The 71,867-nt window shown below is 45.8% G+C and overlaps 2 protein-coding genes and 1 long non-coding RNA gene across 6 annotated transcripts; 2 read left to right on the top strand and 1 right to left on the bottom strand.

The window, feature by feature from the left end:
- The first annotated feature begins 18,007 nt into the window (after positions 1–18,007).
- Positions 18,008–18,626, top strand: LOC139830474 (uncharacterized). The gene is made up of 3 exons (XR_011742479.1): positions 18,008–18,207; positions 18,335–18,415; positions 18,513–18,626. It is a non-coding gene; the product is annotated as an uncharacterized lncRNA (long non-coding RNA).
- A 20,552-nt stretch (positions 18,627–39,178) lies between these two features.
- LOC127294116 (pentatricopeptide repeat-containing protein At5g16860) lies at positions 39,179–42,943 on the top strand. 4 transcript variants are annotated; one of them, XM_051323893.2, is made up of 3 exons: positions 39,179–39,477; positions 39,972–40,051; positions 40,130–42,943. In XM_051323893.2, exons 2-3 carry the CDS (start codon positions 40,013–40,015, stop codon positions 42,671–42,673), a joined length of 2,583 nt encoding a protein of 860 aa, XP_051179853.1. In that variant the 5' UTR covers positions 39,179–39,477; positions 39,972–40,012; the 3' UTR covers positions 42,674–42,943. The 4 variants fall into 4 exon arrangements, with proteins under 4 accessions (XP_051179853.1, XP_051179846.1, XP_051179841.1 ...); XM_051323886.2 differs by having other exon boundaries at positions 39,179–39,481; XM_051323881.2 differs by having other exon boundaries at positions 39,972–42,943.
- Positions 42,944–44,718: 1,775 nt separating this feature from the next.
- On the bottom strand, positions 44,719–46,907 carry LOC127294106 (uncharacterized). Its single transcript, XM_051323861.2, has 4 exons — positions 46,694–46,907; positions 46,292–46,354; positions 45,267–46,192; positions 44,719–45,105 (listed from the first exon to the last, which is right to left on the bottom strand). Exons 2-4 carry the CDS (start codon positions 46,332–46,334, stop codon positions 45,010–45,012), a joined length of 1,065 nt encoding a protein of 354 aa, XP_051179821.1. The 5' UTR covers positions 46,335–46,354; positions 46,694–46,907; the 3' UTR covers positions 44,719–45,009.
- Positions 46,908–71,867: the final 24,960 nt, after the last annotated feature.

The following is a 71,867-nucleotide window of genomic DNA, read 5'->3' as shown; positions in this document are numbered from 1 at the left end:
TTTATTTTATCTAGTTTGCTTTATTTACTACTACTAAAATGGGTACTCCTGAAAATACTAAGTTGTGTGACTTCATAACCACAAATAATAATGATTTCTTATGCACACCTATTGCTCCACCTGCTACTACAGCGGAATTCTTTGAAATTAAACCTGCTTTACTGAATCTTGTTATGAGAGAGCAATTTTCTGGTGTTAGTTCTGATGATGCTGCTGCCCATCTTAATAATTTTGTTGAATTATGTGAAATGCAAAAGTATAAGGATGTAGATGGTGATATTATAAAATTAAAATTGTTTCCTTTCTCCTTAAGAGGAAGAGCTAAAGATTGGTTGCTATCCCTGCCTAGAAATAGTAATGATTCATGGACTAAATGCAAGGATGCTTTTATTGGTAGATATTATCCCCCTGCTAAAATTATATCTTTGAGGAGTAGCATAATGAATTTTAAATAATTGGATAATGAGCAAGTTGCACAAGCTTGGGAAAGAATGAAATCTTTGGTTAAAAATTGCCCAACCCATGGACTGACTACTTGGATGATCATCCAAACCTTTTATGCAGGACTAAACTTTTCTTCGCGGAACCTATTGGATTCAGCTGCTGGAGGTACCTTTATGTCCATCACTCTTGGTGAAGCAACAAAGCTTCTTGATAATATGATGATTAATTACTCTGAATGGCACACGGAAAGAGCTCCACAAGGTAAGAAGGTAAATTCTGTCGAAGAAACCTCTTCCTTGAGTGATAAGATTGATGCTATTATGTCTATGCTTGTGAATGATAGGACTAATGTTGATCCTAATAATGTTCCATTAGCTTCATTGGTTGCCCAAGAAGAACATGTTGATGTGAACTTCATTAAAAATAACAATTTCAACAACAATGCTTATCGGAACAATTCTAGTAATAACTATAGGCCATATCCTTATAATAATGGTAACGGTTATGGTAATTCTTATGGGAATTCTTACAACAATAATAGGAACACACCCCCTGGACTTGAAGCTATGCTTAAATAATTTATTAGTACACAAACTGCTTTTAACAAATCTGTTGAGGAAAAGCTCAATAAAATTGATATTCTTCCTTCTAAGGTTGATAGTCTTGCCTCTGATGTTGATCTTTTGAAATTGAAAGTTATGCCTAATAAGGATATTGAAAATAAAATTGTTACTACAGCAAATGCCATCCAAGTTAGAATTAATGAGAATATAAGATTAATGGCCGAATTGCATGCTAGGTGGGAAAGAGAAGAAAAAGAAAAACTAGCTAAAGAGAATAATGTAGCTAATGTTTGGACTATTACCACCACTAGTAATGTTAATGATTCACATGTTGCTGCACCTCCTACTATCAATGGTAAAATAATTGGTGTTGGCAATGTTTCTACTCCTAATGCAAAGCCTACAAAACTGCAAAAAACTGCTAAAATCATTAAATCGCTCGTGATAAAACTGCTGAAATTTTTTCCAACATTGGGGATGATGATCCCATTGCTTTAGATTATAATGGTTTGGATTTTGATGATTGCCACATCTCTGAAGTTATAAAGTTCTTGCAAAAACTTCCTAAGAGTCCTAATGCTAGTGCTATAAACTTGGCTTTCACAAAACACATTACAAATGCTCTCATAAAAGCTAGAGAAGAGAAATTAGAACGTGAAGCTTCTATTCCTAGAAAGTTAGAAGATGGTTGGGAGCCCATCATTAAGATGAAGGTCAATGACTTTGTTTGTAATGCTTTATGTGATCTTGGTGCAAGTATTTCCGTTATGCCTAAGAAAATTTATGATATGCTTGACTTGCCACCATTGAAAAATTGTTATTTGGATGTTAATCTTGTTGATAATGCTATAAAGAAACCTTTGGGGAGAGTTGATAATGTTCGCATTACCGTTAACAATAACCTTGTCCCCGTTGATTTTGTTGTCTTGGATATTGAATGCAATGCATCTTGCCCCATTATATTGGGAAGACCTTTTCTTCGAACTGTTGGAGCTATCATTGATATGAAGGAAGGTAATATTAAATATCAATTTCCTCTCAAGAAAGGTATGGAACACTTCCCTAGAAAGAGAATGAAGTTACCTTTTTATTCTATTATTAGAACAAGTTATGATGTTGATACTTCGTCTCTTGATAATACTTGATACACACTTTCTGCGCCTAGCTGAAAGGCGTTAAAGAAAAGCGCTTATGGAAGACAACCCATATTTTTACTACAGTACTTTTATTTTATATTTGAGTCTTGGAAGTTGTTTACTACTGTAGCAACCTCTCCTTATCTTAGTTTTGTGCATTGTTGTGCCAAGTAAAGTATTTGATAGTAAGGTTCATACTAGATTTGGATTACTGCGCAGTAACAGATTTCTTTGCTGTCACGAATTTCGACCTGCCTCTCTGTAGGTAGCTCAGAAAAATATGCCAATTTACGTGCGTGATCCTCAGATATGTACGCAACTTTCATTCAATTTGGGAATTTTCATTTGAGCAAGTCTGGTGCCATTTTAAAATTTGTCTTTACGAACTGTTCTGTTTTGATAGATTCTGCCTTTTATTTCACATTGCCTCTTTTGCTATGTTGGATGAATTTCTTTGATCCATTAATGTCCAGTAGCTTTATGCAATGTCCAGAAGTGTTAAGAATGATTATGTCACCTCTGAACATATAAATTTTTATTATGCACTAACCCTCTAATGAGTTGTTTCGAGTTTGGTGTGGAGGAAGTTTTCAAGGATCAAGAGAGGGAAATGATGCAATATGATCAAGGAGAGTGAAAGCTCTAAGCTTGGGGATGCCCCGGTGGTTCACCCCTACATATTCTAAGAAGACTCAAGCGTCTAAGCTTGGGGATGCTCAAGGCATCCCCTTCTTCATCGACAACATTATCAGGTTCCTCCCCTGAAACTATATTTTTATTCCATCACATCTTATGTACTTTGCTTGGAGCGTCGGTTTGTTTTTGTTTTTGTTTTGTTTTTGTTTGAATAAAATGGATCCTAGCATTCATTGTGTGGGAGAGAGACACGCTCCGCTGTTGCATATGGACAAATATGTCCTTAGGCTTTACTCATAGTATTCATGGCGAAGGTTGAATCTTCTTCGTTAAATTGTTATATGGTTGGAATTGGGAAATGCTACATGTAGTAATTCTAAAATGTCTTGAATAATTTGATACTTGGCAATTGTTGTGCTCATGTTTAAGCTCTTGCATCATATACTTTGCACCTATTAATGAAGAAACACATAGAGCTTGCTAAAATTTGGTTTGCATATTTGGTCTCTCTAAAGTCTAGATAATTTCTAGTATTGAGTTTTGAACAACAAGGAAGACGGTGTAGAGTCTTATAATGTTTACAATATGTCTTTTATGTGAGTTTTGCTGCACCGGTTCATCCTTGTGTTTGTTTCAAATAACCTTGCTAGCCTAAACCTTGTATCGAGAGGGAATACTTCTCATGCATCCAAAATCCTTGAGCCAACCACTATGCCATTTGTGTCCACCATACCTACCTACTACATGGTATTTCTCCGCCATTCCAAATTAAATTGCTTGAGTGCTATCTTTAAAATTTCCATCATTCTCCTTTGCAATATATAGCTCATGGGACAAAATAGCCTTAAAAACTATTGTGGTATTGAATATGTACTTATGCACTTTATCTCTTATTAAGTTGCTTGTTGTGCGATAACCATGTTTCTGGGGATGCCATCAACTCTTTGTTGAATATCATGTGAGTTTCTATGCATGTCCGTCTTGTCTGAAGTAAGGGAGATTTACCACTCATTTTAATGGTTAGAGCATGCATATTGTTAGAGAAGAACATTGGGCCGCTAACTAAAGCCATGAATCATGGTGGAAGTTTCAGTTTTGGACATATATCCTCAATCTCATATGAGAACATTAATTGTTGCTACATGCTTATGCATAAAAGAGGAGTCCATTATCTGTTGTCTATGTTGTCCCGGTATGGATGTCTAAGTTGAGAATAATCAAAAGCGAGAAATCCAAATGCGAGCTTTCTCCTTAGACCTTTGTACAAAGTGCATAGAGGTACCCCTTTGTGACACTTGGTTAAAACATGTGTATTGCGATGATAATCCTGGTGATCCGAGCTAATTAGGACAAGGTGCGGGCACTATTAGTATACTATGCATGAGGCTGGCAACTTGTAAGATATAATTTACATGATACATATGCTTTATTACTACCGTTGACAAAATTGTTTCATGTTTTCAAAACCAAAGCTCTAGCACAAATATAGCAATCGATGCTTTCCTCTTTGAAGGACCATTCTTTTACTTTTATGTTGCGTCAGTTCACCCATTCCTCTCCACCTCAAGAAGCAAACACTTGTGTGAACTGTGCATTGATTCCTACATACTTGCATATTGCACTTGTTATATTACTCTATGTTGACAATTATCCATGAGATATACATGTTACAAGTTGAAAGCAACCGCTGAAACTTAATCTTCCTTTGTGTTGCTTCAATACCTTTACTTTGATTTATTGCTTTATGAGTTAACTCTTATGCAAGACTTATTGATGCTTGTCTTGAAGTACTATTCATGAAAAGTCTTTGCTTTATGATTCATTTGTTTACTCATGTCATTACCATTGTTTTGATCGCTGCATTCATTACATATGCTTACAATAGTATGATCAAGGTTATGATGGCATGTCACTCCAGAAATTATCTTTGTTATCGTTTACCTGCTCGGGACGAGCAGGAACTAAGCTTGGGGATGCTGATACGTCTCCGACGTATCGATAATTTCTTATGTTCCATGCCACATTATTGATGATATCTACATGTTTTATACACATTATATGTCGTATTTATGCATTTTCCGGCACTAACCTATTAATGAGATGCCGAAGAGCCAGTTGCTGTTTTCTGCTGTTTTTGGTTTCAGAAATCCTAGTAAGGAAATATTCTCGGAATTGGACGAAATCAACGCCCAGGGTCCTATTTTTGCATGAAGCTTCCAGAAGACCGAGGGGGAAAGGAAGTGAGGCCACGAGGCGCCGCCACAACAGGGCGGCGCGGCCTGGCCCTTGGCCGCGCGGCCCTGGCGTGTGGGGCCCTCGTGTGGCCCCCCGCGTTGCCCTTCCGCCTACTTAAAGTCTTCGTCGCGAAACCCCCAGTACCGAGAGCCACGATACGGAAAACCTTACTGAGGCGCCGCCGCCGCCAATCCCATCTCGGGGGATTCAGGAGATCGCCTCCGGCACCCTGCCGGAGAGGGGAATCATCTCCCGGAGGACTCTTCACCGCCATGGTCACCTCCGGAGTGATGAGTGAGTAGTTCACCCCTGGACTATGGGTCCATAGCAGTAGCTAGATGGTTGTCTTCTCCTCATGTGCTTCATTGTTGGATCTTGTGAGCTGCCTAACATGATCAAGATCATCTATCTGTAATGCTATATGTTGTGTTTGTCGGGATCCGATGGATAGAGAATACTATGTTATGTTGATTATCAATCTATTACTTATGTGTTGTTTATGATCTTGCATGCTCTCCGTTATTAGTAGAGGCTCTGGCCAAGTTTTTGCTCTTAACTCCAAGAGGGAGTATTTATGCTCGATAGTGGGTTCATGCCTCCATTAAATGCAGGACAGTGATGAAAGTTCTAAGGTTGTGGATGTGCTGTTGCCACTAGGGATAAAACATTGATGCTATGTCCAAGGATGTAGTTATTGATTACATTACGCACCATACTTAATGCAATTGTCTGTTGTTTACAACTTAATACTGGAAGGGGTTCGGATGATAACCTGAAGGTGGACTTTTTAGGCATAGATGCATGCTGGATAGCGGTCTATGTACTTTGTCGTAATGCCCAATTAAATCTCACAATACTCATCATATCATGTATGTGCATGGTCATGCCCTCTCTATTTGTCAATTGCCCGACTGTAATTTGTTCACCCAACATGCTATTTATCTCATGGGAGAGACACCTCTAATGAACTGTGGACCCCGGTCCATTCTTTTACATTGAATACAATCTACTGCAATACTTGTTCTACTGTTTTCTGCAAACAATCATCATCCACACTATACATCTAATCCTTTGTTACAGCAAGCCGGTGAGATTGACAACCTCGCTGTTTCTTTGGGGCAAAGTACTTTGGTTGTGTTGTGCAGGTTCCACGTTGGCGCCAGAATCCCTGGTGTTGCGCCGCACTACATCCCGCCGCCATCAACCTTCAACGTGCTTCTTGGCTCCTACTGGTTCGATAAACCTTGGTTTCTTACTGAGGGAAACTTGCTGCTGTACGCATCACACCTTCCACTTGGGGTTCCCAACGGACGCGTGCTGTACGCGTATCAAGCAGCATCAAGAAAATATAAATCGTTAGGCCGTCTTGCCCGATGCATGATTGAGCTAGAGATAGCAGCCCTACCGTGGATCAACTTGACCGCCGGTGCGTCTCGAGAAGAACGACGGGGAGGGGAAGCTTCTTCTTCGCACGGACGGGACGGGGAGGGGAAGCTCTTCGCACGGACGGGGATAAGTTGTGTAGGGGTGGGTGTGGGGTCATGCGGCCGGGCCGCCCGGTAGGTGGTGTTTAATGGAGTTGCGTGTGTAATTTGCCGTGCACAAGGTTGAGGAATAGGCGGTTCCCTTTGCCGCGCGCACAATTCAAACTATCCCGCCCATGTAGTTTAAATTCGCCCTATTTTCGTTAAATCGACATAAAGTCATGTGAGTGGGTGGAAATTAGCAAAGTTGCTTGAAAAATAGTAAAACTCTGGAATTATCCTTTAAATATGCTCTACTTCGTGTGAAAATTGGGGTGTGGAGGCATGTTGAGCTGTTTTATTTGTACTTTCTTCATTGAAACTCTCATTTTATGCACTTTGGATGGAAAGAAATCAATTGTACATAAATTTTGACAACGCCATTTGCAAACATTAATTGTTTTACATGCCAAGATGCACCCATCCACCAAATATGGGGCAAAAGTTTATCACAATCTAGATATATATGTATAATTAGTGAGGGACCCCTTTTGATTTTGTGCAATTTCCACTAATTAGCTAGAGAGAAGTGGTCAATTAATTAGGCAATGCATGTTAGGGGCTATGTGTTTTAGATTAGGGTTGTGTGGATTCAAATACAACTTCTTTATTTGTGTGCTATGATTAATCAAAACTAGATTGATCGAATGCGCACACATTATTAGAGGCACATGCCTTTGCGCGCACAAAGTGCAGGTTAGGGTTTAGGGTTTAGTGTTTAGGGTTTAGGGTGTAGTGTTTAGGGTTTAGGGTCTAGGGTTTAGGATTTAGTGTTTAGGGTGTTTAGGGTGTACGTTTAGGGTATAATTCGGGATTAGGGATATTAAGGTTTTAGGGTTTAAGGTTTAGGGATCATCGATCGAGTGCACACACACATTATTAGACGCACCCGCGCCTTTGCGCATAAAGTGCATGCGTATATAAAAGTGTGTGTTTTGGCCACCAACGATATATAGATCGAGAGAGAGATTAAAAAAATATATATCCCCAAGAATATGTTCAGATATATATTGAAATATATGCACGAATGATATGTGCAAGGTATGACATGCGCACATGCACACACTAATTGTGTGTGTATATATATATTATGAGGCAACTTAATCAAATGTGTTTTCATATATTCGAGAGAACTTGTCAAAATTCAAGTTAATTAATTTATCAGCACTAATTAGTTGGTCGCCTGCTTGATGCGCAATGAAGTGTCGTTGGCCTATATATATATGTAGGGTTTATTAGGGTTTAGGGTTTAGGGTTATCTAGCTAGGGTTTTAGGGTTAGGGTTAGAGTTAATTAGGGTTTAGGGTTTAGGGTTGAGGGTTTGGGGTATAATTAGGGTATAATTAGGGTATAATTAGGGATTGGGGATTAGGGTTTTAGGGTTTAAGGTTTAGGGATCATCGATCGAGTGCACACACACATTATTAGAGGCACCCGCGCCTTTGCGCATAAATTAAGTGCATGCGTATATAAGTGTGTTTTTTGGCCACCAACGATATATAGATCGAGAGAGAGATTGAAATATATATATATCCCCAAGAATATGTTCAGATATATATTGAAATATATGCACGAATGATATGTGCAAGGTATGACATGCGCGCATGCACACTAATTGTATATATATTATGAGGCAACTTAATCAAATGTGTTTTCATTCGAGAGAACTTGTCAAAAATCAAGTTAATTAATTTATCAGCGATAATTAGTTGGTCGCCTATTTGATGCGCAATGAAGTGTCGGTTGGCCTATATATATGTAGGGTTTAATTAGGGTTTAGGGTTATCTAGCTAGAGTTTTAGGGTTAGGGTTAGGGTTAATTAGGGTTTAGGGTCTAGGGTTTAGGGTTTGGGGTTTAGGGTTTAGGGTTTAGGGTCTAGGGTTAGGGTGTAGGGTTTAGGGTGTAGTGTTTAGGGTTTAGGGTGTAGTGTTTAGGGTTTAGGGTCTAGGGTTTAGGGTTTAGTGTTTGGGGTGTTTAGGGTGTATGTTTAGGGTATAATTAGGGATTAGGGATTAGGGTGTTAGGGTTTAAGGTTTAGGGATCATCGATCGAGTGCACACACACATTATTAGAGGCACCCGCGCCTTTGCGCATAAAGTGTATGCGTATATAAGTGTGTGTTTAATTTTGGCCACCAACGATATATAGATCGAGAGAGAGATTGAAATGTATATATATCCCCAAGAATATGTTCAGATATATATTGAAATATTTGCACGAATGATATGTGCAAGGTATGACATGCGCGCATGCATGCACACTAATTGTATATATATATATTATGAGGCAACTAATTAATCAAATGTGTTTTCATTCGAGAGAACTTGTCAAAATTCAAGTTAATTAATTTATCAGCGCTAATTAATTAGTTGGTCGCCTGCTTGATGCGCAATGAAGTGTCGTTGGCCTATATATATGTAGGGTTTAATTAGGGTTTAATTAGGGTTTAGGGTTTAGGGTTATCTAGCTAGGGTTTTAGGATGTACATTAGGGTTAGGGTTAATTAGGGTTTAGGGTCTAGGGTTTAGGGTTTAGGGTTTGGGGTTTAGGGTTTAGGGTTTAGGGTTTAGGGTTAGGGTTTTGGGTTTAGTGTTTAGTGTTTAGGGTTTAGGGTTTACGGTGTAGTGTTTAGGGTTTAGGGTCTAGGGTTTAGGGTTTAGTGTGTTTAGGGTGTTTAGGGTGTACGTTTAGGGTATAATTAGGGCTTAAGGATTAGGGTTTTAGGGTTTAAGGTTTAGTGATCATCGATCGAGTGCACACACACATTATTAGAGGCACCCGCGCCAATTCGCGCATAAATTAGTGCACGCGTATATAAGTGTGTTTTTTGGCCACCAACGATATATAGATCGAGAGAGATTGAAATGTATATATATCCCCAAGAATATGTTTAGATATATATTGAAATATATGCACGAATGATATGTGCAAGGTATGACATGCGCGCATGCACACTAATTGTATGTATATATATATATATATTATATGAGGCAACTAATTAATCAAATGTGTTTTAATTCGAGAGAACTTGTCAAAATTCAAGTTAATTAATTTATTAGCACTAATTAGTTGGTCGCCTACTTGATGCGCAATGAAGTGTCGTTGGCCTATATATATGTAGGGTATAATTAGGGTTTAGGGTTTAGGGTTATCTCTAGCTAAGGTTTTAGGGTTAGGGTTTAGGGTTTAGGGTTTAGGGTTTAGTTTTGGGTTTAGGGTCTAGGGTTTAGGGTTTAGGGTGTATAGTGTTTAGGGTTTAGGGTTTAGGGTGTAGTGTTTAGGGTGTAGGGTCTAGGGTTTAGTGTTTAGGGTGTTTAGGGTGTACGTTTAGGGTATAATTAGGGCTTAGGGATTAGGGTTTTAGGGTTGAAGGTTTAGGGATCAACGATTGACCGAGTGCACACACACATTATTAGAGGCACCCGCACCTTTGCGCATAAAGTGCATGCGTATATAAGTGTGTTTTTTGGCCACCAACGATATATAGATCGAGAGAGAGATTGAAATGTGTATATATATATATCCCCAAGAATATGTTCAGATATATATTGAAATATATGCACGAATGATATGTGCAAGGTATGACATGCGCGCATGCACACTAATTGTATATATATTATGAGGCAACTTAATCAAATGTGTTTTCATTCGAGAGAACTTGTCAAAATTCAAGTTAATTAATTTATCAGCGCTAATTAGTTGGTCGCCTGCTTGATGCGCAATGAAGTGTCGTTGGCCTATATTTATATGTAGGGTTTAATTAGGGTTTAGGGTTTAGGGTGTAGTGGTTTAGGGTTTAGGGTGTAGTGTTTAGGGTTTAGGGTTTAGGGTGTACGTTTAGGGTCTAATTAGGGATTAGGGATTAGGGTTTTAGGGTTGAAGGTTTAGGGATCAACGATCGATCGAGTGCACACACACATTATTAGAGGCACCCGCGCCTTTGCGCATAAAGTGCATGCGTATATATATAAGTGTGTTTTTTGGCCACCAACGATATATAGATCGAGAGAGAGATTGCAATGTATATATATCCCCAAGAATATGTTCAGATATATATTGAAATATATGCACGAACGATATGTGCAAGGTATGACATGCGTGCATGCACACTAATTGTATATATATTATGAGGCAACTTAATCAAATGTGTTTTCATTCGAGAGAACTTGTCAAAATTCAAGTTAATTAATTTATCAGCGCTAATTAGTTGGTCGCCTGCTTGATGCGCAATGAAGTGTCGTTGGCCTATATATATGTTGGGTTTAATTAGGGTTTAGGGTTTAGGGTTATCTAGCTAGGGTGTTTAAGGGTTAGGGTTAGGGTTAATTAGGGTTTAGGGTTTAGGGTTTGGGGTTTAGTTTTAGGGTTTAGGGTCTAGGGTTTAGGGTTTAGGGTGTATAGTGTTTAGGGTTTAGGGTTTAGGGTGTAGGGTCTAGGGTTTAGGGTTTAGTGTTTAGGGTGTTTCGGGTGTACGTTTAGTGTATAATTAGGGATTAGGGACTAGGGTTTTAGGGTTTAAAGGTTTAGGGATCATCGATCGAGTGCACACACACATTATTAGAGGCACCCGCGCCTTTGCGCATAAAGTGCATGCGTATATAAGTGTGTTTTTTTGGCCACCAACGATATATAGATCGAGAGAGAGATTTAAATGTGTATATATATATATCCCCAAGAATATGTTCAGATATATATTGAAATATATGCACGAATGATATGTGCAAGGTATGACATGCGCGCATGCACACTAATTGTATATATATTATGAGGCAACTTAATCAAATGTGTTTTCATTCAAGAGAACTTGTCAAAATTCAAGTTAATTAATTTATCAGCGCTAATTAGTTGGTCGCCTGCTTGATGCGCAATGAAGTGTCATTGGCCTATATATATGTTGGGTTTAATTAGGGTTTAGGGTTTAGGGTTATCTAGCTAGGGTGTTTTAGGGTTAGGGTTAGGGTTAATTAGGGTTTAGGGTTTAGGGTTTAGGGTTTGGGGTTTAGTTTTAGGGTTCAGGGTCTAGGGTTTAGGGTGTATAGTGTTTAGGGTTTAGGGTTTAGGGTGTAGTGTTTAGGGTGTAGGGTCTAGGGTTTAGGGTTTAGTGTTTACGGTGTTTCGGGTGTACGTTTAGGTTATAATTAGGGATTAGGGACTAGGGTTTTAGGGTTTAAAGGTTTAGGGATCATCGATCGAGTGCACACACACATTATTAGAGGCACCCGCGCCTTTGCGCATAAAGTGCATGCGTATATAAGTGTGTTTTTTGGCCACCAACGATATATAGATCGAGAGAGGGATTGAAATGTGTATATATATATATCCCCAAGAATATGTTCAGATATATATTGAAATATATGCACGAATGATATGTGCAAGGTATGACATGCGCGCATGCACACTAATTGTATATATATTATGAGGCAACTTAATCAAATGTGTTTTCATTCGAGAGAACTTGTCAAAATTCAAGTTAATTAATTTATCAGCGCTAATTAGTTGGTCGCCTGCTTGATGCGCAATGAAGTGTCGTTGGCCTATATTTATATGTAGGGTTTAATTAGGGTTTAGGGTTTAGTGTTTAGGGTGTTTAGGGTGTACGTTTAGGGTATAATATATTAGGGATTAGGGATTAGGGTTTTAGGGTTGAAGGTTTAGGGATCAACGATCGATCGAGTGCACACACACACACATTATTAGAGGCACCCGCGCCTTTGCGCATAAAGTGCATGCGTATATAAGTGTGTTTTTTGGCCACCAACGATATATAGATCGAGAGAGAGATTGAAATGTATATATATCCCCAAGAATATGTTCAGATATATATTGAAATATATGCACGAATGATATGTTCAAGGTATGACAAGCGCGCATGCACACTAATTGTATATATATTATGAGGCAACTTAATCAAATGTGTTTTCATTCGAGAGAACTTTTCAAAATTCAAGTTAATTAATTTATCAGCGCTAATTAGTTGGTCGCCTGCTTGATGCGCAATGAAGTGTCGTTGGCCTATATATATGTTGGGTTTAATTAGGGTTTAGGGTTATCTTGCTAGGGTTTTAGGGTTAGGGTTAATTAGGGTTTAGGGTTTAGGGTTTGGGGTTTAGTTTTAGGGTTTAGGGTTTAGAGTTTAGGGTTTAGGGTTTAGGGTTTAGGGTTTAGGGTGTTTAGTGTTTAGGGTTTAGGGTGTAGTGTTTAGGGTGTAGGGTCTAGGGTTTAGGGTTTAGTGTTTAGGGTGTTTCGGGTGTACGTTTAGGGTATAATTAGGGATTAGGGACTAGGGTTTTAGGGTTTAAAGGTTTAGGGATCATCGATCGAGTGCACACACACATTATTAGTGGTACCCGCGCCTTTGCGCATAAAGTGCATGCGTATATAAGTGTGCTTTTTGGCCACCAACGATATATAGATCGAGAGAGAGATTGAAATGTGTATATATATATATCCCCAAGAATATGTTCAGATATATATTGAAATATATGCACGAATGATATGTGCAAGGTATGACATGCGCGCATGCACACTAATTGTATATATATTATGAGGCAACTTAATCAAATGTATTTTCATTCGAGAGAACTTGTCAAAATTCAAGTTAATTAATTTATCAGCGCTAATTAGTTGGTCGCCTGGTTGATGCGCAATGAAGTGTCGTTGGCCTATATTTATATGTAGGGTTTAATTAGGGTTTAGGGTTTAGGGTGTAGTGGTTTAGGGTTTAGGGTGTATTGTTTAGGGTTTAGGGTCTAGGGTTTAGGGTTTAGTGTTTAGGGTGTTTAGGGTGTACGTTTAGGGTATAATTAGGGATTAGGGATTAGGGATTTAGGGTTGAAGGTTTAGGGATCAACGATCGATCGAGTGCACACACACATTATTAGAGGCACCCGCGCCTTTGCGTATATAAGTGTGTTTTTTGGCCACCAACGATATATAGATCGAGAGAGAGATTGAAATGTATATATATCCCCAAGAATATGTTCAGATATATATTGAAATATATGCACGAATGATATGTGCAAGGTATGACATGCGCGCATGCACACTAATTGTATATATATTATGAGGCAATTTAATCAAATGTGTTTTCATTCGAGAGAACTTGTCAAAATTCAAGTTAATTAATTTATCAGCGCTAATTAGTTGGTCGCCTGCTTGATGCGCAATGAAGTGTCGTTGTCCTATATATATATGTTGGGTTTAATTAGGGTTTTGGGTTTAGGGTTATCTAGCTAGGGTTTTAGGGTTAGGGTTAATTAGGGTTTAGGGTTTAGGGTCTAGGGTTTAGGGTTTAGGGTTTGGGGTTTGGGGTTTAGGGTTTAGGGTTTAGGGTCTAGGGTTAGGGTTTAGGGTTTAGTGTTTAGTGTTTAGGGTTTAGGGTTTAGGGTGTAGTGTTTAGGGTTTAGGGTCTAGTGTTTAGGGTGTACGTTTAGGGTATAATTAGGGATTAGGGATTAGGGATTAGGGTTTTAGGGTTTAAGGTTTAGGGATCATCGATCGAGTGCACACATATTAGTGGCACCCGCGCCTTTGCGCATAAAGTGCATGCATATATAAGTGTGTTTTTTGGCCACCAACGATATATAGATCGAGAGAGAGATTGAAATATATATATCCCCAAGAATATATTCAGATATATATTGAAATATATGCACGAATGATATGTGCAAGGTATGACATGCGCGCATGCAGACTAATTGTATATATATTACGAGGCAACTTAATCAAATGTGTTTTCATTCGAGAGAACTTGTCAAAATTAAAGTTAATTAATTTATCAGCGCTAATTAGTTGGTCGCCTGCTTGATGCGCAATGAAGTGTCGTTGGCCTATATATATGTAGGGTTTAATTAGGGTTTAGGGTTATCTAGCTAGGGTTTTAGGGTTAGGGTTAGGGTTAATTAGGGTTTAGTGTCTAGGGTTTAGGGTTTGGGGTTTGGGGTTTAGTGTTTAGGGTCTAGGGTTAGGGTTTAGGGTTTAGGGTGTAGTGTTTAGGGTTTAGGGTCTAGGGTTTAGGGTTTAGTGATTAGGGTGTTTAGGGTGTTTGTTTAGGGTATAATTAGGGATTAGGATTTTAGGGTTTAAGGTTTAGGGATCATCGATCGAGTGCACACACACATTATTAGAGGCACCCGCGCCTTTGCGCATAAAGTGCATGCGTATATATATAAGTGTGTTTCTTGGCCACCAACGATATATAGATCGAGAGATAGAGATTGAAATCCCCAAGAATATGTTCAACTATACGCACACACATGAATTACTAGAGGCACCCGCGCCTTTGCGCATAAAGTGCATGCATATGTGTGTTGTTCTGGCCACCAACGATAGATCGAGAGAGAGAGAGAGAGATTGAAATCCCCAAGAATTAGAGGACCCCCTTGCACAAGTGTTGGCCATCTATATATATTATGAATCCCAATAATGTTCATACATGATAGGGCATATGTGTGAAGCAATTTTTTTCTGAGAACTTGTAAAGATTCAAATTTATCAGTGCAAATGGAAACTAGTGCACATTAGAGGACCCCCTTGCACACGTGTTGGCCATCTATGTATAGTTTGAATCCCAATAATGTTCATACATGATAGGCTATATGTGAATCAATTTTTTCTTCCAAGAACTTGTCAAGATTCAAATTTATCGGTGCTAATGGAAACTAGTGCGCACTAGACGATCCCCTTGCGCAAGTGCTGGCCATTACATATAGTAGTTTAAATCTTAAGAATGTTCATACATGATAGGCCATATGTGCAAAGAATTTTTTTTTCCCATGAACTTGTCAAAATTCAAGTTTATCGTTGCAAATGGAAACTAGTCCAAAAAATTACATAGAGGTCCAAAAGAACTAGACAATAACTAATAGGACCTGCAACTTTACAAAAAGGACCCCAAAACATATAGAAGAAAATCAATCGAGTCCTTCTGGACCGCACATCAGATCTCTGCTCCGCATCCTTTCCAGCAACTACGTCGCCGGGGACGCACCACTTGGGACGGTGTCGCCGGTAGTCGCCAGGACGAAGGAGAAGAATGGCCTCAGCAACGGCATATTGGCTCTGAGAAGGGCCGCTGAAAGGCCAAGATGTTCACGGGCAAGACGGATGACGCCGTCGTATGCCCCGAGCTTGTGAACGTTAGCAGCTTGACTTCCCCGTTGGCCAGATCTGAAGCACTGACCAAAGCAAGCCTCACCGTTAGCGCCATCACCTTGATGGCACCAGATCGGGGTTTGGCCGGCAAGATCCGCCAGATTCACCATAGGCCAGATCTGAAGCCGATGACGAGATCCCCGACTCCATTGCGCCATTCTGCTCATGGGAAACACTGGATCTAAGCTTACAACAACACTAACTCCCTCGGATCCAAATTAGCTGACTCAACTTTGCTTATCTAAATATGGATGTATCCACACATGTTTTTACTCTAGATACATACACGTCTAAGGAAAGTTGAATCAATTAATTTAGTTCGGAGGGTGTACGATATACAGAGAGAAGTCGGCCTCGTCTCCGGCCGGCGAGGCCGCCGGAGAGAAGGGGAGAGGAGCCGGGGGAGTGAGAGAGACTCGAGAGAGAAAGAGAAGAGGAGAGCTCCCTGGGGAAGAACATTATTTTTGTCGTTCTGCTCGTAGCTTGAAACTGAAAATTTCGGCCCCGCGCCAAATCATCCCGCCGAATCCATTCGAAAATCCCGTGACCAGTTTTACCCTTTTAACCCTGGTCCGGAAGTTACAACCCACCGACCATGGAGGGCTCATTCGGTAACAATGAAATATCTTGCCTAGATCCCAAACCCTCCCCACAGGCCCACACCCACCCACCAACCATTCGCCCCCATTAGCTCAAAAATACTCTCACACGCCAAAGCTCTGACTCTCTACAGTACTAGATCTGCTTCGCCGCCGGCATACTCCTCCACAGCGTAGCCTTATCGTGTTGGTTGTCCACCCACCTGATTCGCTCCCCCGCCGCCCTCGCCACCGACGGATCTGCTTCACCGCTGACCTCGCCACGGACGGATCTGCTTCAACGCCGACCTCGCCACCGACGGATCTGCTTCACCGCCGACCTCATCCACAACATAGCAATAATCAACGCCTTTTCCTGTCGATGCACCGGATCCTCTCCAACGGAACCGGGTCTACTTCACCGCGGCCCCCCCTCCACAGAAGCCGATCTATTCCACCGACTAGCTCGGCGCACCGGCTGTATCAACTTCACCGAATCCCTTGCCAGCCAACCAGATCTGCTTCACTAACGCCTGCTTCTACTGAAACAGGGTCGACTCATCGTCTCCCGCGTTCGACGCCGCTGGAATGCAAGTTGCCGCCCCCGTCCACCCCGCTGCAGCTTGGTTAGTACGCTGGCCCGTTAGATCGCGGTGTTTCTTTAGCCATGTTTTGTGTAGTTATTTGCAGATCTCATATGCCATTAACTTTCTTTATTTGTTACTTCGCATGAAGTTCGTTTAAATATTGTACACTACAAAAGCATTATCCGGTCGCTACCATCCTGTTCATTCTACTGACACCTGTGTGCATCCACATACTTATAGCCTTATACCCATTCATTTGCTGCCAACTGTTTTTGTACTGCATGCTATTCCTTTTATAGTTATGCTATGGGCATTTCCAATCTGGTTGTTCTTATACCACGTCATTAGCTCACCGCTAGCCGCTAGCTGTTTTCTCGTGCTTGCTATTCTCACACTGCTTTTATAATCATGCTATGTGCATTTCCAATCTGCTTGCTCTTATACCTCGTCTTTAGCTTATAGCTATTTTTTTTCCATGAATGCTCCTGTCGCACAGCTTGTATAGTTATTGCTGCGTGCATGTCTGGTCTTTGTATTATCGTAGACTAACCTGTCAATGTTATTTTTCCTAGGGATTGATCATGCGAACCACTTATTAGAATATCCAACATTAACAGCGGGGACGCTAGGGAAGGTTGGAATCTGAGTTCTTGGTTGGTAATTTTGGCAGTTTACTTCCGTCATTATCTATAACCTATATGCATTGTTCCTTATGCAAGAGATTAACACTTGGAACCCTGCCATAGCAATGCCATTCATGCTTTACTATGTTTCTGCCTATTTGATATGCTTGTCTTGGAGCAACTGCGAAGGTGATTTGAACCTGACATTTGGTCATTCTTAATGCCGCTTACTTTATGTGGAAAACCTTGGCATTACCCTACTCTAAATCTGAATGTCTGAAATTCGTATCTCATGAAAAGCAACATATAGTTGGTTTTAATCGATATCGTGTAAATATTGGCTTATTCATTTGGCAGCTCAAGTTTTTTGTTATTTGAAACCAGCTGACTTGGTCTTAAATGTGATATCTAAACACAGATTAAGGACAATGGAGCAGGAGGATTAGCATTTCACTTGATGGCTGAACCTAAAATGATAGGCATGTCGACCACGACTAGTGCACGCAAGAGAATGACCTGCAGCGAGCCAGTATGTGCTTAGTACATGCATCTTATCTTATCTTGTGCTTATTTCTGCTACATGCTGTTATCTGATCTCTACATTGCGTAATACATGTTTGAATAGTTAATTGTTGTAACTATGTTTGCAATATTACCAGAATGCAGTTTTAATGAAGCAGTCATCATTAGAAGATAGTCGCCAAAGCGACCCTGTGCAACATTATGATGTAAGTCTGTGCTTAGTACAAGTTCCATACATTGTCTTATTTATGCAACTTGTTATTATCTTATATCTACATTGCATAATAAATGTTTGAATAGTTCACTGTTGTAACTATGTTGCAATATTACTAGAATGCAGGTGTAATGAAGAAGTCCTTAGTAGAAGATAGAGCGCAAAAAAGGTTCCGGGGTGAGCCTATGCAACGATATAATGTAAGTCTGTGCTTAGTACTTGTGACTATCTCATATCGACAATGCTTAATACATGTTTGCATAGTTCATCGTTTAACTCTTTTTGCATTATTATCAGAATGCAGTTGTGATGAAGCAATCTTCATCAGAAGAGAGGCCCACAAAAAGTTCTGATCTTTCTTCTGATGCATCCTCTCATAGCCGTCAACCTAGACCATTCCTTTCATCAAACAAGAATATCTCAAGGTCATACTTTATAAAAGACATGGTATTGCTGCTTTAAGATCTGTAGCTGATATGTTGACCAAGAGTACACAAGATTCAATCAAGGCGATTGCCAAATGTCAACGTGTTATTGATGATGCTAATAGAAGTCCTCAATGATTCTATGTGATTTTTTTATTTGGGCACATTAATTGCCTTGTAATTTTCCTAGTTATTTTATTTGTGTATGTAATTGTGTGTATCATTGATACCAGATTTTAGGCTCATGAAATTTAATGCAAGTTGACTAGTCAAACAACCAGGGCCCTACAACTGATTGGGCCGGCCCACTTACAGTAGTGTGGGACCCACTTTCATTTTGGGTCGGCCCACCTACTTATTGGGCCGGCCCGTTAACAGGGAAGTGGGCCCCACCAGCTTATTGGGCCGGCCCACTATCTTGTTGGACCAGCCCACTTGCTATATTGTGGACCCCACATACTAAATGGGCCGGCCCTTCAACAGGAAAGTGGGACCCACCTGTGTTTTTGGCCGGGCCCACTATCTTGCTGGGCCGGCCCACTTGCTATATGGTGGACCCCACATACTAAATGGACCGGCCCTTTAACAGGAAAGTGGGACCCACCTGTGTTTTTGGCCCGGCCCACTATATTGTTTGGCCTGCCCATTTGATATATGGTTGAAACCACATACTAAATGGGCCGGCCCTTTAACTGGAAATTGGGACCCACCTGTGTTTTTGGCCCGGCCCACTATCTTGCTGGGCCGGCCCACTTGCTATATGGTGGACCCCACCTACTAAATGGGCCGGCCCTTTAACAGGAAAGTGGGACCCACCTGTGTTTTTGGCCTGGCCCACTTTCTTGTTGGGCCAGCCCATTTGATCTATTGTGGACCCCACGTACTAAATAGGCCGGCCCGATAGCAGGAAAGTGGGACCCATATGCTAATTGGGCCGGCCCAATAACTTCTTGGGCCGGCCCAGTTGTTTTAAGGTGGACCCCACTAGGTAAATGGGCTGGCCCGATAACAGGAAAGTGGGTCCCACGTGTCTTGTGGGCCGGCCCTTTTGCCTGTTGACCGGTCAAACGAGTGCATTCGGCCCGGCCCACATGCTTAGTGGGCCGGCCCATTAAAGTTTTGACCAATCAACCTTACAGGTTAGGCCCGGTCCACGTAACTAATGGACCAGCCCAGCTATATAGTTGACCGGTCAAACTAAGTCAGCTGGCCCGGCCCGCAAACTTAATGGGCCGGCCCGCTTAAGACGTGGCAGGCCACGTGTGGGCCTACCATCTACCACGGGGTTTCAGCCGCTTAACGCCGTTAACTGCCAGTTAACGGCGTCTGCCACGTGGCAGTTTGCATGACGTCAGCAGTCAACGGGCTCCCGGAAACACTTACGCAACGGTCCGATTTTTCGTGGCGGAAGGGCGCCCAAGCGCGACGGACCGAAAAAATCGTCGTAAGACTTTGCCTGACGCAGTTTCCACAACAGAACCCATATCGTCGGGTTAGGCCCATAGGCGACGAAAAATACCCCTTAGCGGACGATTTTGAGACGTTGTCTATCAGAACTTTTCTTGTAGTGATGTTTAAGTAGAATATTAGGGAGATTCCACACTATCTATAGTTATTATAAATATGTAAACTATTTATATAGGTATGTACAAAGCTTAAAAGAAAAAACGTTGTTTACTATTGATCTAGTGTCTAACAATAGCAGCATTTGAAAAGTTATAACAGATCATGGTTGTTTATCTCCGAAATATGTAAGAAACATCCCCATCCTATAAAATTATGTTGGTGCACGCATATGATTTGGCGCCGAAAAAACTTGCTCCCATTTGGCTCTCCTAGGGCGGCACCTGAAGCCCCCAACCCTAGCCCGCCGCCGACCCTCTCCGCCTACCTTCCTCACCTCGCCGCCACCAGAGACCCCCCCCCCCCCGGAAAGCCCGTCGGCTTCGTCGGGATGGTGGCAACGAGGACTTCGGCGGGTAGAGGGCTTCGAAAAACGAGGCGACAACCTCGGATGGAGAGGCGACACCGGATCGATGGCGAGCGATGCTTGTGGGTGCAAGACGTCTCTCGTGGCCACGCAGACAAGCAGAGTCAACATGTGTTGGCCATGGCCCTGGGTCCTTGTGAACGCCGACGCTGGATCTGAAGCTCCAAACTCTCTGCCTCTCAGATGTGTTCCCTCCCATTATGATGAGGACATCCCTACTACACTACTACCTCCGTCATTGCAAGATGACGATGATGTTGCTGTGAAGCTCAAGTCCAATGAAGTCAGGATTGGACAAATGACACGAGCTCGTGCGAAGCTACTCAAACAACAGGTGAACTTGTTCCTAAGTGATACTTTTATCGATGAGAACTTTATACTGCCTAAGTCCTATTACTTATGTATGATCAGGTATGAAGAGGGAGCAAGCATCGCACGAGGAGGAGAGGAGTAGCTGGACAAGAAGCTGGACGTGAAGCACATGGAGCTGGCCATGAAGCTAGACATGAAGACATCCCATGTAAGCGCAAGGGAGGAGAGGGATGCATGCGCGAGGGGAGAAGAAGAAGTCCAGGCAGGCGCCAGGCCCGGTCAGACCAGCCGGCGTGCCCGGTCCCAGGCCCGGTCCAACCGGGCGCCCGAACGGCCCAGCCCGGCGCCGACCGGATCCCCAGCTTGTGCCAATCGGGCACTACCCAGTATGCCCGGACTCCTAGGCCGGTCACCACCCGGTGCCAGGTCCGGTTTCGACCGGCCTGCCCCGGTCCCAGGCCCGGTCGACCGGCCGTATGACCGGCCGAATCCGAGTCTGTCTCGAGGAGATCCGATCTGGGTCGGTTTTCTATGTGTATTTTCAACTCTTGGTCGTCCTGAACCCCTATATAAGTGCCCAGGACGCCCGCAAATTAGGTTTAGACCACGTTTAAGATAAACCCTAGTTCATAGTTGATTGCTTTGCAACTCTATTGAATCCCTACACCATATTGCATTGGTTTGGTGTAGATCCTGAAAAAGTCTTGTGTGATCTGATGTTCCATTGGGAATTAGACGGTTGCAACTTACCGCTTCGTGGTCGGCGGCTACATGCGCAAGTGTGTGGAGTTGCGAATATCTTGCAGGTTTGAGAGCTGTTGCATTGGCGACAGGGATCAATCGAGAGATCTCGTTGCGTCATACAAGTTATCTTCCACTTCATCATCAAGTTATCTCCGCTGTGTTCTTCCCGTGATCATCCTCACCACCGTGCTTACTGAGAAGATCGGACAACCCCTTATCATCTTGGTATCAGATTTCAGTGTTTCCTCGGTAAGCCATCCACAATCCACCCCATAGTTGAGTTGTGAGTGTTTTCCTATCCAGAAAAAGCCATAAAAAGTTAGGGTTAGGGTTTGCCATAGCCTTAGATTGCACTAATTTTGAGTTTTAGTTGCTTTTCGTAGTTGTTTTTGCGTATCTTTTTCTTCCATCTAGTATTGTTAGGGTTTGTGTTTCCGCTATCATCTAGTTTTCAGTTTTGTTTCTCCGATTCCACATAGCGTACAGTGTGCTTGTTCCAACCATAGACACAGCCTTTTGATATAAGTGACTAGGAACTTCCCCAGAAGAGACTAGGTTTACCGCTCCACAGGCTGCTCGTTAGGGTTTTCTGTTGGCCGTGTTATCAAGGAGTTGAGTCATAAAAAAATATAGAAAAGAAGCAAAAAGAGCTACATAGCTGCGTGTGTTACAAAAAGAAAATCCAAAAATAAAAAGTGAAGTGCTAGTAAGATTTAAGTGAAGGCCTAGTTTACTTTTCTGCACCTATAGTTGAGCAATCTTGTGCCTGTTTCGTTGAGCTTTGCTAGTGTCTCTCGAGTGCATTGCAACCTTTCATCCATATAATTGCATTGCCACATTTATCACCTTGTGTGAGTATCATTGGTTGTCTACGGTCAGCGCTAGAGCTTGCTATTGGTGCAAATAGGTAGCCTGTCTACAGCCCCACATATATCCTGCTTTGCCGTGTGATTTGTTCTTATACCCTTGATGTTCGCTTCGCTACATCCGTGCACTAGTGTCACTACAAGTGGTAATCAATACTAATTCACTTTGGAGCGGTAAGATTTCCTTTTCTTATCAGTTTTGAGTGAGTTGTGAGAGTACCACCATATCTATTTGTTTTCGTGTACTAACCTACTAACCATGTCTTCTAGTGATGAGAAAATTGTTAACCAGAAAAACAAGAATTCTGCTGATGTGATGACATGGAGGGAGTATGAAGCTCTTCGTAATGAGATGCGACGTGAATTCCGCACTCAGGATGATGAACTTAAGGGGACTGTTCAGGAGATTTCCCAGAAGCTGGATGCTACTAGTGAGACCGTCACTACAATGAAAGATCAAATGACGGATATCCAGCGCAGTCTTCAAGTTTTGCAACTAGCTGTTGACAATCTTACACAACAATAACAACAAGAGGAAGAAGACCCTGATCTTCAGGATGAAGCACCAGGAATTGGTCGTGGTGCTGGACGTGGTAACTGTGGTCATGGCTTTGTTGAACCCGGACGTCATGGTCGTGGGTTTGATGAAGAAGATGGATTGGGTAAGTCAAAGTTCTCGATATCCAAATTTGAAGGAGGTGCTGATGTTGAAGAATACCTCACTTGGGAGCTGAAGATTGAGAAGTTATGGCACTTACATAATTATACTAAAGATAGGAAGATCAAGCTTGCTTCTTCCGAATTTGATGGCTATGCATTGCGTTGGTGGGATGGACTTGTTCGTGCTCGAGAAGAAGATGGTGAGCTGCCTATTATCACATGGCGTGCTATGAAGGCGGCAATGCAAGTTCGTTTCGTGCCCACTAATTGTTTGCAAACTATATATGATAAGTTGACCCTATTGAGACAAGGTGTGAAGACTGTTGATGAATATTTCATGGAGATGGAGATGCTTATGCAGCGTGGCCGTGTCCGTGAATCAATTCAGATGACAATGTAGCGTTTCCTACATGGTTTGGAGTATGATATCAAAGGCATTGTTCGTCATCACAGTTACACTACTATGAATGAGTTGCTACATCATGCAAGAGAAGTTGAAGCACAGTTGTCTGAAGAAGCACAAATTAAAGGTCGTGCTACGGGAGCTAGGCGCTACACGCCTAGGGCGCCCCCATCTACGGCGCCGACGCCCTCTTCGCGCTCCGCACCTTATTCTACTACGTCTAGGAAGCCGGTCTCCAATGTGTCTCACACAAAGAAGCCCAAACCTGCTGCGAGTACGAGTGGTTCTAGCATCTCTACTGCACGCAACCGCGATATGAATTGCCATACATGTGGTGGCAAGGGTCACTTCAAGAGAGATTGTCCTAACCATAAAGTTATGATTATCAATGAGGACAATGAGTATGAGACTGGAGATGATGTTGATCCATATGCTCCAGAAGATGATGACTATGACAGTGATGGTGTAGATGCTTATCCGTCTGAAGCTCGCACTATTGTTGTGTCTCAGCGTGCTCTTAATGTGTTGCCTAGTGCATCTACTCAGCGCTGCAATTTGTTCCAAACAAAGTCTTTAGTTGGTCCTGACAAAACTTGCAAGGTCATTATTGATTGCGGGAGTTGTCGCAATTTAGCAAGCAATGAGTTGTGTACCAAGCGGAAGTTGAAGTATCCACCGCACCCGCATCCATACTATATTCAGTGGTTGAGCGATAATGGTGAGATGAAGGTAAACCACATGGTGCGTGTTGAGTTTGAGATTGGACCGTATAGGGATTCCATTGATTTTGATGTGGTTCATATGATGGTGTGTCACATACTATTGGGAAGGCCTTGGCTCTATGACCGTTCTGTGCAACACAATGGCCGCGCCAATACATATCACTTGGAGTTCAAGGGCAAGAAAATCAACTTGCAGCCTATGTCACCACAGCAAATTGTCAATGAATCTCGTCAGAAAATTGAAGTAAACTTAGAGGATGCACCTCTAGATAGGCGATAGAATTGTAATACCGTGAGTGATATAACGAAAAGTGAGAGAGTGAATTCCTTAGTCTTATTAGCCACCAAAGAGGACATGAGAGAATTTAGTGAGGATCCTACAGCCATGCCTCTTGTGCTCATGTACAAGGGTGAGGTTTTGGTTTCTAATGACATGACCCCTATTTCTCTTGGTGTTTCTAGTGTTTTGCAGGAATTCAGTGACGTATTTTCGGAGGAGGTGCCCGCAGGACTACCACCATTGTGTGGTATTGAGCATCAAATAGACTTGATTCCCGGTGCCTCGCTGCCCAATAGGGCACCATATAAGATGAACCCCGAAGAGACGAAGGAGATACAGAGGCAAGTACAAGCGCTACTCGACAAAGGTTATATCCGCATAAGTCTTAGTCCTTGTGTTGTTCCTGTTATTCTAGTTCCTAAGAAAGATGGTACATGTCGCATGTGTGTAGACTATAGAGCAATACACAGCATTACTATTCGGTATCGTCATCCTATTCCCCGTTTAGAGGATATGCTAGATGAATTGAGTGGTGCTGCTATTTTCTCTAAAATTGATTTGCGTAGTGGTTATCATCAAATTAGGATGAAAGAGGGGGATGAATGGAAAACCACCTTTAAAACAAAATTTGATTATATGAGTGGTTAGTAATGCCTTTTGGTTTAACTAATGCACCTAGCACTTTCATGAGACTAATGAACCATGTTTTGCGTGATTTTATTGGCAAGTTTGTGGTTGTGTAATTTGATGACATATTAATCTACAGCCGCAATGAATCTGATCATACTATACATATTAGACATGTTTTGCAAGTGTTGTGTGATAATAAACTCTATGGTAGTCTTCAGAAGTGCACATTTTGCAAAGATAAAGTCATAGTTCTGGGTTATGTTGTCTCTAAGCATGGAGTAGAAGTAGATGTGTCTAAAATTGAAGCTATTCAAAATTGTCCTACTCCCATGAATGTGAGTCAAGTAAGAAGTTTTCATGGTCTTGCTGGGTTTTATAGAAGATTTGTGCCCAATTTTAGTACTATTGATGCACCTTTGAATGAATTGACTAAAAAGGGTGTTGTCTTTGAGTGGGGCGCAGCCTAAGATCATGCTTTTGATGAACTGAAAAGACTGTTTACTTCTGCACCGTTGCTTGCACTTCCTGATTTCAATAAGCAATTTGAGATTGAATATGATGCTAGTGGTATTGGAATTGGTGGTGTGTTGATGCAAGAGGGTCGCCCAATTGCATATTTTCTGAGAAAATTTCTGGTGCTAAGTTGAACTATCATATATATGATAAAGAATTGTATGCTTTAATTAGAGTTCTTGAGGTTTGGCAACATTATTTGTGGCCAAAAGAATTTATCATACATTCTGATCATGAAGCTTTAAAATATCTGAAAGCTCAATCTAACTTGCATAGGCGTCTTGCTAAGTGGGTTGAGTTCATTGAGTCTTTTCCATACATTATTAAGCATAAGAAGGGAAAAGATAATATTGTTGCTGATGCTCTATCTAGGAAGAACGAAAATAATTTGTTGTCCATGGTGGTAGATACACACGGCGGGGTTTAGGTACACACACACTATCTTACCGACCCGTGGCCTAGCTACCACAGCCTCATGTCAGCAATCCCCGTACAACGTCGCAGATGTAGCTGTATCATAGGCACATAGAGCTACCTTTTATCAATTTGCAGCCCGAACGGCCCAGATGGCCACAACGTACACCCGGGCCGATTTCAGGTTCAATAGGCAAGCCGTTGCCTGATTCGGCCCTTTGTTTTTCATCGCGTCGTCCAGAAGCATTTATATTCGAGGGCAGCACCTTCATTGTCAAACCACACACAGAAGCCACAACGCGTCCACCCATAGTTGATGTGCATCGGGAGCCATGGAGCCAGCCGGTTCGGGCGTCAGCCGCAGCAGCGCTGCAAGCCGAAGGGAGGCATCGAGTGGCGGATCGTCAGGAGCGCGCGATCCGGTGAGGGCAAGGCCCCGTGCGACGAGCTGTGCGACGAGCTGGACGACGCCCAGCCGGTGTTGATGTGTGCATGCTCAAGGCCAGCACTGTCGCTGAGGGCAAACACCATCGCAAACCCCCACCGTTTCTTCCTCAAGTGTGGGAATCCAGTCCGCCCACCCGTCAGGTGCGAGTGCTACAGAGGGATTCAGGTAGGAGCCACCACCTCCTCGTCGGTCTTTTGCTCAGTTCATCCCTCTTTTCATCGCGCTCACATCTACATTCGTTGGTCGATCTGAACAGGGATGCTTTCTGTGGATATGGGAAGATCTGCTCAAGAGTTACACCGATGCGAAAGTCGCTTACGCAACGAGGCGTCTCGAGGCAGAGAATGCTGCGTTAGCCGCAAGTGGTGCGGCGGTGCAGGCGCGCTGCGAGGAGGAGGTGGAGGAGCTGCAGGCGCGCCAGGACGAAGAGGTTGTGGAGCTGCAGACGCGTCACGAGAAAGAGATCGACGGGATCGCATGCTTAGTGCTTTTCTACATGCTCAGGATGTAAAAGGTGAGCTTTGTTCTCGCGAAATGCCCTCATGTTCTTCCTTCTCGCAGTAGTAGAAACGGAAGGCAGTACCTGATGTATCTTTTTTATTACGTACCAGCTAATCAATCAATAAATGTAGCTTTTTGACCGTTTTATTCACTTCGTTGTTTTTTGGTGACTGCTGTGGTTTCTATGCCACGCTCATTGTCTATCTTTTCTCCCCACCCGCGTTCATGGAAATCCTTTTTTACTAGTTTTCCTAGAACGACACCACAATCATGATTTTCATTTTATCTTGCCAACGGCCAGTTAACCACGATCGGACACGACATGTCCTTTTTTCTGCCCAGTTGTTCATAGGGGGAGAATCTATATGTATAGGAGTCTATACACCTTTGCTTATGGCCCAGCATCTCCTCTGGCACACACAAAGAATCCAACAATGACAGGCCACCTATCCAAGCCTGTCACTTTGGGCGTGAGAAGACGCTACTAATGCTAGCTTACCACTTTTATTGGTCAAAGATGAGGCGAGATGTGGACAGATATGTGAAGAGATCCATTACTTTCAATAAGTTCAAGTCCAAACTAAAGCCTCACGGTTTGTATACTCCTTTACCGGCACCTACTACACCATGGGAAGACATTAGTATGGATTGTGTGTTGGGTTTGCCGCGTACTAAGAGAGACCATGATTCTATATTTGTGGTAGTGGATAGATTCTCTAAGATGTCACACTTTATTGCCTGCCACAAGAGCGACGATGCGTCGCATATTGCTAATCTGTTTTTCAGGGAGATTGTACGTTTACATGGAGTCCCAAAAACTATTGTTCCTGATCGTGATGTGAAGTTCATGAGCTACTTCTGGAAGACGCTTTGGAGAAAGCTGGGGACAAAGCTACTTTTCAGCACTACTTGCCATCCCCAAACTGATGATCAAACTGAAGTGGTGAATATAACATTGTCACAACTGTTGAGATCCATGATCAAGAAGAACCTAAAAGGAGTGGGAAGATTGTTTGCCGCATGTGGAGTTTGCTTAGAACAGGGCGGTACATTCTACCACAGAGTTGTGTCCCTTTGAGGTGGTGTATGGTTTCAAACCCATTACTCCACTTGACTTGTTGCCTTTGCCCATACATGAGAGGGTCAATATGGACGCATCAAAGAGGGCAGATTTTGTGCAAAAGATTCATGTGAAGACTAAAGAGTTGATAAAGAAGAAAGGCAAGAGCAATGCTGCAAGGATGAATAAGAAGCGCAAGGAGATGTTGTTCAAGCCTGGTGATATGGTCTGGGTACACTTTCACAAGGATAGGTTCCCGGAGCTACGGAAGTCCAAGTTGCTTCCTTGTGGTGCTGGTCCTTACAAAGTGCTTGCCAAGATCAACGATAATGCATACTCTATAGATCTTCCAATTGATGAGTTTGGTGTCAGTAATTCTTTCGATGTGGCTGATTTGACACCATATGATGGAGAAGACCTTGGAGCGTCGAGGTCGACGCCTTTTGAAGGGGGGGGAGATGATGAGGACATACCTACTACACTACTACCTCTGTCATTGCAAGATGACGATGATGTTGCTGTGAAGCTCAAGTCCAATGAAGTCAGGATTGGACCATTGACACGAGCTCGTGCGAAGCTACTCAAACAACAGGTGAACTTGTTCCTAAGTGATACTTTGATCGATGAGACTTTATACTGCCTAAATCCTATTACTTATGTATAATAAGGTATGAAGAGGGAGCAAGCATCGCACGAGGAGGAGAGGAGCAGCTGGACAAGAAGCTGGACGTGAAGCTGGACATGGAGCTGGCCATGAAGCTGGACATGAAGACATCCCATGGAAGCGCGAGGGAGGAGAGGGAGGTATGCACGAGGGGAGAAGAAGAAGTCCAGGCCGATGCCAGGCCCGGTCAGACCGGCCGCCACGCCGGCGCGCCCGGTCCCAGGCCCGGTCCAACAGGGCGCCCGACCGGCCCAGTCCGGCGCCGACCGGATCCCCAGCTTGTGCCAACCGGGCACTATCCAGTATGCCCGGACGCCTAGGCCGGTCACCACCCGGTGCCAGGTCCGGTTTCGACCGGCCTACCCCAGTCCCAGGCCCGGTCGACCGGCCGACTCCGAGTCTGTCTCGAGCAGATCCGATCTGGGTCGGTTTTCTATGTGTATTTTCAACTCTTGGTCATCCTGAACCCCTATATAAGTGCCCAGGACGCCCCCAAATTAGGTTTAGACCACGTTTAAGATAAACCCTAGTTCATAGTTGATTGCTTTGCAACTCTATTGAATCCCTACACCATATTGCATTGGTTTGGTGTAGATCCTGAAAAAGTCTTGTGTGATCTGATGTTCCATTGGGAATTAGATGGTTGCAACTTACCGCTTCGTGGTCGGTGGCTACGTGCGCAAGTGTGTGGAGTTGCGGATATCTTGCAGGGTTGAGAGTTGTTGCATTGGCGATAGGGACCAATCGAGAGATCTCGTTGCGTCATACAATTTATCTTCCACTTCATCATCAAGGTATCTCTGTTGTGTTCTTGCCGTGATCATCCTTACCACCGTGCTTAATGAGAAGATCGGGCAACCCCTTATCATCTTGGTATCAGATTTCATTGTTTCCTCGGTAAGCCATCCACAATCCACCCCATAGTTGAGTTGTGAGTGTTTTCCTATCCAGAAAAAGCCATAAAAAGTTAGGGTTTGCCATAGCCTTAGATTGCACTATTTTCGAGTTTTAGTTGCTTTTCGTAGTTGTTTTTGCGTATCATCATCACCACCGTGCTTACTGAGAAGATCGGGCAACCCCTTATCACATTAGATCAGTGGCCAATGCTTCCGGTTCTCAGTCTAACCGTGGTGTTGGCGGTGGGGAGCGGCGACCGGCAGAACTCCTTAGCTTGCTTGCCTGTTTAGATGAGTGCGACGCTGAGGAGCGCCAACTACCTCTGTAGTGGCGACGTCTTGGTGAGCTTCTCCCTCCCCCTACCCCCTCGATGGTGGTGTGAGCAGCGACTTCTTCAAAGATGATGGTGGAAGACCTAGGCTTTCTTGGGTGTTCTCCATGCTCTTTGTGTCTTTGTTGGCCGACCCTTGTTGTCGGAGTGTCCGGGTGGTTGGGGAAGTGCTCCCTGTAGCTGACAACCGCAATGTATGTTGCACGGTCGGGGAGGGCTAGATTTCATCTTTGGCCTCCAGACAACCCTGCATTTGTGCTTTTGCTGGCATTTCCTTCCTTGCTTTCTTCTTTGGCTTCCTCAGCAGTTTCATCTCTGGTTTGATCGATCTCTAGACAATGGTGCAACTCTCCTCAAGATGTGCGCATAGTAGTGAGTTGGGAGTGATCGGAGCTGTCTTACTCGGGTCACAGCATTAGTTTTTATCCAAGTTCAGAGTGAGGGCTTCTATCAGCCGTCAGTACGGCATCCTTTGAGCTAAGACGAGGAGGCAGGGTGCCTTCTTCGGCGATGGACATGATGAGGATGTAGTTCTTGGTTCCCAGGTGCAACCCAATGCATGTCAGTTCTGCCGATTCCTTCTTCAGTTAGGCGTCTTCATGTGAGCTTGCTAATCGTGGATGAGGTATTCTTTTTCAAGTTCTTCTTCTTGTTGTATTTGTTGTTTTGCTTGTAATCGCATTGGTTTGTAAGATTATTCTTAATCGCGTTGGAGTTTTATTAATTTAAACCGAGCACTATAGGATCAATACCCCCGCTATCCCCGTGGGGGGAATTTGCCCCCCCTCCCCGGCTCTTACAGGGTATATACCCGCGGGTACCCGTCCCCACGGGGAAAACTGCCATCTTGACTTCCCGCGCGGCCACGGTACTTCAAACTCTAAATAAAGCTATTTCGCATCTTCCTTCCAGGCCTCAAGACAGGGGAGATGATGATGGCGGCTTCGTGACCATGGTGGCGCATGTTCATGGACGACGAGTTTTCTAGTGTCGAGGCTTCAACCTCATGGGGCTCTTGTGCAACGGATCATACGGGGGTTGTGGATAGGGTTTTTTTGGGAGAAGTCCCTGTCGGTTTGCCCGACTCCGACACAGTGCCTCCCTCGAGTGGCACTATTCCTTCGTGGAGGTACCGTGGCTAACATTTGTCCACTTCCCTCAGTGTGCCGGGGGAAACCCTAGGACCATCTGGTCTAGGAAGTAGTGTTGTCGCTTCCTTCTTGAAGGTGTTGTTTGGTACTTGAAAATCTGGTGTTGGGAGCGCGGTGGTACTTCTTCAGAGGCCTCAACGGTCGTGAGTCTCTTTGGTTTAGTTGATCCGCCTCTGTCTCCATTTTGTTTTTCTTTTTCTTTTTTCGGGTGTGTGTTTGCTGCTGCCCAAGAATTTTCTTTCTTTTTGAGACTTTTGTAGTTGCTATATTAATATAGCGGGGCGAAAACCTATTTGGTGAAGTAGAATGTGGATATAACCTAGTGACTCCAACACCACAAAGGTGAGCGCACAAACCGGCAAGCATGGCTAAGCGGTCATGACATCTCCAGCGGCGCGACGCATTTTATTGTCCGCACGCGTCCATTTGCGTCGCGTCGCGGACGCTAAAATGACCTTTTTGTCCGCGCGTCCGTTTGCGTCTGAGGGTGGCTCCAGCGGGGCAACGCATTTTTTTACTTGTTTTTTTTCTCTTCTCCATTTAAACATAGTTCCAAACATTACATATTGGAACATTATTTTACACAAACTAATACATAGTTTGGAACATGGTTTACACAAACTAATACATAGTTTGAACCATGCTTGACACAAATAAAAAGTTTAAAAAAAAAGAAACCAGTTGTGTTGATTTCCGTTTGTTCGCTGCAAAGAAAGAACATTCGAGGGCACACCCAGTCACCCAAACTGGAAAATCCAGCTTGGGACGGTGCCCCTGTTGGTTCTTCCGAGGAAGAACAACCAGAAACCTTCACTAGTGGCTTCGTCTGGCCCGTAGCCATATTCGTTGCAAAGAAAGAACAATCTAAGTTCTAACTACTGGTGTCCGAGCCGGATTCGCCGGTATGGTAGTGCCTGCGGAAGGTTGTGTCGTCGAACACCTTGACGATCATCTCACCGTCCCCCTCGTAGAGGAAGGTGAGCTGGCAGCCGGGCTCGATCGCGAGGTCGCGGGCGAACTTGTCCCACCCCGCGTGCAGATACATCTTGACCTAACCGTCGAACAAGACCTCCACTGTCCACCGGCAAAAGTTGCAGCTGGACTCCCGTAGCTGCAAGTGCGCCGGCTCGACGCCATCGACGAACTCGGCGAACTTGTCCGGGAGCCTCTTGATGCCGAGTGGGCAGTCGTCGATGCGGAGGAGGAACTCGAAGCAGCGGTCGTCCTGCGAAGACGAGGAGGGCGCATGCGACGGCGAGCGTGGGGCCGTAGCTGCTCCACCACGGCGGCCCCTGCCCCGGCCCCGGGGGCGCCCAGGGCCGCGGGCTCGACCGCCTCGCCGGCCACCAGGACCCGCCATGGACTTCCTCGCGGGCCTGGCTGCGTCGCAGGAAGAGCTAGGCGGCGCTACGGTGGAGCTTGTGGCGGCTAGGGTTTGTTTGGAGGAGTGGATGAGGAAGAAGAACACGTTCCCTCTTTATATAGGTCGGAGGCAGGCGATGGACGTGTGACGCGTGGCGTCGCCATTAACGTGGTTGGCGGAGGTAGGCGGCGGCCGCTCGGCAGCCGATGCATCGCCATTAATGTGGTGCAGACAGCCGAAGCGACGCAGCGGCGCCAGTCACTGGCGCGCTTGAGAAGGCCATCGACGCAGGGTCGCTGCCAGGCGGGCCCGACAAAACGTCCGCCAGACGCGAGCGGACACTCTGCGCGTCCGCGTAACGTCCGCAGAGACGCATCCGAGGGGCATATTTGGGCTAGGTTTGCGTTGCCGCGGACGGCCCGGTCACTTTGCGTCGCCCTGCTGGAGGTGTTAGCAGACGTATTTTTCGGCTCAACGTCCATTTGCGTCGCGCCCGCTGGAGATGCCCTCATCTCCAAGTATTTCGTTAGATGATCACTATTCTTTGCGTTGTACGACTTTTGGTTCATGATTTAATTATAAATGAATAAAGAGGATATTTTGCTCTAAAAAAGAAGACATGCACTCTCTATCTCAAGAGTCTCCGTTCAGATAAAGGTTAACCCGAATTATTGACAGCGCCAAAGGCTAGAATCGACGACGTTCACATGAATGAATCGTTCAAAAAAAAACATGAATGAATGATATTTCTTTCCATATATGTGAAAGTAAATATACGAGCCCGTGTTTACATGCAAAAATGTTTTATCGACCACGTTCACAAGAATGGCGCCGAAATCCTTTTGGTGTGTCCCTCCAAATATTTAAATGATATCAAAACTTGCTATTTTTGTTCTACGCGGCTAGCTTATAAATACCTCTTTCCGGCCTGGCTGACAAACCATCGCCTCCACTGCAATATCCATCGCAATTTGAGAAGCAACAATGGCGTCATAGTGGATATTGCGGGTACACCCTGACGGCGGCGACCGGGCGATCGCGACAGCGAAGTTCATCGCCATAAGCGCTGACACGGTACACTGCAACAACAACATAATCATGCTTTTTTAATTTCTTATTACTGACGCGTACACGGTCTTTCTCTTCTGTTTTCCTGTTGTACGCATTCGGACATTCGGACTCATATGTTGCATGATATTCATAGCTTGATTATGGGGTTTGTGAGTAACTGCTGCGGGTTTTTTTTTTGTCATGGATTATTATATGGATTTATCTGTACAAGTGATAAGAAATTTTCCTGCTCCAATCAATATAATCCGACTTCTTGTAAAGCTCATTTGAAGAACGAACTTTTGAAGAATTTTTAAAGCGGCTGTGTTCCTTAACGTTACAAATGGGCACTTCATTCGTTTTTAGAATAGATCTAACATGTTCGCATACTTCAGTTCGCAGAGTTGAAAGTCAAGTCCTTCATCTATTAATACATTAGCGTTATGTTCACTTTCGCATGGTTCTGTCAGACATGTATCACAAAAATGTCAGTTTGTTCCTGGTAACTTATGAAAACTTGTTTTTAATATACAAAGAGACAATTTGAAGGGTTTGAGATCTTCCCACATAGCAACTTGTTTCAGTTTGTTTGTTTCGGGCCCTTTAGTTTAGTTTCAGAAAAATGGAGAGGGAGGACGCTGATTTCTATAAATTAATTTATTAACTGATAAATTGAGCCTAACTTTTGGGATTTTTTTATTCAAAACCATTAGAGGCCCAATAAACGGTATGGAGGGAGTATTGAGTTTGGTACAATATACATGTACTGCTCCATTCCAGATGCGTACTACCAACTCTTATACAATAATAAAATCAAGTACCTATAATCAAATCAAACTTTATATTGCTCCATTTTGGATGTTCATCATCCTTTATTTAAGTTGATCTACATCACATTATTATTTTTAACTTTCTAGAAATTACATAGTATTTATTTTTACTAACTTGGTTGTACATCTGACTATTTGTACCTTATGACATACAATGTTAACCTGAGTATGGCAAATTTAATATTTTTCTGCAAGTTCTAAGTTCGTGTGATCTGAATCTTATTGTGCTTGTGTACTTCACTTTTATTGCAAATGCGTTTATTATGAATTTTGTCATTTCTGATTAAATATAAATTTGAACTTGATTTATGTAGTTTTTCTAGTTTTATGTATATCTCTGATAGATTTCTACTCTCAAAATGCGGATTTAATGTAAATATGCATATGATATTAATTTTAATCATACAGTGCCATCAACAGAACGTTATATATATCAGCCTCCATGTTCCCTAAATATATTCCTTCGCAATAATTTTGAATTTTCTTTGTTTTGTAGTGCACACATGGCGCATAAAAGAGTCACATTGTCAATCGCCACCATTAAGCGTCTGGAGATTGAAGTTGGCCCCGTAAATAATGTTATCAGGGTCGAAGTGATAACACCTTGCAATGACAAGTACTTCATCGCAATGCATGTCGTTCAATGCCTCATCAAAAATCCATTTTCATTCGCATTTGATGTCAATGGCAACATATATATCCGACTAACAAGAGTGGAGGATGCTGAGATATTATGCAAGAAGAAAGAGGTTTTCGACTCGAAGTTTGTGAGGTTCTACCGTGTGGAGGAAGTACTGCAGTTGCCGGTGGACGACGACGTTGCGATGAAAGAGGCGATCTTTCCACTTCACCGTTACCTTGGGAAATACAAGCAAGATGATGCGGGAGGCCCCATGTCCAAGAGATCAAAGAAAGAGTAGTCCTCGTTCTTGAAGAAAAATAATCAGTCGTTATTATTTCTATCTTTAATATGCGTAGTGCATAAACACCAGATATCCTATGATGTTTTGTTTTCTCTCTCTCTCTCAATTGAACGTTGCAGTGGATATGTTTATCTTCAGCACTGAGTTGTCTGTTTATTTTTCCTTTAAAAGTTTTCTTTTTCAGTTCTCACCCATGTGCGCATATGTGTTAATAAATGGTATAGTTTTGTTTGCGTTTTAAGGGGCATGGAAAGCATGATTATGACAGCATACAAATAGGTAAGCAACATAACTGAAATGCCCTGGCTCAGTCGAATCCTCTATGAAAAACCACATGAATCGTTGAGCATAATATTTTGTATATTGCCAAAGAACGAACGAATTTGTAGATTAGGTGTTACTCGAGTACGGCCAGTGACTGAAATACTCAGATAATCTCTGGAATAGATTGACATGACATGGTGAATCAACAACAATGAAAACACATCAATCAATAAAGCACGTTGATTGTTGCACTAGAGGAAAAACATAGGAAGGCTTACAATCGCATGTGAGAAGCTTACCGAAAGTGTTCGCCTGTAATGTGGCTCAGTAGCTTCCACCATGTTTTCCTGGTTTTTGGTGCTTCCACCATGTTTTCCTGGTTTTGTAAGGCGTATACGCTGAATGGACGAGCTCACAAAATCTCGTTAAAACTTGTGAACTTGGTTGCATTTTAATGGAACCTGGGGGTTCCACCCCTTTTCTCTAAAAAAACATAGGAATCTTCTAAGGTCAATGTGTGCATTCTATAGTTGTGATATAAACAAAGGAAACGTCCAATAGAGCTTAATTACCACTAGTTTCAAGGTTTCGTCCTTACAACAAAACAACCCTTTTAGGATTTTTATCATACAAAATAACTATGAAAATCATTCGGTCCGAAGGAATCATAATTAGAAAGAAAGAGAGAGTGTGTGTGTGAGAGAGAGAGAGAGAGAGGATGCTTTGAGACTTGCAAATAATTATTTCGTGGGGTAGGAGCTCATGTTTAAGTAGAATATTAGGGAGATTCCACACTATCTGTAGTTGTTATAAATATGTAACATATTTATATAGGTATGTACAAAGCTTAAAAGAAGAAAAAACATTGTTGACTATTGATCTAGTGTCTAACTATAGTAGCATTTGGAAAGTTGTAAGAGATCATGGTTGTTTATCTCCGAAATATGTAAGAAACATCCCCATCCTATAAAATTCCGTTGGTGCACGCGTATGATTTGGCGCCAAAAAAACTTGCTCCCATTTAGCTCTCCTAGGGCGGCACGGGAGGCCCCCAACCCTAGCCCGTCACCGACCCTCTCCGCCTACCCTCCCCACCTCGCCGCCACCACAGACACCCCCGGAAAGCCCGTCGGCTTCATCAAGATGGTGGCGGCGAGGACTTCGGTGCGCAGAGGGCTTCAGAAAACAAGGCGACAACCTCGGATGGAGAGGCGACACCGTATCGATGGCGAGCGATGCTCGTGGGTGGAAGACGTCTCTTGTGGCCACGCAGACGTTAGTTCAGAGCTGATCCAATCGAACGAGCTGATGTTTTGTGGTTACTCCCTCGGTTTCATAATTTTTATCCCAAATTTGGATTTTGTTTTTTGAGAAAACAAAAATTATTTAAACATGGGCTGAAGTGGAAAACGAGCCCCGGCAACAATGACCTACCCTGCTCTGGGTGGTCCTATTTGACACATTTAGCGTCGGTGAGCCTGGAAACGCAGCGGGATTCCACCCGTGGGCCGCGGCCCACCGTCCCGGCCTCCTCCCCATCTTCATCTTCTTCTTTCCCATCGCGCGCGACTAAAGTTCGTCATCAATCCCCAGCTGCCGCCGCCGGCCGGACCGCCGTCTCCCACCGCCCGCGTTGCCTCACCGCACCACCCTCCTCTAACCCCCCCCCCCCCCCCCCCGACGCAGATGATTAAAGCAATACCCATCTTTGAGGATGTTGAGGACTCCTGGGCTTGGCACCCGGCTCCAAATGGTATTTTCTCAGTTAAATCTTCTTACAAGCTCTTTAGAGTGGAGTCTGACCAGCCAGACATGGCCAATCCCCAGGCAGTTGATGCCTCCTTCTCTTGGTCTAAGATCTGGAATGCAAATATCACCCCGCAAGCTAAACAATTTCTCTAGAGGATTGCACACAATAGTCCGCCCCACCGCTGGAGCATTCTGCGCAGGGGGAGAAATCTGAAGCAGAAGGAGCTGCCCAGGCTCAAGTTTGTGGCTCTCCTCTCGGTTTGGTGGAGGGTGCGAAACAAAAGCAACGCTGGTGAAGCTCCGGCGACACATGAGTCGGTTGTTTTCCAGATCATTGTCTTTGACCTCGGAGCTGATTGGTCATTGCAGCAAAGCAAACGCGCGGCTGGCGCAAGAGCCGGCTTGTTCTTGGCTGGTGATACCCTCAAGATCAACACTCATGGAAGTTTCACTGCAGCAAACCGATCCGGTGGATGGGGATTTGTGATCCGCGACGCTAGCGGTGATGTGCTGGGGGCTGGCGCCGGTCACCTGCACCATGCTCAAGATGCGCTGCATGCCGAAGCGGAGGCGTGCCTCGGGGCTCTCATCCATGCGCAAATCTGGGGCATGTCCTCAGTCCAGATTGAGACGGATTCCAAGCTGTTGGTGCAAGCGATTTCAGGAAATAACCAAGATTTGGCGCTGAATGGGGCAAATCCTATATGCTGACCAGGTCGGTGGCTACCGCGCGCCGCACACCCCCGTCCGCGCGGTATGGGCCAGCCTGGTCGGCACAGTTCGTGTTGTTTTCTGTTTTATTTTTTTTCAATTTCAATTTCTTTTCTGTTTCTTTTTATTTTTCTTTTCTTTTCTGTTTCTTTTTTCGTTCTTAAGATTTAATTTTTTAAATTTAAATGTATTTTTAAATTTAAAATGTTCTATCTCAAATATTTTAAAAAAAATCAAATTCGAAAATTGTTCAAGTATAAAAATTGTTCAAATGCGAAAATTGTTCAAATTCGAAATTGTTCAATTATAAAAATCATTTAAATTCGAAAATTGTTCAAGTATAAAAATCATTCAGATACGAATTTGTTCAATTATAAAAAATCGTTCAAATTCAAAAATTGTTCAAGTATAAAAATCTTTCAGATACAAAAATTGTTCAAGTATAAAAATCGTTCAAATACAAAAATTGTTCAAGTATAAAAATCGCTAAAAAATTATTCAAGTATAAAAATTGTTCAAATTTGAAAATTATTCATCTTTCTGTTTTTCGGAAAAGTTGCATTATTCTGCCGTTATTTTGGAAAGTGACGTCTTTTTCAAATTTCATTTGAAGTTATTTTTTCAACTATAGCAAGAAACAGTAGAATACAGTAAAGATAACTTAACAGAGATTGTCCAGAACGGGTCGTCCGAACGAACGACGTGAATACCAAAACGAACGAACGAACAACCTGAATCCCGAAACAAGGACGATCAAGATTATGGGCCGAGCCCATATACGCCTAGGGAGTGTGCGGCAACTACACTAGCGCCGACCAGGTCGGTGGATGAATGGAACCCTGTTTAAAGAGATCAAGTATCAAGCTAGACTAAATTTCGTTTGTTTTAGCATTTCCTATTGCCCTTGGGCCTGTAACAAAGTAGCTCACGCTATGGCTTTGTATGGGGCAAAACTGGATCGTGCACCCCTTGCTAGCGCTTCCAGTTTCGCCTGTCCAGCCCATCAAGGAGAAAATGGCCCATTTGCTGGATGCACGTAGCTCCAGCGCGCTTCTCTGCTTCTTCTTTCTGCTCATCCTCCTCCGCCCTAGCACGGCGCCGCACGCGCTACTGCCAAAAGTTCATACTAGTCGCCAAAGCTTCCTTCCCTTTTTTGAGTCGCCGCTGCCACCGCCAAGGGACGAGGCAGCCACCGCTTCCACTGCCAAGGGACGGGTCAGGTGCCGCTGCCACCGCCAAAGGGACGGAGCGGGCGCCGCTCGGCCGTTCCCCTTTCCGAGTCTCCGTTGCGCTGGAACCTCAAAACAGCCAAGCGACGGGCTAGGTGGAGACGAGCGATTCTCCAGCACTGGAAGCGGCGAGTAGGTGATTTCCTCTCCCCTGCTCGCTTGTGATGCCCATGTGGCACACGTTAGATGTTCGTGTCTTTAATCTTGAAAACCCCACTAATAAGTGGACCGTCTGGAATTAGGCTGTAAAATCGCACTTCCTTCCGATTTTGCGATTCAGATTTTTTTTTTCCCTCATTCTTGGCTGCTATTATTGGGATTGAGAGAGAGGCAGGGTGCTATTGGAGAGTGCCCTGTAACTGTAAGCAATGTGGACAGGACAAATCTAAATTTCTTACAAGACTGCAAATTCTAGCTTTTTTCCTACTTTGGGCCCTGCTGTCATTTTCGTGTAGCCCTGCCACAGACCCACAGTAATGCTGGAGAGGGTGTGTGTTCTTTTTTTGTATAAGCATTGCCCACTTCTCTTTTCTGTTTCTTACATCATCTTATATTAATTAACTGAGAGGGTATGCTGGAGACTGCAAAACTATGTGTATGATACCTTCTTGTTTTTTATTCTACAGTGATGCAATGACTGCTTCGAAGAATTAGTCTACATACTATTATGCTTTTCAACTTGCCAAAAATCACGACGCCAATCGGAGTACGCTTCATCTCTGGTGCAAATGCAGCATGCTTTGGTCGAAATGCTTCTCCTATTCATTTCGCTGCCCTGTTGAAGGAATGCAGGTCTGTGAATGCAGTTCGGCAAGTTCACCAGCAGCTAATTGCTTCGGGTCTTCTCTCTTATCCAGCATCTCTGTTGGCAGTGTCATTTCCACCATTGCCATCTGAACCGTTTGTATCACCAAAATCTTTGGGTACTGGTGTTGTAGCTGCTTATCTTGCCTGTGGTTCTACAAATGAGGCTCTCTCAGCGTTGGAGCATGTTACACCATCACCACCTGTCTGGTGGAACCTACTCATCCGACAGCACATCAAAGAGGGCCACCTTGACTATGCAATTGCGATATCTTGTCGCATGCTGCGTGCTGGAACCAGGCCAGACCATTTTACTCTGCCGCATGTACTAAAAGCCTGTGGAGAGCTACCTTCGTACCGATGTGGTATCACATTCCACGGAGTTATATGTCGCAATGGCTTCGAGTCGAATGTCTTTATATGCAATGCACTGGTGGCGATGTATGCCCGTTGTGGTTCACTTGAGGAAGCCAGTCTGGTGTTTGAGGAAATAACTATGAAGGGAATTGATGATGTTATCTCATGGAATTCAATTGTTGCGGCCCATGTTAAACATAAAAATCCATGGACTGCGCTGGATATGTTCTCGAGAATGGCAATGATTGTCCACGAGAAGGCTACAAATGACAGGTCTGACATCATTAGCATTGTGAACATTCTTCCTGCATGTGCTTCTCTAAAGGCACTACCTCAAACTAGAGAAATTCATGGCCATGCCATCCGGGATGGTACATTTCCAGATGCTTTTGTAGGCAATGCTCTGGTTGATACTTATGCAAAATGTGGTTCGATGAAGGATGCAGTAAAGGTTTTCAATATGATGGAATTCAAAGACGTTGTCTCTTGGAATGCAATGGTGACTGGGTATTCCCAAAGTGGGAACTTTGAGGCGGCCTTTGAGATGTTCAAGAATATGCGCGAGCAAAATATTGCATTAGACGTGGTGACCTGGACCGCTGTGATTGCCGGGTATGCTCAGAGAGGATGCGGCCAAGAGGCGCTCAATATTTTCCGACAAATGGTTTTTTCTGGGTCAGAGCCAAATTCTGTTACAATCATCTCTTTGTTGTCTGCTTGTGCTTCCTTGGGAGCATGTTCTCATGGTATGGAAACTCACGCCTACTCTTTGAAGAATGGTCTTCTATCTTTGGATAATCATTTTGGTGGTGATGGTGATGATGAGGATCTCATGGTGCACAATGCATTAGTAGATATGTACTCAAAGTGCAGAATCTTCAAAGCTGCGCGTTCCATATTTGATTCTATACCCCGGAAGGAACGTAATGTAGTGACTTGGACTGTTATGATAGGTGGGTATGCACAGTATGGGGACTCAAATGATGCCCTCTTGCTTTTCTCAGAGATGACCTCGAAACCATACCCAGTTGCCCCAAATGCATTTACAATTTCCTGCGCCCTGATGGCCTGTGCACATCTGTCAGCCCTGCGTATGGGTAAGCAGGTTCATGCTTATGTGGTTCGTCAACATCGATATGAAGCATCTACATACTTCGTGTCAAACTGTCTTATTGATATGTACTCAAAGTGTGGTGATGTCAGTACAGCTAGGTATGTGTTTGATGGCATGCCTCGAAGGAATGCCATTTCTTGGACATCAATGATGACAGGATACGGAATGCATGGTCGTGGTAATGAGGCCCTGGAGATATTTGACAATATGCAAAGGGCAGGCTTTGCTCCTGATGATATATCATTCCTGGTTGTTCTATATGCTTGCAGCCATTCTGGAATGGTCGATCGAGGCCTGGCATACTTTGACAGCATGAGTAGAGACTATGGTGTGGCCGCATGTGCAGAGCATTATGCTTGTGTTATTGACTTGCTGGCCCGCTCTGGGCGAATAGATAAGGCATGGAGTATTGTTAAGGACATGCCAATGGAACCTACAGCAGTAGTCTGGGTCGCATTACTTAGTGCCTGTAGAGTACATTCAAATGTGGAACTTGCTGAATATGCTCTTAGCAAGCTAGTTGAGATGAATGCAGAGAATGATGGATCTTACACACTCATCTCCAACATATATGCTAAAGCGGGGCGCTGGAAGGATGTAGCCAGAATCAGAAACCTGATGAAAAACTCAGGTATTAAGAAAAGACCTGGCTGTAGTTGGGTCCAGGGCAAGAAAGGAACTGCATCATTCTTTGTTGGAGATAGATCACATTCTCTATCCCCTCAGATTTATGCTCTTCTGGAGAGCTTGATTGATCGCATCAAATCTATGGGTTATGTCCCTGAGACAGATTTTGCACTGCACGATGTCGATGATGAGGAGAAAAATAATCTTCTTGTTGAGCACAGCGAGAAGCTTGCTCTTGCATATGGCCTGCTCACAACTTCCCCTGGTACTCCAATAAGGATCACAAAGAACTTGCGAGTTTGTGGTGATTGCCACACAGCGTTCACGTACATCTCAAAGATTGTTGACCATGAGATCATTGTGCGGGATCCCAGTCGTTTCCATCATTTTAAGAATGGCTCGTGTTCTTGTGGTGGCTATTGGTGACTGTTTCTATTGGGGAAGTAACAAAGGCTGAAGCATAAGCTAACAGTGTGCTGCAGTTGGTTTTCCTACACATAAAGTAACTTGTAATTCTTTGCAACTGATTAACCTCTCAAAGACGAAAGTTTCTGATTTTGTGCCAGTGCTATTTTCCTTATAAATTTTGCAGTTATTTCATGAGATATCACCTGTAGAGTGTTTACGTTCGTTTCACGTCTTTATTTGTAATTCTGATTTTATTAATGAAATGATTCTAATTAAAGTTCTGCATTATTTCCTTGAAATATGAGTGTTTTCCTGTCAGTGTACTTTAGCTTTTGTCAGACCAAAGACACACTATTAGTTATTTCCTTTGTATCTGGATATATTTAGAACTTTATATTTGGTGAGATGAAAGACTAAAAGGTAAATCAGTCATGAAAATAAGATATGGCATTCTTTTGGGTCGACATTGCTTCTACGTTCAGTCGTATAATCAATCTTGGCCCTAATTTATATAAAAGCTGGGTGGTATAGTTTTCCTTGGTATTCTTTTGGGTAGACATTGCTTCTATGTTCAGTCGTATAATCAATCAGTTTTCAAGTTACTGCTGAAATGGCAAAAACAAATTAGCAATCATGTTTTGAATCTTGTGTGCAATTATGCTGAAATTTTAATATGGAGTGAAACCATCATGTGTAATGCTCAAAATAACCCTTGGTCATAACCCTAATGGGTAGTGGTCTCGTGCACCTGTTTGGGCCGCCTGAAAGGCTTCAATAGACTATCTCCTCACAGCCCACATGAGGAGGATACCCAACAGATGGTTACCTAAGTTCAGCTCAGTGAGATTTGTGCATCCTTTAAAAGTTTCCTCAATGCTTATCATGCAGTATGACTGTATGAGTGAACGCAGGGAGGGACAGAACCTAAGAGAAGGTTGGATGCTGCAGAGAAGCTAAATAGATGCTGCAATGGCAAAAGTCCAGTGAATAAGTTCTGAGCCAGCGATATCGATTTTGCATTTGCCTAGTTCCTTATCGAATCTGGAATATTGCCCGATAGTTTGTTCCCTTCCACGGAAAAGGCCATAACAGCTTCCAACTCTGCAAATTCTTCAGGGATAGAACCAGTGAAGGCATTGAATGACAGATTAATGAGAATAAGGTTCTTGCCATGGTGGGAGGGACGTGGAGTTCTAGGGGAGGACGCGCGCGATGTCCGGCCCGGACACATTGGCGGCCTAAATTTGGTGAATGGATGGATCTGTCCGCGCGAGTCGATCCGTTTGGATCGCGCAGCTGGAGCGTGCGCTGTACAGACCGATTTGGATGATACATGATAGAATGGGTTCGCTCCGCTAGAGATGCCCTTGTCTCCCTGCCCCGTGTATTGAAGAAATTCGAATATTGAATGGAGTCGACTGAAGCAGTGGTCAACATGATCGGCATGAGTAACTATATGGCACGAAAATGCATTGAGACATCCGCCAGATGGGCTGATGCTGGAGTTTCTGGCGTATGAAAGATCTCGCATCCATAGCTTTAGCCAGTTTACCATCATCATCAGACTATGCAGATCATATTCTAAGCCCCATTAAGAGGGCAGTAAAATGATTAAACTGCAGGATCAAGAGCGTTACCTTCTCCAGCTGTAGAGCACGGTCCTTGAGCTCATCAGCTGCAAAACCTTTCTTGTGAATGACCTTAAGCAGGTGTAGGTGTAGGCTCGAGTATGTAGTTCAACCATCGTAAATCTGTTCATTCCTAATTATACACAAGTTGCAATACACAAGTTGGCGAAGCAATTCAGTTTTGTGTAGGATTTGTTTCAAGAGATCAATATTTGCTCCAGTGTTGTCCTGGCTACACATCTAACTCTTAGATTGTATGTTAGACTCCAACATTCCAGCCTGGATCTTCACGTGTACATGGGTGTCACCATACTCCTGGATGGCCGAGACAAATTTAGTAACTACAAATCGTGCGTGCAATTACGCAGAAGTTCTAATGTGCGGCAGAATTCGCCAGCAGGGTCAGACTTAAGCAGTGGTCAGCATGATCTTCGCTTCCACAGGAATTGTAGTTTCTTGTTTCATAGAACCAAAAAATTGAGAGGATACATCAACAAAAGAAAACTTTACATCTCAAAAACTGAATTGATTTCCCTCTAGATAAAAACAAATACAAGGAAAATAACTGAATTGATTGTGAGCAAAATGATGAGGAAAAAAAGCTGTGATAGGAAAATAACACGGAACTTTATATCTCTTCTCTATATACTTTGTGTGGAATCAACCCTGCAACTAAACCATGCCAATATCCAGGCCGCTTTTCTTGCATATAAAAGATCCTTCAAGCTAACTTGATGATTTCATCTTTGCTTCCAGATCCTTCACAATATTAGTAAGAGATCTCGAGTCCCGAGCTTTAGCCAGTTTACCATGATCATCAGACTGCAGAAAGTGTGGAGATCATTTGAGTAACTACATCTGTTCATAAGTTTATGTATTTTGTTTTTCAAAATAGAACAATGGCGATATTATAAACGTGAATAAGAGGGCAGTAAGAAAAACGATATGCTACACCTTATAAACTGCAAGATCAAAAGTCTAACCTTCTCCAGCTGTAGAGCACGGTCTTTGAGCTCATCGGCTGTAAAACCTTTCTTGTGAATCGCCTGAAGGACCTTTAGCAGGTGTAGCTGGAGACTCTCTGAACAGTGCTCCCCAAGATTAGTTTCAGGGAAGGAAGAATCACAGCCAAAAGGGCACTTCATGGGCCTCATGGCGCAGACAGTAACGCAGTGCCTGTCCATATCACGCCTCAGGAGGCGTTTCTGGCAGTTCTGCTCGCACTGGATGATCTTGAACAGGCAAGCCGCATCATGATCCTGCATGCAACGGACCGAAACCTTTGCGCGGCATCCCTCGTTTGGGCAAATGACGGGCCTGAAGCTACACTGTGCCTTGTGATCAGCAAGGCGTTCTTCATTTTCGTATTTCTCAGGGCAGTGGAACTTGGTTTTCAAGTCCACATTCTTGAGGAGGACCTCGGCGATAGCTTCTCTTCTTTCTAGCGGCCAGAACTTGGTCATCTCCATCTCTTGCACAAAGTCATCGATCTTGTCGTCCCGGCTGTCGCTCAACAACCAGCCAGAGACATGTCCAATGATGTTCCTTTTCGTGCTACTGAAATCGTCCATGAAGATGGACACGATCTCATAAGGGTCATCTGGCATTTCATTCTCGGGGTTTTGGTTTGCTTCCGATTCGATGAGAGCATCGGCTATGAAGGTCTCGCTCTTCTGTGTGATGTGGTCCACCATTTCCTTCCTGAGGTCAACAGCAACGGCAGAGGGACTCCTGAACAGATCACCCGTTGTGCTGTCGACGCAGACGGCGGCCAGGCCAGGGAGCAAGAACTGCGCTAGCTTGTGCATAGCTTCGGAATCGCAGTACGGACACTGGACAAGCTCACTTTCAGTCCTCACCGGTCCAGGATCGGCGACCGGAAGATCCATTTCCCCCTGAGGTCCAACAGCTGCAAACAAACGCATGTCAGGCAATATAGTCAGGACTCCGGAACCACCACTGGAAACTTAAAATTTCACGAACAACGTTGGTAATTCTGATTACGGACCTTCAGCCTTGGCTGGTCCAGGATCTGCTGCCGGAGGGTCCATTTCTCCCCGAGACCAAACACCTACAGGTACATGTGAAGCAACATAGTCAGGCAGGACCCAGGATGAACGAACGACGAGGGAAACTTAAAATCCTAAGATCCATTTGGTCTTCTGATCTGAAGGCCCTGGCTCCGCCCCGCCCCGTCAGATCATAGGACCATGTTTAGCAACCTCGATGGTATTATTACCGTAATAAAACAAATTCTGAATATAAGCTTATCAAATGGTGCCGCATTGCAAAATGCTGGGATGGGGATGGGATGGCGTCAACTGGGATCGATCTTGGAACAAGAAAGATCTACTTTTTAATCCGATTGTTGACAGCACAGAGAAAGCAAAACGAACAGGGGGCTCCTTACCAGGAAAAGGGATCGGGACCGGATGGATGCCCGCTCCGCGCAGGTTCGGTACGAGTAAAAGGAGGAAGATGCGCTTCTCTTCCGAGATGGCGACGGGGGCGGAAGATGTTTCGCCGGCGCTGGCTGAGGGAATAGATCGAGAGACTGCTTCTTTGCTTTGGGGGAACGGACGGAGAAGGAAGGAAGGCAAACGTTTAGAATCAATCGTCTATAATTAGCCCGGGATTGACGATTGTAATGTCACGTCTCTATTATTAGCTCAACGTTCCGCACAATAGGAAGAATAGAACGTACACATCCAAAACAAAAAATGAAAATAATAGAACGTACAAGCCCCATCTCTAATTCTTTTTCTCCGCGAGGATAGAAAAAATGAGAGTTTTGTTTCTCAAAAGAAAAGTTGAGAGTTTTGTGGTGCAACATGAGAAATCCACCCACTTCCTAGCCTTCCTATTGAATCCAGAGGTTATTGGCGCCACGCATCCCAACCACGTCTTTTAAATTAAACGGCGTTCGGTGCACACGGTAGACAATGTCATTCAGTTCAGGAAAATAAATTTAAATTGTAAGTGTCAAAAAAATTTGAAACAAATTTATGGCTGTTTACAAGATATGTGTTTACGTTCTCTACATTTTTCACATCCAAATTCAAAATAAACCAAGAGAAACAAAAAAACAAATGGTATGTGAATAGTGGCATTTTGTGTTTTTGTCTTCATGTGACACTATTCATGCTTGATTTCTCATTTTTGTTTCTCTTAGGATATTTTGAATTTGGTTATGAAAGTTACATGGCATGTAGACACACATCTTGTGAACACCCAAAATTTTGGTTTTAAATTTTTTGATATTTAAATTTTAAATTTTAAAGAGTGGTATCATGGTATCAAATAAGGTGTGGTGTCACTAGATATGTTCTCAGTTCAGGAGTCCCAGATGTTGTCTTTAGTGAATGCTTCTGCCTTAAGGCAACTCCAACGGGCGGGCGTCCGTTTGCGTCCGACTGGGCCGAAAAGACATCTGGTACACGCTTCAACGGGGCGATGCATAGTGACGGGCCCTCCAAAGCGACACAAATCTGTCCCAAATATGCGCCTCAGATGCGTCACGGTGAACGATGCGCGGACGCGCAAAGTGTCCGCTCGCGTCTGGCGGATATTTCGTCGGGCCCGCCTGGTGACCCAGCGTCGATGCGTCTTCTCAGCGGCGCCAGTACTGGCGCCGAGGCGTCGCTTCGGCAGTTTGCGGCCGCGTAAAGGGCGATGCCTCGCGTGGCGCGCAGCCGTCGCCTACCTCTGCGTACGAAGTAATGGCGATGTCACGCGTGCCGCGGCCGTCGCGTGCCTCCGCCCTATATAAACAGGGGCGCGCGCATCTCATCTCCTCCCACACTAAACCCTAGTTGTCGTCGTGGTGAACAGACAGATGCCATAGGATGGCTTAGATTGGGGCCGAATGGACGCTAGAGGATTCAGGGGAGGGTTTGCGACTAGATGGGATGAACTTCCGGATGCTTTCCTCAAGAACACAACCAAAGGCCGGTATGCAAGAAGAGAGACAAGAGGAAGAACTCTTTACTAGATCGCTTGCTTCATTGATCTCAACACAATTATAGGTTCTTGGATACAAGCTCTATCGTCTAAACTCCTCTGTGGACACGCGCCCGTAAGAGGCAGTACCCCCTCTCCTTATATAGGGGAGAGGGTGGCTTACAGAACAAGAAACCCTAATGGTATCTTTGACTGGACAAACTACTTTACAAAGCTACTTTAATCATAGATGACGCCGGAGTCTTCTTTAATCAGGGACGCTGACGTCCTCCGGCTTCTTTCAGCGTCATCTCTCTCTTTGGCGCCAGGGCTCTGATTAAAGCCGCTTTGCTTAGCTCATCCTTGTCTTCTTGCTCTGAAGAGAATCTTTGACCAGTCCTGCCGACAGGCCCTTCTCTCCGGTATCTTCTTTACCGGGTTCCGGCATACCCCCTTGGGGATACCGGCTTAGCTTCACTTAGCCCAAACTCCTATCTTTACGTTCCGGTAAGAAAATTAAACCGGTATCTCGATGGCTCAAACCATCCGGTTTGGCATGCCTTTGGCATACCGGGGGTTATCCCCCCAACATTAGTCCCCGAAGCTGGTATAGTCTGGCGGATTCTATCCTACAGACCATGCCAGGTTTTCATGTTTTTAGGATACCGGTTTAATTTCTCCGGCTTTGAGCTTGGATCCGGCATCTTTGCCCTTATTTGTCCTTTCTCTCTTTGCAAGGCATCTCCCGGCATCTCTTTTCTCCGGTATCATCCGCATTTACTCTTTCCTCGGCGAAGTCAAGAATATTTCGGGCCCCGCGCCTGTCAGTGACATGCGCACTGTCAACTGGCGCGCCAGTGTCAGATGTCACTTCGCTTCGACTCCCGCGCATTCATTAAATGCACCACTGCGGATCCCACTAGCCACTTCGGATCTCGTGTGTGCCTCCGTGTGGCCTCTTATTTTTTCGCGTGTATTTCTTCGCCACGTGGCGGCCCGTGGTGCGAACCGTCGCTGGCCGCGAGGTGAACCGCCGCGGGCCGGCGGTTTTCGGCCCACCTTCTCTCTTCTTTATAAGGACAACTGCCCTTTCTTCTTCCTCTTCTCGCATTCCCCAACCTTCGCGCACAGTGCTCCTCACCTCTGCGCCTTCGCCGCTTTTCGTCTGCCGTCGTTCGCTTGAGCTTTGTCGCCCGGCGAACTCACGCCGCGTTTCCGTCGGACCTCGTCGTGCGGGAATCTTTCGCAGCACCTCCGTCGCGCCCGCAGCATTCTTGCTTCTTCGCGCCTCTCTCCACTTCGCCGTCGACGGTGCTCGTTGGCGACAGTAGGCCCGCTCCTTCGCCGGTGAACGTCTTCCCCAGTGACTGCGCCGCTCGAGGTTAGTGCCAATCTCACTTTGCTTGCCATTTGCTTGTTTTCTAGATCTTGGGTCGATAGTGTTCTTATTTCCTCTTTTTCTTTGATTTTCTTCTTACTCGTAGATCTTCGCGCGGGGTTCAACTCTAGGATTTCTGTTTTTTTTTTCGCCTCCAAACCCATGTCTGGCGAGGAATCTTCCTCTGCTTGGTCTTCTTCCCCCTCCGATAGCCGGCGTAGACAATCTCCCGGCGAATCTACGGCTTCAGATCCGATGGATACCGATTCCGGCAACCAGCAGGGATCCGGTAGCCGCCAAGAGTCCGGTGGCCATCTAGAATCCGGTAGCTCTAGCCAAGCATCCGGTAGCCATCTAGAAACGAGTAGCTCTAGCGAATCATCCGGTGGAGAGCCCTCCCCCATCACTCGTGGAGCCTGGATTCCGGAATATGAGATCGATTGGCTATACCGGTCCCGCAGGATTCCGGAAGGAGTAACCTGCCGGCTTCCCGGTGACGAAATTGTACCGGAGCCCCAGCCCGGTGAACATGTTGTTTTTCTTGCTCATTTTGAGCGTGGCTTCGTCCTTCCTGCCTCTCCTTTTTTCCGGGAGTTCTTAGATTTCTATGAACTCCAACCTCACCACCTTCCTGGCAATGCCATCTTTTACCTTTCCTGCTATGCCACCTTCATGGAGGCCTACATCGGCATTCGTCCCACTCGTGAGACGTTTGCCCGCTTCTTTTCTCTGAAGATTAATTCCGTTCAGGGCAAGGAAATTCCTAAGCCCAAGCCGCCTGTGGAGTGCGGGTCCTGCATCGTTGGCTCCCGCCAGGGGAGTCCTTCCTTTAAGTTCTCCGGCCTCGAGTCCTGCCGCGCTTGGCAAGGAACTTTCTTCTACGTGAAGAACAACGGCCGCGCAAATCTCATTGACCTTCCGCCGTTCAAGGTGGGGCCTCCCAGTAGAGCCAACTGGAGTTACAACCCGAAGATGGATCATATCGAAACCAACCAGGTGGTACGCTTCATGGGCTCTTTGAAGAAGGAGACCAACATCTGCTCGGATGATATCATCCGCACTTTTATTTCGCGTCGGGTGCTTCCTCTCAAGCGCCGGGTGCATAGGATGAGCGAGATGTACGGTCCTGGCGATCCCACCAAGATCACAGGCCGTCCCCTTAGCAAGAAGGATGTCGTTCGCAAGGCTAAGCAGATCTGCCAAACTGCTATGCCGTTTGACTGGGAATGGGGCCTCCTTCCCCTCAGCACTACTAACCCTCCGACCCAAGAAGTAAGAGATTACGCAATTAGGGTCGGTTTTGCCGGTAACTTTTTTGCTCTTGTTAACCCTCTTTTTTCGTGTTTCAGGCCAAGGACCGCTTCCCCCTCATCGAAGCAGAGCGGCGTGGGATCTGCGTGAAACGCGCCCTTGACTCCGTCGACCCAGATCCTTACATTTTTTGGAAAGATCTGAAGATGGGCAAGACCCCAGCCTCGCGCCTTGGCAGGTCTCCGCCGAAGCCAACCGGTTCTTCGGATGATCTGACCATGCTTGAGGTATTTTTCTTTTCCGGTTTCTTCTTCTTCTTTCATTGTTGCTTTTTCGCGAATCGCTTTTTAGCCATTTTTAACTCACAGGTCCACGAGCACGTGCCGCCCTTGCGCGTCGAGGCCGGCTCCGAGTTTGTGGACAAACTCATGGCCCAGGGCCAAAAGAACAAGTTGCCAGCATCTGATGCCAGTTCCAGTCAGGCCCCTCCCTCCAAGCGCTTCCGGACTGAGCCCTTGGGGGAGAAGGAAGTGGGCGTGCGCCGCTACGGGCGCAAGCAGATGCCGACTGCCTCCGGGTAAGTTTCTTGTTTTCTTGTTTGCCTCTTTTTGCCAAGTTCTTTTTCCGGTTGCTTTTCTCCAACTGTTTTTCTTTCTTTTTCTCAGCCCCGCACTCAAGCTTGGCTCAAGGCCAGCGGGCTCTGAAGGTTCCGCAAGGACCTCAACCCCTCCTCCTCGCTCAAGCCCGGCATCATCTGGTGCCGGCAACACCTCTGCCTCCCCTTCGGGGGGCACAACAAGTTCGGGGCGTGCGGCCCCTACATCTCCAAATCACCGCACGGAGGAGGATCTTTCCTTCCTTCCAGAGAAACAGGATACCGGCGCCAGCAACATCGGCGCCGAAGAAGAAGCTGCCGGGCGGGCGGAGCCTTCGGCTCCTCCCGTCCTTGAAAAGAAGACAACTTCCGCGCCGGAATCTTCCGCGCTGGAAAGTTCCAACCTGGGTGACGCGCCTAGCGCTCCCCCTTCTCCACGAACCATTCTAATGCCACCGCCAGATGCTCCTCGCATCAAGCCCTCCGGGGCTGCTCCTACTGCGCCGCCGCCCAAGATCTCGAAGCTTATCAAGGGGAAGGCGACGGCCTCCAACGCCCCTTCCGGCGGCCAGCAGCCCCTGGTGCTGCACGTCTCTAAGGCCGCCAGTGCTGCCAGCAAGAAGGCCACCGGCCTACTTGGCCGCATCACTGAGTTCCAGCGTAGGGGCCAGGACCTGGGGCATCTGCTGCCCTACGCCCAGAAGTGGAATGCCGCGGATATGACTCCGGCCACCCGCGGTTTGGGCAAGGACAGGCTGCCGGCACCTGACCCTGTTGGGGACCGGTCTTCCGAGGAGCACTTCATGCGGCTTCGCTGCGCCGTGAAGGAGCTCGACAGCGCGTGGTATGATGCCACGAACAACTTGATGGTACGCTTTACTAACTATTTTCAAGTTTTACCGGTTTCCTTGCTTCCGGATTTTTTCTATCTTTTGATGCCGGTTTCTCTCTTGTCTACCTTCCCAGTCCCCGAGTTTTGTGGTGAGAGCGCAGCTTTTAGCACAAAACTTTAACTTAAAAACTTAGTGTGAAACCGGCACTGCCAGTCCCCGAGCTTCGGGTTAAGAATCTTGTTCTTAGCGCAAAAGTTAGCTTAAAACGCGCGAAACTAGCACTGCCAGTCCCCGAGTTTCGGGTTAAGAACCTTGTTCTTAGCGCAAAACTTAGCTTAAAACGCGCGAAACTGGCACTGCCAGTCCCCGAGTTTCGGGTTAAGAACCCTGTTCTTAGCGCAAAACTTAACTTAAAACGCGCGAAACTAGCACTGCCAGTCCCCGAGTTTCGGGTTAAGAACCCTGTTCTTAGCGCAAAACTTAACTAACCTCTTTTTCTTGAATAGCTCACGGCTGACGCTCGGAAGGCCCTCTTTGAGGAGCTTCTATGGGAACATCGGGAGCTCGCTGAGGCACATGATAAGTGCCAAGGTAAGTTTTTGTGCCACCGGCATCTTCTTACCGGAAACCTTTTTTCCTCCTAACATTTGTAATTTTTGCTTAACAGTGATCCCGGAAGCTTCCATTGAGGCTCTCAAGGAGCAGCTCGCTGCCGCCCAACGTACAATTTTTCCTCTTTCCTGTTAACTTGGTTTTCTTTTCATCTTAATCAGCACAATCTTGCTAACACCTTCTTTTCCGGGTTATAGGGGAGAAGGACCAGCTCATCCGGCGGCATCAGGAGGAGCTGAGCGCCCAAAAGACCAGCTACCAGGAGCTCAAGTCCCAGCTCATCCAACTGGGGCTTGATCATGCTAAGGCTCTCAAAGCTGCTGAAGCTGATGCAGCTGCCAAGATGGATGAGGCTCTTGAAGATGCCAGCAATGCCAACGTGGTGTTGCGAGCTGAGCTGGAGGAGCTGGCCAAAGCCCAGAAGGCTGCCGAGGAGAAAGCTGCGCGGCTGGAGGAGGAGCAGAAGGAGTGCAACCGGCTGGTCCTGCAAACTGACACACTTGCCTACCGTAAGTCCTTTCCTTTTGCACTTTCTGACTACTGCACACAAGCCTTTTTTCTTCCGATCACATTTTCTTTTCGTTATCTTTCCTTCCGGTTGTATTTTCTTCCGGATTCCTTTCCTTAGCCTTTTTCTTTCTTTGCACAGGCCTCTTCCCGGACTCTCAGAGGTTTGCTGTCAAGAAGGTTGACGAGCGCCGCACTGCCCAGGGCCAAGCGAATCTTGCCGTGCCATGGACCCCCTATGACCATCTGGTCGCGCTGAGTGCGCGGGTGTCTCATATGCGCGCCATAGATCGCAACTTATCTGACATTCCTGATGTAGCTACCCAGCTCTTCAGGACTCTGTGGCCTGGCGAGGAGGTGCCGGATACTTTCTCACTGATCAGCGACCGTCTCAAGGGCGCCGGCAAGAGGATCCGTGAGTGGCAGTGCTCTGCTGCCCGCGCTGGAGCAGACTCTGCCCTCCGCGTTGCTTGCTCATGGTATCCGGAGCTGAACTTGGATGCCCTCACCGGAGTGCGCGAAGGCGCGGAAACCGATCTGGACCCGATTCTTACCGCTAAGCGGCAGGATCGCGCGTACCACATCGCGGAGTACGCCGACATGCGCACCTTCATCCCTCCCCTCCTGACGTTCAAGATTATCTCGACGAGGAGGAGGATGAAGCCGAGGAGGAGCCTCTGGGCGATGCCGGTGCTGGCGATGCCCCTCCTGAAGCCCCCACTGCCTGATCATCCACTTGGTTGAAGATTTACCTGTGTTATGCTATCTGGTCCTGCGTATCTTAAAACAATGTCCCATTAAATTCTACCCCGGTATGCCGGGGTTTATGATGTAAAACTTTAAGTCCGCTTTTGGTTGCTGCACAACATTTTATGCCGGTAAGTTATACCGGTAGTTAATTATCTTAAGTTTGCCTTAGCATATTTGCTTCTGGTTTTGCTTTTATCTTGGACCGCAAAGATTTCCAAATTTTTTCCGCATCCAATTTGATGCACACTTGGTTCTTTTGCCTTGGCTCTGCCTGCCTTCTCTGGGCGTTCTTTGGCGTATGAGCACAAGGTTCTTTCACCAAATAAGCATTTTCTTGAACTTAGAAATAACTTTGAAATTTTGCAAAAAACCGGTTTAACCGGGGTTAGTTAAATTTTCCGGATTGTTCTTTCCTGCTCTCCCTCTCCGCAGTTCATGTGCTTATCCCCTACCGGTTTATCTTGCTTGCCATGAAGCCGGGTTGCGGACAGCAGCAGAGTCGAAGACTCCGGTAGGGTTTAGCACACTATTAAACCAGAAAGAAAAAACGTTCAATAAGCAACCGGTAAACTGAAAAAATAAACAAGTTACATGCAATCTTATTGGGGTAGTCCCCGAGATTCATTCAAGGTTCCGGCATCTTTTATTCATAGCAATTAAGGTACAAAAAAGGAACTTCTTACACCACAACTTCAAGAGTAGAAAGGACGCAACAGAGCTACGTTCCACGGACGCTTGCTCTCCTCTCCGGACCTGTCCGCCTTTCCTTTTTTCCACTCCTGTGCATCGATCAAGTAGTATGCATCATTGTGAAGCACTTTGCTTACAATGAAGGGACCTTCCCATGGTGGCAAGAGCTTATGCCGGCCTTCAGTGCGCTGCACTAGGCGTAGCACGAGATCTCCTTCCCGGAAAACTCTCGGGTTAACCTTCCGGCTATGATAGCGTCTGAGGTTTTGCTGGTAAATGGCTGTTCTTGCCAAAGCTAGCTCTCTTGCTTCTTCTAGCAAGTCCACATCATTTTCTCTGGCCTCTTTGACCTCTTGCTCAGTATAGAGCTGTACCCTTGGTGAGTCATGAATGATGTCAGTTGGTATGACCGCTTCTGCTCCATAAACCATGAAGAATGGAGTGTATCCGGTAGACCGGTTTGGAGTTGTTCTTATACTCCACAGTACTGATGGTAGCTCATCGAGCCAACATCCCGGTGACTTTTCCACCGCATCAATGAGTCTTGGTTTGATACCGGAAAGTACCAAAGCATTCATTCTTTCCACTTGGCCGTTGCCTTGTGGGTGTGCCACTGAGCACAAATCCAACCGGATGTTGTTGTCCTCGCAAAACCTTTTGAACTCACCTTGAGCAAAGTTGGTTCCATTATCAGTGATGATGCTGTGCAGGTATCCATACCGCAAAATGACATCTTTTAAGAACTTCACCGCTGTGTGCCCATCACATTTTGCGATAGGTTTCACTTCTAGCCATTTGGTGAATTTATCCACCATAACCAAGATGTGAGTCATGCTGCTCCTTGCAGTTTTGAATGGGCCAACCATATCGAGGCACCAAACGGCAAATGGCCATGTTAGTGGTATTGTTTTTAAACCGGACGCTGGGGTATGATTTTGCTTGGCGTACCTCTAGCACCCGTTGCATTTTCTTACTAAATCCTCAGCGTTTTCCAAAGCAGTGGGCCAATAAAACCCATGCCGGAATACTTTTGCTACCAGCGCCCTTGATGAAGCATGATGCCCACATTCTCCTTGGTGAATCTCCTCAAGCATTTCTTTCCCTTCTTCCGGTTCCACACATCTTTGAAGGACACCGGTAACGCTTCTCTTGTACACCTCACCATTGATGAATGTATATGCTTTGGACCTTCTTTGGATTCTCCTTGATTCATTTTCGTCATCCGGCAAGGTGCCGTTGACCAGGAATTCCTTAATAGGTTTAACCCACGACGGTGTCTCTCGAACCAAAAACACCGGTGCATCTATCTCCATGTTATTTACCAGCATCGTTTCTTCCGGTACGGTTGCAGCAGTCCCCGAGCTTGCCGGAGCAGTCCCCGAGTTTCCTTCATCGACATCCATGGATACTACATGCGATTCCGGTACGAAAATTGATTCCGATTCCGGGCTTGGTTTGATCGATGGTACTCTTAAGTGAGCTAAAGCTATTCCAGGAGGAATTTCTTGCCTGGATGAGCCCAGCTTGGACAAAGCATCCGCGGCTTCATTTTCTGCGCGCGGCACATGGTGAAACTCACACCCTTTGAAGAATCCGGCAATCTTTTGCACGTGAAACCGGTACGAGGCCATGTTGGCATCTTTTGCATCCCAATCCCCGGAACACTGCTGTACCACAAGATCTGAATCTCCATAGCAAATGATCCGGTGTGCACCGATTTCTTTTGCGACCTTTAATCCATGGATCAAAGCCTCATATTCAGCGACATTATTCGATGCCCTGAAATGCACTTGCAAAACATACCGGAGGTGATCTCCTTTCGGCGAGGTAAGCACCACACCAGCACCTAGACCCTCTTTGAGTTTGGATCCATCAAAGTGCATCTTCCAGTACTCCATCCTCTGATCTGGCGGTTTGTATTGCATCTCCGCCCAATCGACGAGGAAATCAGCCAAAACCTGTGATTTTATGGCATCCCTTCTTTCGTACATTGGTACATATGGTGATATTTGGATTGCCCACTTTGCAATCCTTCCGCTAGCGTCCTTGTTGCACATGATATCGGAGATTGGTGCTTCACTCACCACCTTCATAGGATGTTCTTCAAAGTAATGCTTGAGCTTTGTGGCGGCCATGTACACGCCATAAGTCATCTTTTGGAAGTGAGGGTAGTTTTGTTTTGAGAGGGAGAGCACCTCGCTCAGGTAGTATACCGGCCTCTGGACGGTTTTTCCTTCCTCTTCTCTTTCAACCACAACCACTACGCTCACAACCCGGTTTGTTGCTGCTATATATAATAGCATAGGCTCTCTTTCTAGAGGTGAAGCCAGTATAGGTGCTGTGGCCAGCATTGTTTTCAGTTCTTTAAACGCTGCGTCTGCCTGAGGGGTCCAGACGAACGTGTCAGATTTTTTCATTAGAGCATATAACGGCAAAGCTTTCTCTCCTAGCCTGCTTACGAACCGGCTTAGCGATGCCAAGCTTCCGGTAAATTTTTGCACATCTTTTAGCTCTCGTGGGATAGTCATTCTTTCTATTGCCCGGATTTTTACCGGATTGACCTCAATGCCCCGGCTTGACACAAGGAAACTGAGCAACTTGCCGGCAGGGACACCGAAGGTGCATTTTGCCGGATTAAGCTTCATCCGGAACCGTCTTAGGTTATCGAATGTTTGCCGGATGTCATCGATTAAGGTGTTATTTACCTTAGTTTTTATCACAATGTCGTCTACATAGACTTGCACATTCTTTCCGATTTGATCAAACAAGCATTTTTGCATACAGCGCTGGTACGTTGCACCAGCATTGCGCAAACCAAAAGGCATAGTGACATAGCAATAAGCCCCATGCGGGGTAATGAACGCAGTTTTTATTTGATCTTCCTTTTTCAAGGGAATTTGGTGGAAACCGGAATACGCATCCAGGAAGGACAGCAACTCACACCCAGCAGTTGAATCAATCACTTGATCGATTCGTGGCAAAGGAAAAGGATCTCTTGGGCAAGCCTTGTTTAGGTTGGTGTAGTCGATGCACATGCGCCATACCTTTGGAGCTTTTGCCTCCAGGTTCTCATCTTTTTTCTTTTCGACCATTACCGGATTGGCCAGCCACTCTGTGTGCGTGACCTCCACAATGAATCCGGCAACGAGCAGTTTTGTCACCTCCTCTCCTATGATTTTCCTTCTATCTTCAGCGAACCGGCGCAAGGGCTGTCGCACCGGCTTGGCATCCTTCCGGACATTTAAAGAGTGCTCAGCCAGCTCCCTCGGAACACCCACCAAGTCGTCAGTTGACCAGGCAAAGATATTCCGATTCTCACGGAGGAAGCTGACGAGCGCGTTTTCCTATGCTTGATCGAGTCCGGCACCGATGCGAACGGTGCGCTCTGGGTAAGCCGGATCCAGCACAATGTCCTTTGTTTCATTTGTCGGCTTGAATGCCGGTGAGCCCAAGCTTCCACTCATTGCTGCTAAACTCAACTGTGAGGACTGAGCCAACGCAACCGCGGTTTGCATTCTTCTTTTTTCTTCCGCGATCACCAGCGATTCCGCTAGGTTTGATCCGGCAGATGCAGTTTCCAGCGAGACCTTATAGTTTCCCACCACAGTTAAGGGCCCACGAGGTGCCGGCATCTTCATCTTGAGATAAGCTGTATGAGTCGTGGCCATGAAAGCTGCCAATGTCGGTCTTCCCAACAACGCATGGTAAGGACTGTCTAGGTCCACCACCTCGAACTCAACATTTTCAACCCGGCAATTGTCACGTCCTCCAAATGCTACGTCCACCCGAACCTTTCCTACCGGAGCACAGGACAAGCCCGGAACGATTCCGTGGAACGTTGTACGCGTTGGCTGAAGCATGTTTTCTGTTATGCCCAGCGTATGCATGGTATGCTTGTACATAATGTTTATGCTGCTGCCGTTGTCTATCAGCACCTTGCTGAATTTTACTCGAGTTTGCGGCCCTTTCATGATTGGGTCCACAATAAGAGCTTATCCACCCGGATTCGGCATGATTTTGGGGTGATCCTTAAATGACCACGTAATTTCCTGATCTGACCACAGCATGTATTTGGGGACTGCCGGCATCACGGCGTTTACCTCCATGGAGCGGCGATGCACACTTTGCCTGTCTGTCGGCTCAGTGACAAAAACAACACAGCACATATGCGGGCCCTCGTAAACATTCCGGCCTAAAGGTGCCGGTGGAGGTGGTTGATCATCGTTTTGCTCCACCCGGTTAACTTGTTGGTACTGTTGCCTATTTGGCTGATGATGTACCGGTAAGGCATTTGCTCCGGTGAGTGGTGGTGGTGGCGGTAGTTGTTGCTGACGCAGTATATCTTGTGACGGTGGCAACACTGTTGAGCACCCTTGTGCTTGCGCGTCCTTTACCGCTCCCTTTTGCATCAAGTACTTGGTCCAAGAACAATCCTTCGTCAGGTGATTCGACGGGTGATCCGGGTTTGGCGTGTGCCACCGGCAAGGTTGATCCATGGCGGCTTCCATGGTGTATTTTACGGGTTCCTGCCAATTCTTTTTCTGGCCCCAGGGTTTCTTTTCGACCCACTGCTTTTTTGGACCCGCCCATGGCTGCGATCCGGTTTTTTGCCTTTAGCTGCTGCCGGCATCATAATTTTCTTGCACGGCGGCAACGTGCTGCGGAGCGTATCTTCGATCCGGGAAATCTTCCCTTCTCTTGTTGTTCCGGTTGTCCCGGTATTGTTCCTGTCGCTGCTCCGGCTCAGCTTGTACTGCTGGTTGCAATGGGTCTCCCAATGCATAGCTATCCGCCACACGTATCATTTCTGCCAAGGTTGCTGGCATGCTTCTCTGCAGTTTTTGCCACAGCGGTGATCCTCTCCGGCATCCTTGACTGAACCAAGCAATTGCTTGTGCTTCAATCACTCCTTCACACGTGTTTCTTGTTGAGTTCCATCGGGTAAGATAATCCCTGTCTGTCTCACCGGCACGTTGCTGGCATAAAGCGAGCTGTTGGGGCCGGTTTGGCCTCTTGTAAGTGCTGCTGAAGTTGTTCACGAAGGCTTCCTCAAAGTCTAGCCATCCGTTAATGCTTCCTGCCGGCAAGTTGTTAAGCCAAATCCGTGCAGGGCCTACCAGGTAGGACGGTATGATTCTCACCGCCCAACACCGGTTTACTCCACCGCCAGCTACATAAACAGCTGTGACATAGTCCGCCAGCCAATCTTCCGGCTTGGTCGTGCCATCATACGTTTTTGTGTCTCGGGGCAGCTGGAAATTGCGTACCGGTGGCTCTTCTCCCATGATCCGTGGGCCAAAACATTTTGGGCCAGGAGGACCCTCAGACTCGATCATTTCGGAAAGATGTACTCTGTCCAGCCTGTGCCTCGCATCCTGGTCTGGCAAACATCTTTCCCCCAGGCGATCCCCCAAGGGGTTCCGGTAGACTCTTGTTCGTTCTACTTCGGAATCTCCCTCTCCGTATCTTTCCGGTTCCGCGGCTCTTGCCTGCCGGTACCTTGGTGGTGGCGTTTCCTCATACGCTGCCCTTGCAGCTCGATAATTTTGCCCGGTTTCATATTTACCGGCATGATTGTTTCCGGCATAGCCTCCTCTGGCGTAGCCTCGACCTGCCCCTTGGCTTTTTCTACCGGCATCGTGTTGCCCGGCTTGTTGTTTTCCGGCAAGAACCGGATCGTACACGCCATCTCGTGCGTTCATCTCTTTTTCTCTTCTTCTGTCCGGATGGGGGGACGATGCCTGCCCATGGGACTTGCTTCCGGCATTCTTTCTTGAACGCACGGATTTTGAGGCCGCGGCCTTGTTCAGCTTAGCCAGTTGCTCAGCATTCTGCTGCTCAATAGTTTCCAACAGCTCTCTAACACGCTCTTGCTGTTTTGCCAAAGCATCTCCGGAAAGCGATTCACATAGCTCTACTGCAGCTTTAGCAGCTTTTATAGTTTTATCTGGGCTACTGTACTTAGGTTTTTCCACGATGCTAACTGATGCAGAGGTACTTTTGCCGGCAAGAACTTCTTTGCGCAAATCCTGATCTAGGTTGCGAGCTTTTAGCCGGTTTTACGGTATCCTAGCAGCATGCGCGCTAACAGAAGCAAAGCCATGGGCAGCGTTATACTCACGTAGGGTTAGGTTCAGCTCGCGCTGCGCCCGGACGATGTCCTTGCCGCTCTCGAGCACCTTCTGGCGCTGCGCCTCCAGCTCCGCCTGAGCCGCTGCCGGGTCGATGTTCTGCGCGATGGGGTTGGCGAGGACGTTCATCGCCGCTTGGAGCGGTGTTTCCGGTGGCGCGGATGATGCTCCCGCTGCGCCTGCGTCACGCTCCAGCGGTGGCTTGGCCGCACGGGTCGAAGCCGCACGACCAGCACCTTCACCCACAGCTTCTTTTCCTGCACCAACCACGCCGGTCATCATTACCTCGACGCTGCCGGCGGCGCGGCCAGCACAGAGCCACCTTGGCGGGTCCGGTGCCACCAGCACCGGCGAGAGGCGCTGGCGCACAGGGACGGTGCCGAAGTAGACGCGGTGGCTGCCAAACTCGATGGTGCGGCCGTTCTTGGGGAAGATGCCGCCGTTGGCGAAGCAGCCCGCGTTGTCGTTGATGAAGTCCATGTCGTAGATGCGCTGCACCAACGCGGACACCGTACGCTCACCGGCGACCTCGAGGATGCCCGCCTGAATGTGAACTCCTGCAAGCGCCACTTCATCCCCATGGTGGGCGCCAACTGTCGTCGTGGTGAACAGACAGATGCCATAGGATGGCTTAGATTGGGGCCGAATGGACGCTAGAGGATTCGGGGGAGGGTTTGCGACTAGATGGGATGAACTTCCGGATGCTTTCCTCAAGAACACAACCAAAGGCCGGTATGCAAGAAGAGAGACAAGAGGAAGAACTCTTTACTAGATCGCTTGCTTCATTGATCTCAACACGATTACAGGTTCTTGGATACAAGCTCTATCGTCTAAACTCCTCTGTGGACACGCGCCCGTAAGAGGCAGTACCCCCTCTCCTTATATAGGGGAGAGGGTGGCTTACAGAACAAGAAACCCTAATGGTATCTTTGACTGGACAAACTACTTTACAAAGCTACTTTAATCATAGATGACGCCGGAGTCTTCTTTAATCAGGGACGCTGACGTCCTCTGGCTTCTTTCAGCGTCATCTCTCTCTTTGGCGCCAGGGCTCTGATTAAAGCCGCTTTGCTTAGCTCATCCTTGTCTTCTTGCTCTGAAGAGAATCTTTGACCAGTCCTGCCGACAGGCCCTTCTCTCCGGTATCTTCTTTACCGGGTTCCGGCATACCCCCTTGGGGATACCGGCTTAGCTTCACTTAGCCCAAACTCCTATCTTTACGTTCCGGTAAGAAAATTAAACCGGTATCTCGATGGCTCAAACCATCCGGTTTGGCATGCCTTTGGCATACCGGGGGTTATCCCCCCAACACTAGTCGTCGCACAACCTCCACCGTAGCGCCGCTGACGCTCAACCTCCACCTTTGCCACCATGAGCAGCGCCGGCCACGGCCAGGCTGCCGCGCCTCCACCTCCGCCTCCAACTCCACCTCCCCCGGCCTCGAGCTCCGACGAGGAGTTCGACGACGATGACAGCACCGACGACCTCCTCGACCCGGTCAGGGACGCCAAGTTCATGGCTGACGCGGAGAAGGAAGCAGAGGAGGAGCGGGTGGCCCACGCGGCGTTCGATGCCGAGATGGAATGCCATAAGGCGGCGGCCGCCACAGCCGCAGAGGACTCCGACTCCGACATCTCATGGTCTTCTGATGACCCTGATGTGCCTACCCCAGAGGAGAAGGCGGCGGAGCAGAGGGCGTTAGTCGACTCCTTCGAGACGCTTAAGGAGGCCGAGGACACCGCGAACGCGAGGCTATGGCTGTGCCTGCTACAGGACGCGGCGGCGCATCAAGCCCTAGCGGCCGCACGGCAGGCGGCGGAGAAGCAGACGAGGGAGTGACTCAACGGCGGGGCCGGGCCGTCGGGCAGCAAGTAGTCTAGGTTTCTACAACTAGTTTATATAGTTTCTATGTAGTAGTTTCTATGCTTTTTAAATATGTTGCAAAACAAAAATTGGATCGCCCCCGCTGGGAGCACACCCAGACGCAAACGGACGCGCGGTCAAAAATATGTCCGCAAAGCGACGCAAGCGGAAGCTCGCGATCACTTTTGGGCATCCGAAATGCGTCGCCCCGTTGGAGATGCCCTAATAGCATCCTCCAAAATATTTCCTTCTGTTAGGGTTTATCATTTTTTTTCTCCAATTTCAACTGTGTTTGCAAAATAAATAGTGTACCACACACATAAATAGTCTAGCACAGAAATAAATAGTGTAGCACATACATAAATAGTTTTACAATAAGAAATGGTAGAAATAAAACAAGTAAAATTTTCTAGTTGTCTTCTTAGTTTGTGTCCTCTTTGAGCCTCCACATATGCTCTAGAAGATCATTTTGAAGTTGCGCATGAATATATTTCACATGCATGGCGAGGAAATCTGCAAAATCTACATACAGCTCATTATCAAGTTGAGCATCGGCAAGTCGGTTATGACGATGGTCCGCGTCACAATATGCATCCACGGTGAGAAAGATTTCACGGGGTGGGAACGGCATGGAGGAAGGGGGAGGAGACGTGGTGGTTGGAATGGGGTTGGACCAATGGCGTGTGGAACCCGTCTGTCCCTATCCAATGTGCCATGCGGCGTCGCTCGTGTCCGATGCCCCCCCCCCCGCCCCGGCCATCCACTGTGGTTCAGGGATGGCCTCGTGATGTCGGTCAGGTTATTGGGTCGCGCCGGACGCAAAACATTTTGGGGGCTCCATTGGGCGTCGATTTATGTCTGACACCCCCAAAAAATCTTTGGAGGCCCTTTTGAAAGACACGGTTGTGGATGTTCTAAGGGCCTATTGAAAGTGCATGGCGCCTCCATGTGTGGTTTTGGTAATTAATGACAATCCCTATGGACTAATGTTTGCATTGAGTTATATTTGTAGAAGTTGTCCATAGGCAATACTTGAACTATATGTTGGCTTCAAGATTGCAATAAGAAACAAATGAAGAAAATCAAGTGTCAAGTATGTCTTGAAGATGAAGATGAAGTGAGCCCTCAAGTTTAACTTCAAGACATCAACGATGAAGAATGAAGAAATAAAGTGCAAGTTCAAGATGAGCCATCTCGAAGAGATCATTTGCTTGAATCTTGCCATCCATATGGTGATCATGGATATGTGAAGATGCGACGAAGAAGAAGCTCTGAAAGGATCGTATGCCGCACCTAGAGGGGGGGGGGGTGAATAGGTGCTAACCAATTTTTAGTTCTTTTTCAATTTAGGCTTGACACAAAAGGTAAATTCTCTAGATATGCAACTAAGTGGATTTACCTATATGACAAGGCTAACAACTAAGCAAGATATGGAGATAGAGTAGGATAGAGGTAACCGAGAGTGGAGCACGCGATGACACGGAGATGATTCCCGTAGTTCCCTTCCTTTGCAAGAAGGTACGTCTACGTTTGGAGGAGTGTGGTTGCTACGAAAGCCAAACCAACAGCCACGAAGGCTTCACTCAGATCTCCGGTGAGCAACGCCACGAAGGCCTAGCCCACATCCACTAAGGGATTTCCTCGAGGCGGAAACCGGGCCTTTACAAGGTTCTTGGGGCACACATCCACAACCTAATTGGAGGCTCCCAAATCTGTTACAACACAACAATCAACAACAATACATCAACACAAATCAACTAGGGAACCAAATAGGAACACTAGCATGAGATCCCTCAAACAAGAGAGGGGGAAATGAAGAACGCTTCGGTGAGGATGTAGATCGGTGTCTTCTCCTTCGAATCTCCAAAGATCAAGAGCTTTGGTTGGGGGAGGAAGGAGATCTTGCAAATCTTGTGTTCTTGAGGTGGCTCTAATGGTGATGAAGCTTGGCAGATTTTTCTTGCAATGATTGAGCTACTTGTCCCTTTGGAGGAGAAAGCTATTTATATGGGTGGAGCTTTCAGATCTGACCGTTGGGGACGAATTCCACTTACACCGGAAGTTCCGGCCAGGATGGCCGGAAGTTCCGGCCTCCATCGGAAGTACTGGCCACTCGAGCCGGAACTTCCGCCCTTGATAAAATACCTGCAAAGCAAAAGAAGGGGCGGAACTTGGGCGGAACTTCCGGTGGCCGGAAGTTCCGGCCAAGTTCCGGCCAAGTTCCGGAAACTTGCGAAAACCTTTCTGGACATTACAGAGCCACAAACTCGGAATTCCGGAACTTGCCCGGAAGTTGGGCGGAAGTTCCGCTGGCCGGAACTTCCGGCCAACTCCACCGGAACTTCCGGTCCTGAAGAGAAAACTGAGCACAGATAGCGCTGAGAAGCTTCTGCTGAAAAAGACAGGCCGGAACTTCCGCCAGATTAGGCCGGAACTTCCGCCAGATACAGAAAACCTGCAGAACTTCAGAACAGCTAAACCAATACACCGATCCAACATAATTTTTGATGGCTTGTACCTGTCTACATCAACACACATAAAAATATACATAGTGTTGACGTCAAACACACAAAACCCAAAAGGGCGGAAAATGTTCTTTCAATCTCCCCCTTTTTGGTGTTTGATGACAACACAAGTATTTGCAAGGAATAGATAATGTAAACAACAATGTGAGAGATATAGAGGAGCTCCCCCTAGATATGAGCAATGGTACATAAGAAGCTCCCCCTATATCTTGCATCCGTCTTCCAAGGGTTAGCAATACAACATAGTGATAAGCATATGGATAATAAGATCATGCACACATAGATAACCAAGGAAGACTCACATACGGAGTTTACCATACACAAATAAGGTTCCAAGCACATAGATAGAGTTTACAAACCAAATAGCTAAGACATAGTTCGACACCATAAAGATAACTAGAATCACAAGCAATAAAAACCAAAGCCAACACGAGCTTGTGACTCCCCCATGCAAATACCCACCGAAGAGCAACCTAACAAGGTCTCATTCTCCCCCTTTGGCACCAAAGCACCAAAAAGGAAGAAGAGAATCTACGCGTCCCAAGGGTCGGCGTTAGCCCAGCCGGGAGGGGGGTTCGATGAAGCGCCGGGATAGGGAGGAGTGTGAGGAGGAGACTCGATCTCAAGGCCATCCGGAGGAAGAGGGACACCATAACGAGAGACCCACTCAGCTTCCGGAGTGACATCCTCCTCGGATCCGGGGGGAGACACTTCCACCTCAAGTGCCCTCATGATGCTCTTCTAACGGACTCTTGACTTCTTGGCTTCAACATGCTGCTGATACTGACGATGGTTGACTGCAGAGGTGAGGCAAAAAATCTGTCTCATGCGGCGTGCTAGCTTGGAAGCCCAACTCGGTGGCTTCTCATCCATGGGGTTAACATCTTCAAGAGGAGAGTTGTGGCGCTTGGCCCTCAATGACTTCACTTCATGGGATGTGAGAGTGAGTGGAATGGATTGAACGAGTCTAGCTTTGCAAGTATCCATCCAAGTGTCCTCAATGAGCTTCATAATGTACGGAGCAAAGGCGGGAAGCTTCTTCTCATACACACATGACCACATCTCATGGTAGATGTAGTCCATCACATCAAGCTTCTCACCGGTGCCCTTCTTAGCAAAAGAGTTTGCCATTAGATCCACTTCATAAAGATGTATCTCATCAAGGTTGCCACCCTTTGGTCCAATGGTTTCCCGGTAGACTCTAAGCATAATATCCCAAGTAGGGAGAAGATCCGCACTCTTGCCCGGTATACCCCAACCGGGGATGTAGAGGTTCTCCAAGACTTCCCTTGTTTGAGCCCATGAGCTATCATGGCACCTCCAACCATTTGCATTCACACCCGGGTAGCGAGGATATCCAAGGGCGGCTCCAAACTTTGCCAAGTTAGACTCAAGGAGCGTCTCATGAGTCATCCACCGAAATGTTCTTGCTTCATCTTGCTCAAAGTGGACGGTGGCATAGAATTGTTGAATCAACCCAACATCATAGTCCTTGTTGAGCTCCATAATGGGATAGAGCCCAAACTCTCCACACATGGCATAGGCTTCTTCAAAGTACTTATTAGCGGCCATCTTCCCGGTGTCAATAGCATGTTGAGGGGCTACCCCCTTCTTGAAAGGAATGTAGATCTCATAGAATATCTCCACTTGGGACTTGTTGTGGAACCGCTTATCCCCAACCCTATTGTTCCGAGGGGTGAGGTAAGGGTTCATGTCACGGAGCTCCTTGTACTCATTATATTGCATGCCCTTCACGGATATGTGTATGTTCTTCCCACGAACAGCCGGTGACTTGAGCCTCTGAGCAGCTGCAGCTTGCTGGCGAGCGGTGAGCTTGGATGGTCGGGTTTGCTCGAGTTCTTCCTCAACCTCATCCACATGATCCTTGCCTCTCTTCTTGGAACCACCTGATAACGGAATCAAAGTGATAGGAATGATGAAAGAGAACACATAAGCAAGGAGGCCAAACACTAGAGCATGCACAGGATATCGGGTAACAGCAGAAAAAGTCGCCAGGCCGGAAGTTCCGGTGAGAACCGGCGGAAGTTCCGCCCCGGGCGGAAGTTCCGGCGTGAAGGGCCGGAACTTCCGGCTGTTCGAAAACAGCGGCAGTTTCTCACCAGATCTGCGGCAATGGCTAGGAGAACCGCATTACCACGACATCCTAAGCACGATCTAGTAGAGGAACGGCATCTAGAGGATTTCTACCATAGCTTTGCCTAGAGTATGCCCTATATTTCATCTAGTGAGGTCTACCCACACATAGAGAGGGAGAGGGCACAAACCGGGGGAGCCATGGAGGAGAAGAGGGAGAGGATGCCGATCCACGGAGACGATCCGGCGGGGAGCGCCAGAGGAGGGAGATCCGGCCGGAGGAGCAGCAGCCGTCACAGGGGAGGAGCACCACCAAACAGATCTTGGAAAGGGGAGAAGTGAGGAAGATGGAACTGCTCACCCGTTCGGCCCAGTTATATAGTGGCCACTTAAGGCCGGAAGTTCCGCTCGTTGGAGCCGGAACTTCCGGTCTCTCAGGAACCACCCAGGCTGGACACGAAAGGCTGAACTGGCGAAAAGGATGCCGGCCGGAAGTACCGGTCGAAACGACCGGAACTTCCGGTGGAACAGGAAATTGTGCCCAAAAACAGGATTTTGACACGAACGAGGTGCACTTGGAGAAGGTGAAGGATATGTCTTAGATGAGATAGGCTTAGGACAGATACGCTAAACTGTGAGATGGTACATGATCACTCATTTTTGCAAATAAATCAAATGAAGGCCAAAAATGAGTGATTTCCCATAAACAAGGAGATGTCAATAAAATCCAATGAAAATCCAAACAACTCCAACTCTTCACGAAGAAGAGTGTGGTGGCCTAGGCCACCATATATGAGTGTTATGGTATGGCACCGCGAAGATATATCTAGGGTCCAAACCAATACTCATCATTTAAGCTCACATATCAACATATGATATACCGAGAATGAAATCTTTAATGTTGGCATTATGGGGGGAGGGATAGCTCAATAATTTAAACCGCACTCCCCCTATTTTCATGCCCACATCTAAACCAAATAAAGTTTTGAGACGAAGGTGTGTTTGCAAGATGGTCAAGCTATACTCCTTGAATCGATGATATTTAGCTCATTCCTCAAATAAGTGAACCTTGCTTCATCAAGAGGCTTCGTGAATATATCGGCAAGTTGATCTTTGGTAGGAACATAGATAAGCTCAATATCACCCCGGGCAACATGATCCCTAATGAAATGATTCCGGATCTCAATATGCTTCGTTCTTGAATGTTGCACCGGATTATAGGCAATCTTGATAGCACTTTCATTGTCACATAATAGAGGCACTTTGTCACAAATGACACCGTATTCCTTTAAAGTTTGCCTCATCCATAACAATTGAGTGCATCCACTTGCGGCGGCAACATATTCGGCTTCGGTGGTGGAGAGAGATATACAATTTTGCTTCTTAGACGACCAACACACCAAGGACCTACCAAGAAATTGGCAAGCCCCGGAGGTTGATTTCCTATCATCCTTGTCTCCCGCCCAATCCGCATCGGTGTACCCATTGAGAATAAAACTTGAGCCTTTGGGGTACCAAATACCATATCTTGGGGTATCAACCAAATATCGAAAGATTCTCTTGAGAGCTATCATGTGGCTCTCCTTAGGAGAAGCTTGATACCTTGCACACACTCCAACACTCAACACTATGTCCGGTCTAGATGCACAAAGGTAAAGCAAGGATCCAATCATGGAGCGATATACCTTTTGATCCACCTCTTTACCATTGGGATCAAGTGCAAGATGACATTTGGTAACCATAGGAGTGGCAACACCCTTCATCTCGGTCATCTTGAACCTCTTGAGCATGTCTTGGAGATATTTTGCTTGGTTGATGAAGGTTCCTCCTCTCAATTGCTTGATCTCAAAACCAAGGAAGAACTTCATCTCTCCCATCATAGACATCTCAAACCTATCGGTCATAAGCTTTGAGAATTCATCATTGAAAGCTTTGTTAGTAGAGCCAAAGATAATATCATCAACATATAATTGGCAAACGAAAAGCTCCCCATTGACCCTCTTAGTAAAAAGAGTGGGATCGATTAGCCCAACATCAAACCCACGGTCTACCAATAATTCCTTAAGGTGCTCATACCAAGCTCTAGGAGCTTGTTTGAGACCATAAAGAGCTTTATCGAGCTTGTAGACATGGTTAGGGAAGTTGAGATCCTCGAACCCCGGGGGTTGCTTAACATAAACCTCTTCATGAATAGGACCATTAAGAAATGCACTTTTCACATCCATTTGTTGTAACTTAAAGTTATGATGCGATGCATAAGCAAGAAGGATACGGATGGACTCAAGACGAGCCACGGGAGCATAGGTTTCTCCAAAGTCAATTCCCTCAACTTGAGAGAACCCTTGAGCCACCAATCTTGCCTTGTTCCTCACAACATTTCCAAACTCATCTTGCTTGTTCTTGAATATCCATTTAGTGCCAATAACATTGCGGCACCCCTTTGGCTTCTCTACTAAAGTCCACACTTTGTTGCGCTTGAAGTTGTTGAGTTCTTCGTGCATAGCTTCCAACCAATCCGAGTCTTCAAGGGCTTCAAATACTTTCTTGGGTTCCACTAAGGAGATATAAGCATGATGGTTGCTAAAATTAGCCAATTGCCTTCTTGTGGACACCTTTGCCCTTATATCACCAAGAACCTTATCATGAGTGTGATCACGAAGCTCAAGGTTCCTTTCTCTTCTTGCTAGACGACGGGCCTCGATCTCCTCCTTGGTTCTTCTTGGCCTTGGAGGTATCACTTGATCAACTTGATCTTTTGGGTCCCCGTCTTGACCTTCAACTTGAGCAACTACAATGTCTTGTGGGTGCTCAACATCATGTGCTTGATCTTGGACATCATTTGGTGCGGAGCAAATATCAAATGGATACTCGTCGGAACCATCATGAATTCTTGGTTGATCATGACCTTGATCTTGTCCTTGATCTTGTCCTTGATCTTGTCCTTGATCTTGTCCTTGATCTTGTCCTTGATCTTGCACACTAGAGGGAGGGTTTTGTTCTTGTTCTTGGGTTGGTGCATCATTTGCTTCACTTGATGGGGTTTGTTGACGTTGAGAAGATGAGGGCTCCACCGTGGTAGAGCATAGTCCTTCCCGAGACGCCACACCGTGTCCCTCAATGGGGCGGAAAAATCCCACACCCATTCTTACTATGGCATCTTGAGGTATTTCATCACCTGCACAAACATCAACTTGCCCCACTTGGGAGCCATCATTTTCTTCGAACTTCACACTACAAGATTCAATGATAATCCCGGAGGATACATCAAAGATTCTATAAGTGTGAGATTCGGCACCGTAACCAACAAATATACCCTCCAAAGCTTTAGGAGCAAATTTAGACAAACGAGTCCCTTTGATTTTGTAGAAACACTTACACCCGAACACCTTGAAGTATGAGATATTAGGCTTGTTCCCGGTGAGTATTTCATATGGAGTCTTGTTCAAGCCCTTGCGGAGATAGAGCCGGTTGGAGGAGTGACAAGCGGTGGAGATGGCTTCGGCCCAAAAGTTATAGCGGGATTTATACTCCGCCATCATAGACCTTGCCATATCCATAAGAGTCTGGTTCTTCCTCTCCGCAACACCATTTTGTTGAGGGGTGTAAGCAGCGGAATATTGATGACGAATCCCCTCATCACTAAGAAAATCATTGAGTGTGTAGTTCTTGAACTCGGAGCCGTTGTCACTTCTTATTGCCATAATGAGGAGGTTGTGTTGGCGTTGCACCTCGGTAGCAAAGTCAATGAATATTTGTTGAGTCTCATCTTTCGTCTTGAGAAAGTAGACCCAAGTGTATCTTGAGTAATCATCAACTATCACCAAGCAATGTTTCTTCGCACCAAGACTTGCATGAGTAACGGGACCAAAGAGATCCACATGAAGGAGCTCCAAGATCCTCTTGGAAGAGATGATAGTCTTGCTTGGATGCGGAGAGTCATGCATTTTGCCTTCAACACAAGCCCTACAAACACGATCTTTGGCAAAAGATACATTTTCCATTAGTCCCACAATATGGTTCCCCTTGTGAAGACTTTGCAAAGTTCTCATGTTGACATGGGCTAGGCGGCGATGCCACAACCAACCCACGTCCGCCTTTCCGAATAGGCACATCGCACTTGACGTGGTGGTCCCCGAAAAGTCCACCACATACAAGTTGTGTTCGCGATACCCAACGAATGCGACTTTTAGAGTCTTGCTCCACAAGAGGACCACAATATCATTATCAATAAAGACGGAGAAACCCATCTTGCCAAGGGCGGAAACGGAAAGCAAATTGTAACCAAGGGTTTTGACAAGCATGACATCCACAAGAGTAATGTTGTGTGCAACCACAACCTTGCCAAAACCCAATACCTCGGATGTAGAATTATCGCCAAAGGAGACGGTGATATCATTAATGTTAGGCCTCAACTCC

The sequence above is a fragment of the Lolium perenne genome, chromosome 1 (genome assembly GCF_019359855.2).
Source record: "Lolium perenne isolate Kyuss_39 chromosome 1, Kyuss_2.0, whole genome shotgun sequence".
In the NCBI taxonomy this organism is placed as follows: domain Eukaryota; kingdom Viridiplantae; phylum Streptophyta; class Magnoliopsida; order Poales; family Poaceae; genus Lolium; species Lolium perenne.
Note: the sequence above shows the minus strand (reverse complement) of the source record. Positions and strands in the feature narration are given on the sequence as shown.

Coding starts and splice junctions, on each gene's coding strand:
- LOC127294116 (XM_051323881.2), top strand. CDS start 40,013: ATGCTTTTCAACTTGCCAAAAATCACGACGCCAATCGGAGTACGCTTC.
- LOC127294106 (XM_051323861.2), bottom strand. CDS start 46,334: ATGGACCCTCCGGCAGCAGATCCTGGACCAGCCAAGGCTGAAG. Junction 46,193..46,291: donor TGGACCAGCCAAGGCTGAAG/GTCCGTAATCAG, acceptor GTTTGTTTGCAG/CTGTTGGACCTCAGGGGGAA. Junction 45,106..45,266: donor GTGCTCTACAGCTGGAGAAG/GTTAGACTTTTG, acceptor CACTTTCTGCAG/TCTGATGATCATGGTAAACT.